The sequence below is a fragment of the Aegilops tauschii genome, chromosome 2 (assembly GCF_002575655.3).
Source record: "Aegilops tauschii subsp. strangulata cultivar AL8/78 chromosome 2, Aet v6.0, whole genome shotgun sequence".
NCBI classification, from domain to species: domain Eukaryota; kingdom Viridiplantae; phylum Streptophyta; class Magnoliopsida; order Poales; family Poaceae; genus Aegilops; species Aegilops tauschii.
Genome location: NC_053036.3, coordinates 639,233,374 through 639,305,462, shown reverse-complemented (window position 1 = coordinate 639,305,462; position 72,089 = coordinate 639,233,374). Strand labels below are relative to the sequence as shown.

General features: G+C 45.5%; 1 long non-coding RNA gene and 1 pseudogene across 1 annotated transcript; both read right to left on the bottom strand.

Annotated features, from left to right (window-relative positions):
* Nucleotides 1-49,789: 49,789 nt before the first annotated feature.
* LOC120973884 (uncharacterized) lies at nucleotides 49,790-53,128 on the bottom strand. The gene is made up of 3 exons (XR_005769472.3): nucleotides 52,719-53,128; nucleotides 52,547-52,637; nucleotides 49,790-50,048 (listed from the first exon to the last, which is right to left on the bottom strand). It is a non-coding gene; the product is annotated as an uncharacterized lncRNA (long non-coding RNA).
* An 8,109-nt stretch (nucleotides 53,129-61,237) lies between these two features.
* LOC109784328 (uncharacterized) lies at nucleotides 61,238-63,170 on the bottom strand (annotated as a pseudogene).
* Nucleotides 63,171-72,089: the final 8,919 nt, after the last annotated feature.

The window sequence follows — 72,089 nt, the reverse complement described above, 5'->3', positions numbered from 1 at the left end:
TCTCTGCGGCAACGTCCCGTCTCACATGTGGGCTAGCAGGCTTTCCGGCTACGTGGCGCGCCGTCGGCCCGCGGCCGGCCCGCGGCCCGGCGTACATGCCAGCGGGTTCTCGCCCTCCGACTCCAGAAGATTTCGGCTCAGGCGACGTGCCTGACCAAGGCCGGCTCCCAGCTGCCGGCTTGTCGCGATGGGAAGCTGTTCGAGCTTCTCGAACCCTACTCCACCTCGAAGCCCGATCAGTTTCGGGGACTACTGTCGGAGTAAGTGGCCACGGGTAGCCAAACCGGCTACCCCTGGCTCTTCGGAAAATTTATCAGGCCTTTGGGCCTTCAAGCACTCCAAGCATTTGGGCCGCCTTCCCGGGCCGGCTACCACTAAAGCCGACTCCCGGAAGACAACCCAGCCTCGTCGACTCCAGGAAGCCGGCCCAGAAGGACGCCGACTCCTAGAAGCCGGCCACGACCACAACCACTCCAACTTAACGGCGACCTGACGGGGCGTGGCCACAGTGCGGCCCACGACCCCCGAAGCCCGAGGCGGGCATGGCTACAGGAGGCCGTACGGGAGGGAGGTCTCCCGTGCGGCCCGGCACTGTAGCCACGTTAGCCGCGACGTCATCCACGACCCATTCTTGCACGACCCAAGGACTGCGGGCCCCTTCAGCCAGAGAGAGGCGTGAAGGCGGCCCAGCTTTCCCTAGTCGGCCGGGAGCATAGCCGGCCTCCAGAAGCCGGCCATGCCCTTCCTCGAAGCAGGAGCCCCATTAAGGAGACAAGACGAGGTGAGGCTACAGTGATAGCCCCCGAGGCGGCCCACTGTAGCCATGCTCACCTCGACAAAGCCCTCATCATCCGAGGCGCGGCTACAGTAAGTAGCCGCCGACAAAACCCTAGGCGGTGGGACCGGCCTGTCGACCGAGTAGCCGGCAGCCGGTGGGACCCAGCAGCCGGCGGGACCCAGCAGCCGGCGGAGAAGCCGGCGAGCGTAGACACTGACGGATGGGACCAGATCCCAGACGGATTACCATTGTACCCCCGGGGGTAGGCCTATATAAACTCCCCGGAGCACCCATGCAAAGGGTTCGCATCCAAGCATAGCACACGCGCACACATAGATAGAGAGAAGCAAGAGCTAGCCTTGTTCTCCTTCTCCCTTGATCCCAACAGCTTTAGGAGCAATTGTAGCTACCCTTTATCGATCTAGTGGTCATGCGGAGACCCCGCAGAGCAGGACTAGGGGTGTTATCTCCTCGGAGAGCCCCGAACCTGGGTAAGATTCGCCTGCGTGCATGTCTTCGCCTCATCCCGTTTCCAGGCACCGGCGACGTTTTATTGGCTCCCACAATGATAAGCCATCCCTTGGCATATGTCGCACCAACCACCCGACACCGCAGTTGAAACTTTAGCATGTTCCTTTATCCTAACAGGGAAATGTGGTTTCTTGATATAAGCAGTAGGAACAACTGGATCAACATTATAAATAATAGTTCCATCTTTAGCTATCACTGGTTCTTTAATTTCTTCTTTAATAGGTGGGCGATATTTAAACCACTTCTCCTTAGGGAGATCAACATGAGTAGCAAAAGATTCACAAAAGGAAGCTACTATCTCAGAGTCTAGTCCATATCTAGTGCTAAACTTTTGAAAAGCATCGGTATTTATAAAAGATTTAACACAATCAAACTTAAGCTTAATACCCGACTCTTTACCTCCGTCGAGTTCCCAATCTTCAGAGTTGCGTTTAATGCTTTCTAAAAGATCCCACCGGAATTCAGCAGTCTTCTTCATAAAAGAACCAGTACAAGAAGTATCGAGCATGGATCGATCATTATGAGAAAGCCGAGCATAAAAATTTTGAATAATCATTTCCCTTGAGAGCTCATGATTGGGGCATGAATATAACATTGACTTAAGCCTCCCCCAAGCTAGAGCAATACTTTCTCCTTGACGAGGCCAAAAGTTATATATATAATTCCGATCACGATGAACTAGATGCATAGGATAATTTTTTTTGGTGAAACTCCAATTTCAATCGATTCCATTTCCAAGACCCAATATCATCGCATAGCCTCACTACAAAAAAAGACACATCCGTGACATTTTGGGCCGAATGAATTTTTTTTCCTGTCATGCTTATGACACTTCTATGACGTAATTGTGACAAAACCCGGTATCATCATAGATGTGGTGGGCTCCTACTTCTATGACAAAAAATCATGACATAAAATGGGCTTTTCATCCTGGACGGGCCGAAGACGTAGCTGCATGACATTCTTTGGGCCGTCCATGACAGAAAAAACCGTGGTAGAAGCGAGGGCGAGGAAAATATCGGGGAGTTCCCGGTTATGGTGGGTGGTCGGGGACGAGCGATGCACGTTTCTCTCATACACATACGCGTGTGGGTGCGAGGCGTTGGGCTCTAACTGAACCCGAGCGAGGCATTCGCTCCTACTGAACCCGAGCGATTGCCTGCAGGCTGCGCGTTACTGAACCCGAGCGATCGATCTAGCTGTTAGCTAAACACGATCGAGCGATTCCTTCGCTACTGCTGCTAACTGAAGCCGATCGAACCTACTGCCTCTGGATGAACAATGAGCGTTGTTGGGGGGTTGGATGAACAGTTCCCGGTGGGGGTTGGATGCATAGGACCCCGTGGTAGTAGAGGCCGTTGCCGCTGGATGAACAGGACCCCAATCGATCGAGCCGGTTGGGGGTGGATGAACAGGACCCCGTGGAGGGCTGGATGAACAGAACCCCGTGGAGGGCTGGATGAACAGGACCCCGTGGAGGGCTAGATGAACAGTAGCCCGTGGAAGGGTGGATGAACAGAACCCCGTGGAGGGCTGGATGAACAGGACCCCGTGGAGGGCTAGATGAACAGGACCCCGTGGAGAGGGCTGGTTGAACAGTAGCCGGTGGAGGAGCGGTGGAGGCTGGATGAACAGGAGCCCGTGGATGAACAGTCGCAGGTGGAGGCTGGAGGAGGTCGACGGTGGATGAACAGTAGCCCGTGGAGGCTGGAGGAGGTCGATGGTGGAGATGAACAGTAGCCCGTGGAGTCCCGTTTTGCGGTACGCCACACCCCTCCCGATGAACAGGACCCCCGTTTCGACCGTAGCGCTCCAACACAAGTCCGTTTCCTCCATTTTGAGGTACGCCACACCCCTCCCGATCAACAGGACCCCATTTCGACCATAGGAGGTCGAAGAGAAGTCTGTTTCCTCCGTTTTGCGGTACGCCACACCCCTCCCGGTGAACAGGATCCTGTTTCGACCGTAGGCGGTCGAACACAAGGCCGTTTCCTCCGTTCCGCGGTACGGCAGGCCTCGTTTCGATCGGCTGTTCTGTCCAAGCCGGTTGGCTCCCGATGAACACCACGCGTTCGGTTGCCTCCTGATGAACACGACGACGCAGTTTCTTCGTTCTGACCCAGCCATGTACACGAGCCCTGGCCGTACGTATACGTGAGTAGGCGTTCGAGACCCCGCCCGTATGTATGTATGTGGCCGTTTTTACTTTCTTGCACCCTGGCTGTACGTACGTGTACACAATATTAACGGGACTGCGTGATATGCTACGTGCGCGCCTCTACTACGACACATGCCCTTCCTTACTCGGCCACAGTTCATCGCTGCAGCCTGCAGACAGACCGATCGACCAGTATGTACGTACACGTTCACGACCAGAATGACAACGCTACGTACGCTTCGACCAGGTGGGTCCCGACTGTCAGGGAGGATAAGGAGGCACTTCCTTGCGTGCGAAGATATAGCTAGTGGGTCCGAGCTGTTAGCGGGGAGAACGTTTTTTTCACGAAATACAGAGGCCCTTCCGGTGGGTCCCAGCTGTCAGGTGGAGGAATCATTATTATGCACGTAATAAGGAGGCATTTCCTTGTGTGCAGCCGTGGACCCAGCTGTCAGCCTCTCCACATACAATCCACTTCCGTGGATGTCTTTTGTTGACCACGTTGACCACGCTGCGTCGAGAGCACCAGGGCGGTGGACGACGGCGAGGCCTAGGAAGGGGACGACACGAAGCCGGGGAAGACACGTCAGTGGATGCCCACGCTGAGGGGAATACGAGCGCTGACTGGTCGGCTGCAGGGTGAGGCTCACGTCGTCGGAAAATACCAGGATGTCCTGGTGGGTAGCGGGATGGCTTGGCGGCAGCACAGCCGGCCACGGGAGGAGGGAGCATGCAGTCCCACCGGTGCTGGTTTGGGCGGCTGGAGCAGGAAGATCAGAGATTGAAGAAGCACGGCGGCCATTGGATGGACATCCAACAGTCACTGCTCTGTGTTGACTAAGTTGAAAAAGCCTTGCGTACGCGTCAATTTTTTTTAGGACAGCGTCATCATCAACTTAGTAGGCCTAGAAGTCAGCCTCCAAATCCGGGGAAAACAGCATACAACCCATTAGCCATTATTTTCAATAATTTACAGTCCATTTGCTAATTCTTAAGGATATTTTGAAGGCCATATTATTTTTATTAGCATTACAGACCATATATTCTAGGCACTGCTAAAAAATTCAATGAAATTTTGCATATTTCGGTGGGTTCCGAACTCTTTTAATCACGAAATTTTGAGTCACGTTAAAAATAATTTTTAAAAAATTATATCAAAATAAAATTCAAAAAACATTCTCCGCAAAAAAATGAATGAAATTTAAAATATTTACTAGCAAGATGCCTGTGCGTTGCATAGAACATGAAGATGCATTTGTATGAATATTTAACTTGTGGGAGAAAAGGATGCACGAGGTAAGGCCGTATCTGCAAATGTGGAGAGGAGTGTAGGTAAATAGTCATAGTTTCCTTCCTATTCGTTAGATATAGATCGGACGGCCTATATTGAAGGATTGCAGGCACACCATCGTCACCAACTCTGCTTTTTATAAGAGTAGAGAAATCCAGAAAAAGCGATATTTTAATGTAATTGCCGGTTGGCTTTGGTTTAAAAATTTATAGCCCATTTCTTACAACTTATAGCCCATTTTCTGGGGAAGCCTATTTGTTACTACTTACATCCCTCCTCGTCTTGAAAGATTTGCAGCCAGTAGGGCTGAGAAATGCAAGTAGGCCTCGGTTGGGTATTCTCCAAAAAAAAAAGAACTGGGCTAGCCATTTTCAGAAAGAAAAAAGATATCAACTTGGCTCATCATGTGCTTAAATAAAAGCGTAAGCGTGGGCTAGACGGGCCACAGCCCCCGCACAGTGCGCAGTTGAGCTCCGTCTCTAAAACTAATAAACAACTGGGCGAGCTGCTACGTCCCTGGTGTTATCCGCTCGTTGTGTAATTTTCTCATTTATTGACTACATTGACAATGGCGTGGGACCTAGTTGTCAAACAATTACGAGGAAGTATTTTTTTGGCTTGTAATAATGAGGCACCTGCTTGCGTAATGCAATGACCCTGGTGGGTCCTACTGTCATCCTCTCCACGTATAGTCATCTCCTGATTCCTCTCGGTTGTTGACCATGTTGACAATGCCAGACGGCGGCTAGCACAACGAGCGAACCAAGGCGGAGAACGACGCGAGGCCTCGGACGGGAACGAATAGGAGCCGTGGAAGGTGCGGCAGTGTAGTGGCAGGCGGAGGGGAGTACGAGGGCAACAACGTGTAACTCAAGCTTACAAATAGTACAAAAAGCCCAAGAATTAATTGTTCATCAAATTTAGACAAAAACCCAGATTGAACATGGCAATACAATCTAACCCAACCACTCTTTTTCGCGGTCACAAACAAATGGATCGGTCTGATCCATAAAATCGACATCCTGTGCAAAAAAATTATTGGAGGATGACTACAAGTTGATGTAAATAGAAGCCGAGCACGTTCAGAAGCCCATTTGTCCATCTGAAACTTCTATTTTTGCTGTTCAACATGTCCGTCCATGAGAAATCTCTTGCTGAAAAACATAAGCCTCATGGACAATAGTAACCTTGCATTCAATAGGAAGAATGTGACAAAGCTTTTGTTGCCTGGTTGGATGCATATCCTTCCATTGTTATTGTCCTCAAACGGATGTCATAAGAACTGAGAAAATCCTGGTGCTTATTACGCTACCGATTGGTTATACGTTTTTCTCCATGTGTTAGTGCCTAAGTAGACATGAAGATTGAAAATAGTTAAGGTCTGAAAAAAGAGTATGACGAAAGAGCAACAGCTGAACGGTTAATTCTAGTACAATATATACAGTCTATCAATGTGCATGAAATCATCACCTTTATATATAAATTCTCTAGAGATCGAAAGAATCGTAGCAAGCTAATAATTATGTTCATATCATAACTAAACATTCCGATATATGAGATCTTGACAGAATCCAGCAGCATTGATAGGCTATCCATGGTCGAACTCTTCATTGAGCATATAACATAATATTAGTACCCAAAGTGTATTCCAAGATGATATAAAACTTATGCGCACAAATGAAAAATGCAGCTTATGATTACAAATGTGTAGATGATAATATACGGTACCTGAAAAGGTGAGGAGCCAAACACCAACTTCTTGTGATCATTAAACGGATCATGAATTACACCCAAGGTCTCCAGTTTGGGCGCAGAGATGACAGTTATTTGCCAAGGTTTATAACAATAATGAAGGACCAACCTTTGAAGTGAAGGGGCATCTTCGATGATGAGCTGCTGTCCTTGAAAACAAATTCCAATGCTTTTAAGGTGATGCGACTTTATTTGGAGACAACTGATAGGGATTTCTACTCCCAAAATAATCAGCACGCGCTCCAGGGCAGGGCAACTCGAGTGGATCATGCTGTGCAGTGAGGCCTCTGACAGATAAACCTCCACAAGAGGAAGTTTTTTTAGCAGTGGGCGTCGAAGCATTTGTACCAGATCATCTGGTAGATGGCATTGGGCGAAGGTGGCGGTGTGGAGAGAGGAGGAAAAACACGAGCTGGACAATGGTGGCGGGGGGAAAAATATTTGGTGTTCGGTTCATGGTATGAAACTATCGTCGTAATGGTATAACTCAAACTGCTGGAGTTTTTTGAATTCACGAGATGTCAACCAAGCGTCCACCTGATAACCCACAAGTATAGGGGATCGCAACAATTTTCGAGGGTAGAGTATTCAACCCAAATTTATAGATTCGACACAAGGGGAGCCATAGAATATTTGTAATTATTAGCAGTTGAGTTGTCAATTCAACCACCCCTGGAGATTAATTATCTGTAGCAAGATAATCAGTAGCACGGTAATATGATAGTTTTGATAGTAGTGACAACAGCAACAGTAATAGTAACAGTGATAGCAATATTTTTGTAGCAAGTGCAACAGTAATGATAGGAGTAGTAACTTAGCAGAAACAATATGTAGGAAATTCGTAGGCATTGGATCGGTGATTTGTTTGATGATATTCATCATGAGACAGTCATAACCTAGGGCGATACGGCACTAGCTGTAGTTCATCAATGTAATGTAGGCATGTATTCCGTAAATAGTCATGCGTGCTTATGGAAAGAACTTGCATGACATCTTTTGTCCCACCCTCCCGTGGCAGCGGGGTCCTATTGGAAACTAAGGGATATTAAAGCCTCCTTTTAATAGAGAACCGGAACAAAGCATTAACACATGGTGAATACATGAACTCCTCAAACTACAGTCATCACCGGGAGTGGTCCCGACTATTGTCACTTCGGGGTTGCCGGATCATAACATGTAGTAGGTGACTATAACTTGCAAGATTGGATCTAAAACATAGATATAATGGTGATAACATAAACGGTTCAGATCTGAAATCATGGCACGCGGGCCTAAAGTGACAAGCATTAAGCATGGCAAAGTCATAGCAACATCAATCTCAGAACATAATGGATACTAGGGATCAAGCCCTAACTAAACTAACTTGATTACATGATGAATCTCATCCAACTCCTCACCGACCAGCGAGCCTACTCTAACGCCCCAAGACCGGCGCTCCAGATGCCTTCCATGGATTCTGAGACTCGCCGTGTGTTTTATTTTTGCTTGTTGCATTTTCATCATTGCATCATTCGCATTGCATCATGTCATCATGCTTCATCTCTTTAGCTTTTGTTTTAACTAAATAAAATTGCATAGATCATTGATCTATTTAAATCGAGGGAAATTCACATTGTGAAATTATCTTTAAAACATAGCAAAGTCTCCCAATATTATTAAGGAGCTATAATAAAATATTCCATTAGTTTGGAATTAACCGTAACACACTTGCAAAATAATCACATTCCTTTTCTGCTTCAAGTTTAGTCCCCAAACTTTGTCGATAATTCTTTCATCATTTATCCAAGCTCCACCAAAAATCCGAACATTTTTGGACCTGCCAAACCCCCACCTCCTATTCAAACCATTTGAATTTAAATCAAATGGGTTTGAATTTAAACTTTCAGTCATGTACCCTTCTATTTTCTTGGGACGAACTCATTTTTATGGGCCCGGGAAAATTATCCGCATGCTCAAATTCTTTCCCTAACCCCTTATTCCTTTTCTTCTCTCTATTGCTTTTTCTGTTTTTAGAAAATAAGAGGAGAGAGATAGAGCAGCCCAGCGAGGCCAGCCCATTTGCTCCAGGCCGGCCCAACCATCCACCGCGGCCCACTTAACCCTAGCCCGACCTCCCTCACCCCCTCGATCCTCATCTTCCTCCAGCGCCGTCACCCGCACATCGATGCCAGGCATCGCTCCCGATCCCCATCTCCCTCCACTCGATCTCCTCCTTCCCTCTCGATCTCCCACGCGTGCCGCCACCCACAGGAGGGCCACCCCGTGCGCGACCACGCCTCCTCCTCCTCTTCGTTCCCCCCCTTGCCTCCCTCGCGCCGTCCCTCTACTCCTCGCTCGCCTCCGACCCGATTCGCCGCCGCCGCCGCCTTCCTCCGCGCCTCCATGCGGTTCCCCTCGCCGCACCTCCCCGGGCAGGAGCTCCTCCTCCCCTGCTTCACGCCAAGGCTGACGCCGGCTACTTCATCCTTCGTCGCCCTGCTGCCGCTACAGTCCAGTCGTGCCTCTGCTCCATCCCCATCACCCTCCTTGCCTTGCTCCGGCCTCCTCTTCTGCACGACTCGAGGGCGCCCCTGCTCGTCGTGCTTGCGCGCCCGACGGCCACTTCTGACCGCTGGCGACCTCTCCTGCCACGCCTCCGGCCTCCCCATGGCTGCGTCCTCCTATGCTCGCGCGCCTCGCCTGTTTCCCCATCATCCTGTGGCCACACCCAAGTCATGGCCGGTGTGGTTGCCTCCTGGCAGGTGCGCCTGTTGTGCAAGCCACAGCTGCCTAGCGCCGTTGACATCAAGACTGTGGTCACAACCACCGCGGGTGCCAAGTTCCTCTTCCGGGGTCGTCATGTGCACGAGGACCCCGATCCCGAGAGCTACAACCACACCAGAATGCCAAGTACATGAATACGCCAAGTTCCTCTCCGATACGTGTACGACTACCGTCGTTGTGGAACCTACAAGACCACTGAGATCGATTTCATGGACCGACAAGTACCACGACGACTGACGCATAGTACCACTACGACCTTGTACCACCACCGTCGCAATACCGCAAGTACCACGACGCCCGGAGCCTCGGATCCGTCAAGCCCGACTAGCTTCGTGTGTACCACTACCGTCGCCCCGAAGACGTTGGAGTAATCAAGTACCTCTCCAAACGAACGTGAACGACTACCGTCGCAAGAACGGGACCGGCAAGTCCGAAGACCCCAAGTACCACGACACCGATGACATGAACATCTACGGATTGTGTATGACTACGAAACGTTTACGACTACCGTCGACTGTGGATTCGTCAAATTCCTCGACGACCGTGTACCACTACCGCTCCTCGAACATGAACGACTACTTCCTCGTTGACTCGTGAACCACTACTTCCCTCTACGAACTCGACCGCCTCGAAGAGGCACGATTCGAAGGTATAACCCCGAGACGACGCCCGTGAACGAATGCATGTGTGTTGTATGAGATGTTCGTGTTTGCACCGTCTGAATTGTCATTTGCGCGTTCCTCGTTTGCCATGTTGCCGATACGTGGGACACCCGGTTACCGGGATCACTCCTTGTTGCTTAGCACATTCGCGCACTTGTTCTTTTGCACCGGTATCTCAATGAGTTGTCGGATCATCGGAATGTTGCCATAGCATCCTTTCCATTTTTGCCGCCGTGGCATCATTTTCATATTCACCGCCGTGGCACCATTTCCGTTTCGCCACCGTGGCACCATTTTTCTTCCACCATGGCGACAAATGCCTCCTATCATATTATACCAACATTTTATTAAAATTGCATCCAACCATGAATATGTCATCCGCATCATGATAACAACATTTAAAATGCTTAAATTATTGTTTGCTTTTGATTTGCATAAATATCAAGCTAAATGATTTATTTCATAACTAAACAACTGTAACTCTGAATTAGATAAACTTTATATGTAAATGGGGTAGAAAAATGCATAGATTAACTTGATGCACTTTATTTTGATGTTTAAAAACTTTAAAATATGATTTAGGGCAGAACAGTACCAAATTCGAAATATGCATATGGGGATTTTCCAGAATTGTTGTTTGATGTTCCGGCCTCATTTAAAATGCCTAAATGTGTAGTTACTTATGCTTCACCTCTTGCCATGTTTAACAAAATTTAATATTGTTGGTTACATAACCGAGAGTGAACTAAATAACTTGAATGTGGTGTTTCGTCAATATGCAACCCGTTGCATATTGAACTCCACCTAATTTTGTAGTATTGTTTGTTGCACATTGCTTTGTCATGCCATGAATCATTAAATCGGACATGCCTCATGCTTGATTGTGCATCATGCCATGTTTATGCTTGTTGGTTTACCATGTTGTTTGCTTCTTTCCGGTGGTGCTTCTTCTTGATAGTTCCGGTAACATTGCGGTTGTGAGGATCCGTTCGACTATGTTGGTTCGTCACTTCATGGATTCGATCTTCTCCCTAGCGGGATTTCAGGCAAGATGACCGTTACCCTGGACCTCACTACTATCTTTGCTATGCTAGTTGTCTCGATGCTATCGCTGTGTCACTCTACCTACCACTAGTTTATCAAGCCTCCCATGTTGCCATGACATCCTCTAACCTTTTTACCCTTCCTAGCAAACCGTTGTTTGGCTATGTTACCGCTTTGCTCAGCCCCTCTTATAGCGTTGCTAGTTGCAGGTGCAGTTGCAGTTTGTTCCTTGTTGGGACATGGATATCTTGGGATATCACAATATCTCTTATTTAATTAATACACATATATACTTGGTAAAGGGTGGAAGGCTTGGCCTTATGCTCGGTGTTTTGTTCCACTCTTGCCGCCTTAGTTTCCGTCATATCGGTGTTATGTTCCTTGATTTTGCTTCCCTGAAACGATGAGGGTTTATGGGCCCCTCTTGACAGTTCGCTTTGAATAAAACTCTTCCAGCAAGGCCCAACATTGGTTTTACCATTTGCCTAATAATAACTAAAACTTGCATAGGGACCGGCTAGCACCCGAGGACTCTCAATCAACCCCCCGGGCCAATGCTCCTCATGAGTGTTGGTCCAAAAATAGAGCCACTTGCGGTGCCACCCCTTCACCTAGGGTTTTTGGTTGTCGTACGTACTGCTCATCCGATTGTGGCCTGAGACGAGATACGCGCGGCTCCTATCAGGGTGTCGACACGTCGGGAGGTCTTGCTGGTTTTGTTTTACCATTGTAGAAATGTCTTGTGCACCGGGATCCCGAGTTTGATCGGGTATTCCGAGATGGAGGATTGTCTCCGCGGATCGTGAGCTTGTCATGGGCTAAGTTGGGACACCCCTGCAGGGATTAATCTTTCGAAAGCCGTGCTCGCGGTTATGAGGCAGATGGGAATTTGTTAATATCCGTTGTAGAGAACTTGACACCAGATTCAATTTAAAATACACCAACCGCGCGCGCAACCGTGATGGTCTCTTTTCGATGAGGTTCGGGAAGAGAACACGGTTGGGTTATGTTCGAACGTAAGTAGTTCAGGATCACTTATTGATCATCACTAGTTTGCGACCGTTTGCGTAGTTTCTCATCTTATTCTTGTACTCGTAAGTTAGCCACCATATATGCTTAGTCGCTTGCTGCAACCTCACCACTTATCCATTGCATACCCATTAAGCTTTGCTAGTCTTGATACCCATGGTAATGGGATTGCTGATTCCTTGTGGCTGACAGATTACTACAACACCAGTTGCAGGTACAGGTAATGCGATGATCTGACGTGAGAGCGATGCTCGATTGCTTTTGGAGTTCTTCTTCTTCTTCGATCAAGGGATAGGGTTCCGGGTCGGGGGAGCCTGGGCTAGCAGGGTGGATGTCGTTCTTCTTTTTCGTTTGATTTCATCTGTAGTCGGATCCTGCTCTTCTGTATGATGATTGCTGTGCATTGATGAATTGTTGTATTCATGTTGTAGCTTGTGGCGAGTGTAAGCCTTTATCTTGTATTCTCATCTATTCAGTACATGGTATGTTGTAATGATATCCACCTTGCTATGCGCTCGAAATGCGATTGTGCCCCGATCATGAGTTCATCACGTGATTGGGATAGAATCGCATCTTGGGTGCTACACCTACGAAGGAATTACTCACTCCCGGTGGGGAGCATCATGGAATTGGCGATGGAGATACGTTGGTGATGACGAAGATCGAGGATCCCTCTCTCTAGAGCCTCGAACGGGCTCCAGATCTGGGCTGCCGATGAAGAACAGAAGGTGGCGGTGACTCCGTCTCGTGAAACGCGATAATTCTTTTCCCCGATTTTTTTCTCCGAAAATTGTGATTTTATAGTATCATGGTTGGCGTCTGCGGGGCCACCAGGTGAGGACAACCCACCTGGGCGCGCCAGGAGGGGGGGCGGGCGCCCTGGTGGGTTGTGCCCACCTAGGTGCCCCCCCTCCGGTGGTTCTTGGCTCTAGATATTCTCTTATTTTCCATAAAAAATCCTCGCAAAGTTTCGTTCCATTCCGAGAACTTTTATTTCTGCACAAAAACAACACCATGGTAGTTCTGCTGAAAACAACGTCAGTCTGGTGTTAGTTTCATTCAAATCATGCAAATTAGAGTCCAAAACAAGAGGAAAAACATTAGGAAAAGTAGATACGTTGGAGACGTATCACCACCCTGCCGGGTATGGACAGCAGGGAGCGTGTCGGGATGCAAAGGCGTCGAACGGGGCCCTGCGGGTGATAGGAGACGATGGCTCTGAGGAGATCAAATTCAGGAAGGACATAAATCGGACAACAGTCGAGATTGAGGGGTGCGGTGCGCCATATTGGGCGCCATCGAGTTGAGAGGACTTGTGTGCGGCAGCAATCCTTGGTGGGGAGAAGCGAGATGATCTCCCCAAGGATGTCGTCTGGGAGATCGCTGATGTGGTCCACCGGAGATTCTACGGGTTCCTCAGATCCGGGTGGGGGGGGGGGGGGGCGGGGGCTCGCCGCTGCTCCCCGCGCTGCCGGGTGCGTGACCTACAACCGGCGTCGCCGCTGGCGGGAGCCTCATCTTCTTGGCGCTGGGCCCAACCGACTCCATTTTCCTTGCGGGCGTCGTGCCGAGCTCACGGGTTTGAGCAGAGTAGCCAAAGAAGAGCCTAGTGGCAGTGCGAGTGGGGAAGAAGGAGGGCTGGGTTTTTTTCGTAGGAGTGGAAGAAGAGGAGCAGGCATTTTTTGTACGAGTGAGACAGAAGGTGAGCGGTGGTTTTCTGTACGAGTGAGGAAGATGGGGAGCGGGGGTAATTGGGGGGCGACGGAAGCGGGAGAGTCCAGTGAGCTGCAGTATAAGTGGAAGCGAGGAGGAAGGAGGGTTTTTCTGGGATCGCCCCCTCTTCAAGAAATACAGGCTTCTCCTCACAAAAAAAAACAAATGGGCTTTAAGATGGATAGGCTTTTGTATCGGCCCAGTCGGCTGCCTGTGTTTCGTACTGGAGGGCCTTAACACTAGAGGCAACCTATTTGAGACACTCTCCAGCTCTCCAGCTTATTGCCCATTTGAAAGAAAATAAGAGACGTCAGCAACTTAATTATGGCTCCTCATCGGTAACATTTTTTAACTTGAAAAAAAGTTATAGCTCCTTTTCGGGCCGGCCTGGCATCCACCAAATTAGAGGATGATGTATTGCATGCAGGCACTCACACTGGTCATAGCGCGGCAAAATGAGGGGTCAAATAACATGCCCACAATATACATAGATTAACAGGGATTGTGGGGGATTAAATCATGTACAAGCCAAATTCCCCTTCATTCCTCTCCAAACCCCTTGGGAGGAGGTTGAACCGAACAAGGCCTAAGACTAACCATAGTGGGAGTAACTTAATTCCATACAGTATCATAATATGATACTCAACCCTCTCTTTCTTCATTTGATTCTACGCCACCTCATCAAATTTGCCTACTAGTTGGCATGCATGATACTACTTATGATACTCCCATTACAACCAGCCTGGTAGAATTAATATACCTAATCTAAATGGTCGCCGCCCGATCTCTTTGTCCTCCTCCAGCATCCGGCAGAAGAAGAATCGTGCAAGACACCTGCTGTATTCGCCGGCGTCGCCTCGGCGGTGGCCTTCATGGGATACAATCGGTGGCGGCCTCCCGTGTTCTACTTCTCCTCGATGGTGGCGGCGGGCGGGGACGTGTTGGCCGTCACCTCGTCGACATCCGTGTAGCCGCATCACCTCGTCGACATCCACGGCGGCTTCTTTCTCTGCCTGCATGTCGCGGCTACGCGCACGTCGACGGTGGATGGCGCAGTCACAGACACTGGAGGCGCTGTACGATGTGGCAGCGTCGAGGGCAGCGACGATGCCCATGCTCCCCGACAAGCCGGCGTGGAGCAAGTCAGCACTCTTTGTCGAGCTGTATTGGAGTGGCTAGCTGTGGAACCACGCGCTGGCTTAGTGCGACAACTGCCTCCGACGGGCTAGGCAAGGTAGGTGGAGCAGCGAGCTACGTCGCTCGTAACTGCCGGGCTCGGCGGGCCACCCAGACGGCCTTTATTCCGGAGAACTGCTCTTCCTGCTCGTCGAATGCCGCCGAAAGAGTGGACAAAATGGTGGAAGGAGGAGCTTAGCCGGTGTCCTGCTCCTGAACGGACGTGTGTGGCCGGAGTTGGTTTCTCGCATTCCACGCGGGTTTAAATGTCGGTTTTTGAATGCGGCGAGGAGGCGGGTACAGCTGGGAGTGCAGCGGACGACGCCCTGGGCCGGTGCGCCGCTTCAAATGGCGGACGCAGTGAGAGGTCGCGTCCGCCCTGACCCCCTTGACCGTGGACCTTGATGGTGTACGTCACCTTGTGTCCAGATCTGAGATGCCACGTGTACTAGATGAATGACTCCATGTTCGACCACCGTGATGCTAGGTGCGAGCCGAGGAACACTGTTGGAGACACCCCCTCATAAATTTCCTATTCCTGCGTTTTAAGTTCCTACGAAGAGAGTACTCCCTCCGTCCAGGTGTATAAGTCACTTTACGAAAACCAAATAATCCCAAAACACTTAGGCGCGGTGCATTAACTCCCACCTCGTTTCTTGTTTATTGACATATCAACCAATAAAAGATGTGGGCGTGCATGTTTTCAAGACTCGAGACTACCAAAAAGGACATGCAGTGGTTAGTTCATTGCATGCAATGCTATTAATTAACAAATAAACATTAAGTTCTCTTGTTTTTCCCTCCTTATTGGTCACGGTGCACAACTAAAGATGACTTATTCACCTGGACGGAGGGAGTAGACTTGTTTGGTTCAACCGCCTCCCTAGGTGTTTGGAGAGGAATTGGCCAGCGCGAGGCGGTTCTATAGGTGGGCAGGCGGCAAAAAACAGGGGAAAACGTGCCAGGTTCCTTGCAGACGCTCCACCACAAGGTTCCTTGCTCCTTCTCGGTCGTCAGGAATCTATGTTCTTCCACTCTTTTTTTTGACGTGAGCTTTGTTCATCCTTTTGCCAACACGCAAGACATCTAGCTTCAAGGTGCAAGTGTCATGCAAGAAAATGGAGATAATCAGATAAGCAGTGCGTAAGTGAGTCGTGCACTTCGATGGCACCTACTACGCAATATTTTTTCTCCTCGATGGCATCTGAATAGTGCACGTACTCAACGACGGAGCACGGGATAGTAGCCATGACATGGTCAACCCTTTTTTGGAGAGAGTACATACTAAATAACTTTGATGTGTCCCGTCAACTTGCAAAACGACGAGAAGCTTGCTTACTACGCCTTCTCCCTCGCCAATGCATGCGCGGTGGCTCGCAGCACGAGGAGAAACTTTTGCTTACAAGCGGTGGACGTGAAGCGGTTCATTTGGTGTCAGATTGCCAGAAGTACTACTGTAGTACCATCATTATTGTTCGACTTCCGGAAGAGGCGAAGAGCCAAGCGCGAGGTCACCTACTCACAGTAGGTGCCATCGAAGTGCACTGCTTATCTGATTATCTCCATTTTCTTGCATGACACGTGCACCTTGATGCTAGATGTCCCGCGTGTTGGCAAAAGGATGAACAAAGCTCACGTCAAAAAAGAGAGTGGAAGAACATAGATTCCCGACGACCGAGAAGGAGCAAGGAAACTCGCGGTGGAGCGTCTGCACTCATAATATTTTATATTATTCAGCGATATAAAATCAACCAATCATCTCCACAGTAGACCGGAAGAGTACGAAACACGTCAGCCCAGTGTAGTTACATCATACATGGCCAACCCACGCTATCACCATATTTCTTGGCCTCCGTGCGACACCTAGCTCTAGTAATCCACCAGCCCGTATCGCTTCTCGCTCCTCGTCTCTCTCAAAGTGCGGCGGGCTGGCGTTTTTGCCGTCTACTATTGAGGTCGGTTAGCTCATCACATGTTAGCGACATGCCAAGAGCATTCTAAAAAAATCACTGTACTCTATTGTTATGCCAAGAAGAGGAAGCGCTTTGACCGACGGACCAAACGAGACAGGCATGCCGTGCCGTGAGTGGGTCCAGTTTCTCATTTTGAACTTGTTTGGTGTAGTAGTAACACTTGGTTTTGACTATTGATAAGATATTATATAGGGCCTAATGTATTCTTTGAGGTTGCCTTTGACTATTGATAAGATTTTATATAATTTGAAAATAATATCATTCGAAGATCCTTTCACGTTCCGTTTAAAAAAAAGATCCTTTCACGTATGAATTTCATGGTATGCTTTGAGCAACTTGCATGTCCTATACTGCTCCTGTTTGGATACTCCACCTTAGCTAGAGGTTAGACTAACTCATGACTAACCCTGAACTAACTGTACGGCAAAGAGGTCTTTGGATGACAGGGTAAGATTGACAATAAATGCACTTGATGGAGAGAGAAAAGTGATTTTTCAGTGGGCCCCACGATAACTAGCTCCAATTAGACTACCCACAGTGGGAGTAACATAGGTAGTAACATCACACGTATCTAGATAAAATAGATGATGTGGCAAGCAATAAATGAAAAAAGAGAGGAAAGTGGTAACATAGTACTAGTAGTATGAGAGCATGGTTAATAATACAGCCAACTGTTGGCTATAAGGTGTTGCCATATCATCTATAGCCAACACATATAGTCACTCATACAACAAGGTTAGCTATAAGGTTGGCTATAAGATTAGTACTTTTTCTCATTCTTCTCTCTATCTCTTTCCTCGCATTTATTGCATCTACCTTGAAGCACGCATATAGCCAGGCTCTTGCATGAGAGCCCACTCTCCTTGCTTTTCCATGTCTCTCTCCTCCGCATAGGCAAAATTGCCATGTAAGCAGGCTATAAGCCCACTATTGTACTTGCTCTGAGTAACATCACACATATCAAGGCAAGATGAGTCTATAATCTAATAAATGAAGTGTTGCATGTTACCACACATATGTTACTATCCACTATAGAGGTAGTAACATAGACTAGTAACATATGCATGTTACTAGTCTATGTTACTACCCATTGTGGCTAGTCTTAGCACCACTTGGCTGGCGGGATAGAGAGAGAAAAGTGATTTTTCAGTGGGCCCAATGAGAACTATCTCCAATTAGCACCTCTTGGGTGGGATAGTTTTTTTGGGTGGGTTTGGTGCAACTTGCTCCAATTTAACCCTCATGTTTGGATACTTTAGGCCTATTTGAGCCCAAACTAGTTCAAACTAACTCTAACCAGTGGATCCAAACAGGGCCAAAGTTAGTCTCGGAAAACGCATTAAGCCCTATATACATGGACAGATGGAGTACATGATACTAGCAAAAGCTCACCATTAGTAGTAGTTCATTGGTTGGTTTCGATTTTTGATTCAGTTGTTGTGCTGCTACCGTCCAATATTCGCGGGTGGTTGTTTCTAGAATAAAAAAAGGAGGTAGTACTTACTATGGGAAAGATGAAGTGATGGTTACTTTGCCCGAGCAACTTATTACTCTGGGAATATGGGAGTACTAGCGGATTCAACGAACAGAGAAATGATGGATGCTTCGTCCGAGCAACTTACTGTGGCGAAGGTGGGGCTCTGTGATTTGACTGCTCACTAGTCATTACTACTGCGGCACAACGACTGGGGTGAATCTTTCCCTGTAGTTGTGCACTCAATATTGCTGCATGGCAGGTGGATCCGGATGAAGGATGGCCCACATGTCAGTGAAACAAAGTTGAATTGTTTCTCGCATTGCTATCAATCCTTCAGGATTTGTTTATATGTACGCATAATTTTAATGAAATTGTACTGTGATTCTATGAAGGTTTCAACTTTGATTCCCGGAGGAAAAAAAGGTTTCAACTTAGGATTCATGTGTCTTCTTGCCTCAAGATTGTCTCGTTACAACATTCCATCAAATACAAATGAAACTACGATGGCTGCTAATGCATCTCAAAGGTTCGCAAATCAGCGCCAATATTCACATCACAATTGAAGACAAAGTTGTGAGAAGGTGTACAAATAAAGAAAAATAGATAATTGATCGATGCTGTTCGTAGGCATGGCTCCATTTCCTGGGCACATTGTTCATTGGTTGGCAGCTAGTTTCACCTAGCTCTGTAGCCAAAAAAGAGGTGTATGGAGGACATCACAATCCGATCATTTTGTGCAGCTCCACTAAAATCAAGCTGACCATCCTTGTTTGCAAAGATATCCAGTCAGTATGATTACAATAATAGTGGAACTAGATGATGAAACATAACACACACAAATAGAAGCCGATCACCTCTGCGATCTCTCTTTAGGACTAACTACTTGTTGGAGAAGATTACGCACGAAGTTGGATGAGGAGGATAGCAAAACCAATCTCGCTTTCTGCAGTCCCACAGAAATGTAAAAACGTTGCCCGTGTGAGATTTTGGCGGAACTGCACAAAACACTCTTAAAAAAGTGATATGTGCGGTTCACCAAAAGGTCGCAATAGCAACGAGGTGAAATGGATAGCCCTGTTTGCAAAAGGAAGTAGAAAGGAAACAATTACTGCCCAATAACACGAGTTGAAGACACATACACCGACAAAAAAGAAACATATTCCATGTAATAAGGGAAAGATAGCAGCATGGTGGTTTATCAAAAACGGTTTGAGGACGAGATTGCAAGATGGAAAGTACGTCGGCCGAGGTATGTTTTAACCAAACAACTAAAGAAGATCCACATGCAGGATTTTCCACATGCAACAACGTGGGAAGATGGGCAGTGGAGCAAGACTGGAGGAAGCTGTACCCGAGGGCCGTCGGGATGTAACTAGGAGGGCACCGGTGGCCGGGATCTGCCCATACTGCGGCAGTGAGCAAGTGGCGAAGGCCCTACCGCGCCGGACCTTGATCAGACAGAACGGCGGGTACCGCAAATCGGGACATGCTGCCTCAACGCCGTCGAACGGAGAAGCGATGCACATCCTCCCTTTCCGCCGGCGGACGGGATGCGGCCGGATCAGTGACCAACAGTGAGAGAGAGAGAGAGGCCACTGCCGCCTTGTGTGAGATAGTGTGACGAGAGACAAACCCCGGCAGGCAGGCTCCATTGTATATAGTGGAGCGAATTTTTCTTTTTTCCCGACGACAATCGTTTTATATTCCGTACGTGCCATTGAGGAATATAACTTTATTTAATACTAATGCGTCAAGTCAAACTTTGTTCCGTCTATGCGTGGTACACGACCCTCCTTCGAGTAAACAACCGCTACACGCATCAAATTATCACGTGGGCTGCCTTTTCATATAGAAATGAACTCCACCATGTACCCGCGCAGGTGTGGCCGGGAACAAGACGTGAGTACGTGCGTCATGCGTGCACCTCTTCTTTAGGAGCAGGTACGAACGTGGGTGGGTATGAGAGAGATGGTTTGTGCGAAACAGAGGCAATGTGTCGAGGATATATCAAACAAAAAAACGTAACATATGCAATGTGTGTGAAACAGAGTCATGTATATATCATATATAGAGGGAGTGATCCACGAGAAGAGAGTGGAGGGATCATCGGCGTGAGATATTGATAGAATCAAAAACATGGATGAAGTGTGTGGCTGCGCGATCCATAAAGAGTGCCATCGAATTTGTGTTTGCCCATGTCAAAGATATAGGGCGGCTGGCCTACTGGAATTTGAGAGGGCAGAGGTGCATTTTTTCTCTGTGGCATGGATACCTACCTACAACGTTCGACTATCGGTGTATGTGTGTGGGGGGGGGGTGGGAGGGGGCAGAGACCTAACTATAGAGAGGTAGATCGACTAGTATATGTGTGGAGAAGGAGAGAGACCTAGCTATGTATTGAGGGAGATCGATCGGCATCCATGCATATGTGTAGCAGAGGAATAAGGTTGGGAGAAAGGCAAAGGTAGAGTGTCGAAGGATTGGTGGTGGAGTTGCTTCTCACAAATGGTGGGAGAGGCCTGCTAGACAAACGGAGGGTACGAGTGCAATATCAATAAGAGAGGGCCGGGGATGTCTGCCTATTTATGCACGTGCATGTGAGAGACGGGTCGGGAGGTATGCAAGGATGATGAGGGGGTACAATATGGTTGTGGTAAGCAGATGTAACTACATAGGAAGATCAACCGTCGTGTGTCCGAGAAAGGGAGAGACATAACTAGTGAGGTAAGTCTGTCGGTTCATGGGGAAAAAGAATTATAGTCGACCTAGCTATATATAGGGAGATCGGTACGTATACATGCATGCATGTGTTAGAAGCAAATAAGGATAGAGAGACGGATAGGGGGAGAGGGGTGCGGCTAGGAGGTGGTGCGAGAGGCCTACTATGTCGAGGGGGGAGGAGTGTGCGAGTATGAGATCAATGAAAAGAGGGGCGGGAGTGTGCACCTGCGTGGAACCGTATTGAACATAGGGGGGCATGGACGGTGAGAATAGAAGAGGGTCGTGAAGGTGTAAAAGACGAACAGAGATCATAATTCATTACAAAAAAGTGGATACGAATATTTGAAGAAGATATCATAATGTAGAACATTGATTATAATTTGGAATAATGTGTGGCTTTTGCAGCTCATGGCTAAATACTTGTCATAATGTAGGGGGCGGGGCACTATACTTTGTGTGATAAACACGGTGTACGTATGGAACATGGTTTAGATTATGAATATCTAGTTAGTACATCAAATGTACTATTATTTGGAATCAACATCAAGTGTAGTCAAAAAATTGAATTCGAGTTCATATAGTACACATAGTTCATATCTATCTCTATAGTAATCACGTGGTGTGTTGTTAAGGTAATACACGAATGATGGTTGAAGTTGGCAACACTCATGATTGTAGATTCTTATTCAAATAGAGAAACGAATTCAAATTTTGTTCGAATTGCAGCGGTAGTATAGACATTTGGAATGCACTAAAATGTTGGTATGAGTAGGTTACATGCATTATACAGCCAGCGAAAAAATTTAATTGGACATAACATGGATTCATAGCTTTGAATAGCATTTGTATAGTAAAACGGGACAAGACTCTCTCTTTGTGTGGTGTGAATAGTTTTATTTTTTTCGTTTTTTCGTTGAGGGAAGTGCGAATTGATTTGGTACGTATGAGTACAATATTACACGTTAGGTTTGTCCCTAAAATTCAACCCGCGCCTTGTTATATCCCGAAAATTCAGATATCGTTCTCCTAAAACCCGCGCCTTGCTATCCCGAAATTACAACTCGCCCGAAAACTCCCTCCAGCTGCCAAATCCCGACACGTGAAATCCCCCTTCTAACCCTGAGCCGAAAGGGCCGCTCGTTCAAATCGGTGGGGTAACTTTTGTAACACACCCTACATTTTGGACAAGCGCGTCCCTAAGTCATGGTTCCCCCCTCCCATCGCCTCCTTTTCGCCATTCGAAATCCCAGGCCGCCATAAGCTCTCTGCTCCAGCTGCGAAACCCCACCCTCCTCCGTCCGCCACCTCACCGCTGCCCAGCCGGAGCCTCTTCCCCGATGACGTCATCCACCGCAACAGCTCGACATCCCTCATCCACCTCCCCGGATGAGGATCCGTCGTCCATCTCGTTGTCCCGCCGGTTCAGCCGCCCCGTCCTCCATCTCCAAGGAGCTGCTCTGACGATCGCCTAGTCTATCGCGGCTGCTCCATCACCACAGCGCCACCTTAACCAGCTCCACCGGAACCGCAGCATCCTCACCGACTCCTCGGATGAAGCCGAGGCCTACTCGGCACCACCAAAGAGGTTGTACACTCATCGCATCGTACCTTCTCCTTAACTCAACTTACCTCGAAGCTGGCGCCGCGGGCGACATCTCCACGGCGGCTCTCCCCCAGTGCGAGGCCCCTTCGGCGGCGGCATCCGTTCCAGCTACATCTGCTGCTGCTGCTCCGGCTCTCGCTCACTCGCTCGCTCGCTCGCGCTGCTGCTGCTGCTCTCCCCCTCGCTCGTGCTGCTGCTTTGCTCCGATTTAGCTACACTTCAGTCGACTGAATCGACTATTGGGTCAGTCAATTTTCAGGGGGTGGGGGGCTCGCCGGAGTTAAGGAAGAACCACCCCCAGCAGGGAGGGGGGCTCGCCAGAGAGGTACCCCACTATCTATCTTAGGGTTCAGGGTGGGGGCGGTGGTCGCCGGCGGTGGGGGGGGGCAGTGGTCGCCGACGGTGGGGGAGGGGGTGGTAGTGGGGCGGTGCTGTGGGGATCGCCAGAGAAAAATCTCGGCGCGGAGGGGGGGGGGCTAGAGGGCTGGCCGGGGCGGCGGCGGACCGGCGGTGGGGAGTGGTTTCGGGGCGGCGAGGCGGCGCGGGGGGCCGGCGATTCAGCCGCTGGCGGCTGGCGGCTCAGGGGGGTGCAGGTTGAAGATGAACTGCAGGCCCTCCCTATACTACATGTGATTTGCCTCTCTGCTAGCACTGCGTTCAGTTTCAACAGTAACATTCAGATTCCACCGTAAATTTCAGTTTCGACAGTTAAGTTCAGAGTCAATAGTTTTTACCTCATCTGTTGTAGTCAGGTGTTTTTTGGTGATGTAAATTTTACATCTATCACTTTTTGGTAATGTATTTTACATCATCTATTGGAGATGCTATTAGAATCCCACTTGAGATTAATGATGTCTGTCTTGTATTGCTTCAGCCTCGACGTCTTACGGCACGCTGGAGCTGCTCCAACGACGGAACTATCCATCACAACAGAGCAGTGCCCTGGACGCCATCTACAGATTCCTCAGATCTTCCTCCACACCTCCGACAGCCACCTCTGCCTCAAATTCTTCAGCGACCAACCCAATGATGCTGAGGTCGACATGGCTACGGCAAAGAGGTTGTACACTTGTCGCATCACTTATTACTCTACATTCATGTCGATCCATTAGGGATATTTTTGTTCAAAGGAAAAACATAGCAATAGGAAATTTTCCTTTGGTACTCTACTATTCAATTATCCATGCATTTTGTTGAAAGGAATGGAGCAAAACATCCACCTGGACCTACTTTTCAAAATCCTATGCATGAAAACAAGACCAAGTGCATTAGTGGCAGAATAACATTCTAACTGTACATGCTTTCATATGGTTTCACTTTAATTTGGCCATGTTTCTTTGCATTCCTCTGCTCTTCCAATTCCTGTGAACCAAACACCCAAGTTGACCAAAATCCTGTGTTTACAAATGCTCTGTTTCCCATGTGCATTCCTATCCTATTCCGTTGTTTTTTCTATCCTTGCATTTTTAGAATCATGCAAGCCAAAGGAGCCCTTATAGAATTACTTCAGTTACAGGTAGGTGTCAAAGAAAACTTTGTGTGGTTTGTCCTGCTCCTGCCACGACGTCGTCCACCTCACCTGAGCTGCTCCATCGATAGAAGCATCCACCAAACCAGACATCACGACTCCTGACCGTCTTTCGCCGCCTCAGATCTCCTTCCCTGCCGCTGGCACCCACCACAACGACATCACCATCATCGACTCAGTAGATGAACCTAAGGAGTATACGGGTCCACAAGAGAGGTCGCACTCTTTTGTTTCTGCTTATGTTATGCATTGCTTAATATTACCTGCTACTTTATTGTCCTGTTCACCTCTTAGACTCCAAGTCAGGTCCAAATTAATTTTCAAACTTGAGTTCTAAATTAGTTGTGGGGCACATATCGAGGCAGCAATGAATAGTATCTCTGTCTAATATCTGGTTCACCTAGGGTATGCCTATGTTGTTCATCTTGGGTGGGAAACAAATAGTAAAGCAATCATCATCTGTCTTTTTATTAAATTAAAGCAGTCATCAGCCTGCTATCATTATTTTTGGATCCATCCACTGGTTGTTACCATCACTCTAGATTTCTGCATGCTCTCCTTACATAATCTCACTATATTTTTTTCGTATGCATGTCAGATATTGTACACACTCATGCTGAACATGTAGAGAAAAAGTTGCGCGACAATACAATGTCATGCAGACATCGCTCCATGGTGGGTTCAATGGAAAACCCTCCCCCCCTCTCGAGATTGTAAACCAGAGGAAGATATCTGTTCTGAGGCTGATTCAGACGCAGCTGACCACTCCTATTTACCCCCCAAGGTGTTTGCTCTAACTTGGCATGATGATGTTAGTCATATCATGCATATATTGCCTTGCAGTGCCTACTTTCGACATCATATATGTCATCTGCTTAGTTTAGACATGTTCTGTAATGCCACCCGTTTAGTTTCTATATCATATATAGGAATTATGCAGTCTCATGTCTTTTAGCTAGCCATAATATATGTGAAATGAGCAATGCCATCCTGTTTAACCAGGCATCATATATTTGAATGATATCTTGCCCATCCTTTTCTTCAGTACATTTCCATTTGTCGACAATGTTTGTACATTAAACTACTCTTCCTGTGAATCTGGAGTGAAAACAAGGCCTTCAGAGCAGACAGTGCTACCTGTCGAAGCAGATCTCTTGCTGGGTCCCGATAGCTCCTCATAGATGGAATCAGAGATAGATGACCAGTCCTATCCCCCCACTGAGGTGTATGCTCTAACTTGGCACGGTTATACTGCTCATATCATGCATATGGTGTCTTGCATTGCATAGTTTAGACATCATATACATAATATTCAACACCATGTTCTTAGTTCAGACATCATATATGCGAATACCCTCTGCTTAGCATATAAATCACATATGTGAATTAAATCATGCGATCCTTATTACTTAGATAACATGTATGTGAATTATGTCATGCGATCCTGTTTAGTTAGTCATCATATCTTTGAATTATGTTATGCTATGCTATCTAGTTTAGATAGACATCATATGTGAAATTGTGTCATGCTATCCGTTTTAGTTAAACAATATACATGTCAACTATTTCATGCCCTCTTTTTTCCACACTATCTATTGCATCTATCTCTCGTACGATGTCTGTACATTAAACTATGTTTCCTGTTTATCAGCCATTTGAATTGGAGCGGGTGATGGCAGTATCTAGCGGATTAAAAACACGGTCTTGAAATAAAACAGTGCTACCTCTTGGTGGAGATAGCACCCTGGTTGTACATGCACGAGAACCAGCCCTACCACACATAACCCAGACTCTCGCAGATTGTACCCCTACTGCGATGGACAGAGAACCAGCTTCACCCAATCTAACCCCAACCCCAGCAGATAGTAACCCAGTTCCTGTTGACACAACATCATCTCCACCATAGAGCTCCCAAGCAAGAGCAGCTAGTAAGGCAGCTCTAGTGACCAAAGCGCCAGTACTACCACGGCGGACCCCAACTCCACCAGTTAGTACACCTATTCCCGTGAAGGAGGCACAACCAGCCATTCATAGTTTAGCATCTATCGCATTTGATGTTGTTAAATCCTATGTGTGTGTCTTCCCATCATGGAAATATTATACTGAAGATGAAGGAAAATGCCAGTTGCAGGTGTTTGTCCAGGAGTTATGTGTAAGTAATGTTATTCATGGCAATTACTTTGCTTTGCCCCATACATTCTACCTCCATGATGATTATAATACAATAAATTTTCCCATTTTTCTCTATAGAGAAGGACCGATTTGGAAACTCAGAATGAGGTAACCTATGCCAATACCTCTGCTATCTTCAAGAATGCTTGATGGCAGTATCGGAATTACCTGAAGAAAACGTACTTCACTGGCAAAGAAACTCATAGAATTCCCTTACATTCTCCAGAGACACATTTACTGGACGATGCTTGGGAATGCCTTGTTCTGTACTGGTCCAGAACCAAGAATGTGGTAAGGTCTATGAGCTCATTTTTTTAAGTACTATATGCTTGCGTCTTACTGTACTCTGTTCATGTAGAACAAGTGCTTAAAACTGAAGAACAACTGTTCTCATTTAAGATTCCATTGCTATCTGTTGGGGAACGCAGTAATTTCAAAAAAATTCCTACGGACACGCAAGATCTATCATGGTGATGCATAGCAACGAGCGGGCAGAGTGTTGTCTATGTACCCTCATAGACCGATAGCGGAAGCGTTATGACAACGCGGTTGATGTAGTCGTACGTCTTCACGATCCGACCGATCCAAGTACCGAACGCACGGCACCTCCGAGATCAGCACACGTTCAGCTCGATGACGTCCCATGAACTCTTGATCCAGTTATGGTCGAGGGAGAGTTCCGTCAGCACGACGGTGTGGCGACGGTGATGATGAAGTTACCGGCGCTGGGCTTCGCCTAAGCACTACGACGATATGACCGAGGTGTGTATCTGTGGAAGGGGGCACTGCACACGGCTAAGAAATCAACTTGTGTGTCTATGGGGTGCCCCTTGCCTCAGTATATAAAGGAGGAGAGGAGGGGAGGCCGGCCGGCCCCTATGGGCGCGCCAAGTGTGGAGTCCTACTAGGACTCCAAGTCCTAGTAGGAGTCCACCAAAGGGAAGGAGGGAAGAAGGAAGGAGAGGGAGGAGAGAAAGGAAAGAGGGGCCGGCCCCCCAGTCCAATTCGGTTTGGGCTAGGGGGGGGGCGCCCTGCCTTGCCCTGCCTCCTCTCTTCCACCACTTGGCCCATGAGGCCCAATACTTCTTTCCCCGTATTCCAGTATCTCCCCGGTGCTTCGAAAAATATCCGAATCACTCGGAACCTTTACGATGTCCGAATATAGCCTTCCAATATATCGATCTTTACGTCTCGCCCATTTCAAGACTCCTCGTCATGTTCACGGTCTCATCCGGGACTCTGAACAATCTTCGGTCATCAAATTACATAACTCTTTAATACAAACCGTCATTGAAAGTTAAGCGTGCGGACCCTACGGGTTCGAGAACTATGTAGACATGACCTGAGACAATCTCCGGTAAATAACCAATAGCGGAACCTGGATGCTCATATTGGCTCCTACATATTCTACGAAGATCTTTATCGGTCAAACCGCATAACAACATACATTGTTCTCTTTGTCATCGGTATGTTACTTGCTCGAGATTCGATCGTCGGTATCCTTATACCTAGTTCAATCTCGTTACCGGCAAGTCTCTTTACTCGTTCCGTAATACTTCATCCCGCAACTAACTCATTATTTACATTGCTTGCAAGGCTTGGAGTGATGAGTATTACCGAGAGGGCCCAGAGATACCTCTTTGAAACACAGAGTGACAAATCCTATCTCGATATATGCCAACCCAACAAACACCTTCGGAAACACCTGTAGAGCATCTTTATAATCACCCAGTTACGTTGTGACGTTTGATTGCACACAAAGTGTTCTTCCGGATATTCGGGAGTTGCACAATCTCATAGTCGGAGGAACATGTATAAGTCATGAAGAAAGAAGTAGCAATAAAACAGTAATGATCATAATGCTAAGCTAACAAATGGGTCTAGTCCATCACATCATTCTCCTAATGATGTGATCTCGTTCATCAAATGACAACACATGTCTATGGCTAGGAAACATAACCATCTTTGATAACGAGCTAGTCAAGTAGAGGCATACTAGGGACACTCTGTTTGTCTATGTATTCACACATGTACTATCTTTCCGGTTAATACAATTCTAGCATGAATAATAAACATTTATCATGAATTTAAGGAAATAAATAATAACTTTATTATTGCCTCTAGGGCATATTTCCTTCAGTCTCCCACTTGCATTAGAGTCAATAATCTAGTTCACATCGCCATGTGATTTAACACGAAAAGTTCACATCACCTATGTGATTAACACCCATAGTTCACATCGCCATGTGACCAACACCCAAAGGGTTTACTAGAGTCAATAATCTAGTTCACATCGCTATGTGATTAACTCCCAAAGAGTACTAAGGTGTGATCATGTTTTGCTTACGAGAGAAGTTTAGTTAACGGGTCTGTCATATTCAGATCCGTATGTATTTTGCAAATTTCTATGTCAACAATGCTCTGCACGGAGCTACTCTAGCTAATTGCTCCCACTTTCAATATGCATCTAGATTGAGACTTAGAGTCATCTAGATCAGTGTCAAAGCTTGCATCGACATAACTCTTTACGACGAACTCTTTATCACCTCCATAACCGAGAAATATTTCCTTAGTCCTCTTAGGTAACTAAGGATAACTTTGACCGCTGTCCAGTGATCTACTCCTAGATCACTATTGTACTCCTTTGCCAAAAACATAGCAAGGTATACAATAGGTCTGGTACACAGCATGGCACACTTTATAGAACCTATGACTGAGGCATAGGGAATGCCTTTCATTCTCTCTCTATCTTCTGTCGTGGTCGTGTTTTGAGTCTTACTCAACTTCGCACCTTGTAACACAGGCAAGAACTCTTTCTTTGACTGATCCATTCTGAACTCCTTCAAAATCTTAGCAAGGTATGTACTCATCGAAAGTCTTATCAAGCGTCTTGATCTATCTGTATAGATCTTGATGCCCAATATGTAAGTAGCTTCACCGAGGTCTTTCTTTAAAAAAAAACTCCTTTCAAACACTCCTTTATGCTTTCCAAAAAAATTCTACATCATTTCCGATCAGCAATATGTCATTCACATATACTTATCAGAAAGGTTGTAGTGCTCCCACTCACTTTCTTGTAAATACAGTCTTTACCGCAAGTCTGTATAAAATGATATGCTTTGATCAACTCATCAAAGCGTATATTCCAACTCCGAGATGCTTGCACCAGTCCAGAGATGGATCGCTGGAGTTCGCACACTTTGTTAGCACCTTTAGGATCGACAAAACTTTTGGTTGCATCATATACAACTCTTCTTTAAGAAATCCAATTAAGGAATGTAGTTTTTTGACATCCATTTGCCAGATTTCAAAAATGCGGCAATTGCTAAAATGATTCGGACAGACTTAAGCATCGATACAAGTGAGAAAATCCCATTGTAGTCCACACTTTGAACTTGTCAAAAACCTTTTTCGACAATTCGAGCTTTGTAGATAGTAACACTACTATTAACGTCAATCTTCCTCTTGAAGATCCATTTATTCTCAATGGCTTGCCGATCATTGGGCAAGTCCACCAAAGTCCATACTTTGTTCTCATACATGGATCCTATCTCAGATTTCATGGCCTCAAGCCATTTTGCGGAATCTGGGCCCATCATCGCTTCCTCATAGTTCGTAGGTTCGTCATGATCTAGTAACATGACTTCTAGAATCGGATTACCGTACCACTCTGGTGCGGACCGTACTCTGGTTGATCTACGAGTTTCGGTAGTAACTTGATCTGAAGTTTCATGATCATCATCATTTGCTTCCTCACCAATTGGCGTAGGCATCACTAGGACTGATTTCTGTGCTGAACTATTTTCCAATTCGGGAGAAGGTATAATTACCTCATCAAGTTCTACTTTCCTCCCACTCACTTCTTTCGAGAGAAAACTCCCTCTCTAGAAAGGATCCATTTTAGCAACAAAAATCTTGCCTTCGGATCTGTGATAGAAGGTGTACCCAATAGTTTCTTTTGGGTATCCTATGAAGACTTGCTTCTCCGATTTGGGTTCGAGCTTATCAAGTTGAAACTTTTGCACATAAGCATCGCAGTCCCAAATTTTAAGAAACGACAGCTGAGGTTTCTTGCCAAACCATGGTGTCATCTCAATGGATTTAGATGGTGCCCTATTTAACATGAATGCAGCTGTCTCTAATGCATAACCCCAAAACGATAGTGGTAGATTGGTAAGAGACATCATAGATCGCACCATATCTAATAAAGTACGGTAACGACGTTCGGACACACCATTACACTGTGGTGTTCCAGGTGGCGTGAGTAGTGAAACTATTTCACATTGTTTTAACTGAAGGCCAAACTCGTAACTCAAATATTTTACCTCTGCGATCATATCGTAGTAACTTCTATTTTCTTGTTACGAAGATTCTCCACTTCACTCTAAAATTCTTTGAACTTTTCAAATGTTTTAGACTTGTGTTTCATCAACTAGATATACCCATATCTGCTCAAATCATCTGTGAAGTTCAGAAAATAATGATACCTGCCGCGAGCCTCAACACTCATTGGACCGCATACATCAGTATGTATTATTTCCAATAAGTCAGTAGCTTGCTCCATTGTTCCGAAGAACGGTGTTCTAGTCATCTTGCCCATGAGGCATGGTTCGCAAGCATCAAATGATTCATAATCAAGTGATTCCAAAAGTCCATTAGCATGGAGTTTCTGCATGCGCTTTACACCAATATGACCTAAACGGCAGTGCCACAAATATGTTGCACTATCATTATTAACTTTGCATCTTTTGGCATCAATATTATGAATATGTGTATCACACGATCGAGATTCAATAAACCATTCACATTGGGTGTATGACCATAGAATGTTTTATTCAAGTAAATAGAACAACATTTATTCTCTGACTTAAATAAATAACCGTATTGCAACGAACATGATCTAATCATATTCATGCTCAACGCAAACACCAAATAACATGTATTTAGGCCCAACACTAATCCCGAAGGTAGAGGGAGTATGCGATGGTGATCATATCAATCTTGGAACCACTTCCAACATACATCGTCACTTCATCCTTAACTACTCTCTGTTCATTCTGCAACTCCCGTTTCGAGTTACTACTCTTAGCAAATAAACCAGTATCAAATACTAAGGGGTTGCTATAAACACTAGTAAAGCACACATCAATAACATGTATATCAAATATACTTTTGTTCACTTCGCCATCCTTCTTATCCACCAAGTATCTAGGGTAGATCCACATCCAGTGACCATATCCTTTGCAGTAGAAGCACTCAGTTCCAGGCTTGGGTCTAGCTTTGGGCTTCTTCATGGGAGCAGCAACTTGCTTGCTATTCTTCTTGAAGTTCCCTTTCTGTCCCTTTTCTTGAAACTAGTGGTCTTGTTAACCATCAAATCTTGATGCTCTTTCTTGATTTCTACCTTCGCTGATTTCAGCATCGCTAAGAGCTCAGGAATTACTTTCGTCATCCCTTGCATATTATAGTTCATCACGAAGTTCAAGTAACTTGGTGATAGTGACTAGAGAACTCTGTCAATCACTATCTTATCTGGAAGATAAACTCCCACTTGATTCAAGTGATTGTAGTACTCAGACATTCTAAGCACATGCTCACTAGTTGAGCTATTCTCCTCCATCTTGTAGGCAAAGTACTTGTGAAAGGTCCAATACCTCTCGACATGGGCATGAGTTTGAAATACCAATTTCAGCTCTTGGAACATCTCATATGCTCCGTGTCGTTCATAACATTTTTGAAGTCCCGGTTCTAAGCCATAAAGCATGGTGCACTAAACTATCAAGTAGTCAGCATACCGAGCTTTGTCAAACGTTCATAACGTCTGCATCTGCTCCTGCAATAGGTCTGTCACCTAGTGGTGCATCAAGGACATAATACTTCTGTGCAGCAGTGAGGATAATCCTCAGATCACGGACTAAGTCCGCATTATTGCTACTATCATCTTTCAACATAATTTTCTCTAGGAACATATCAAAAATAAACGAGGAGCTATAACGCGAGCTATTGATCTACAACATAATTTGCAAATACTACCAAGACTAAGTTCATGATAAATTAAAGTTCAATTAATCATATTACTTAAGAACTCCCACTTAGATAGACATCCCTCTAGTCATCTAAATGATCACGTGATCCAAATCAACTAAACCATGTCCGATCATCACGTGAGATGGAGTTGTATCAATGGTGAACATCTCTATGTTGATCATATCTACTATATGATTCACGCTCGACCTTTCGGTCTCCGTGTTACGAGGCCATATCTGCATATGCTAGGCTCGTCAAGTTTAACCTCGAGTATTCTGCGTGTGCAAAACTGGCTTGCACCCGTTGTATGTGAACGTAGAGCTTATCACACCCGATCATCACGTGGTGTCTCAGCACGAAGAGCTTTAGCAACGGTGCATACTCAGGGAGAACACTTATACCTTGAAATTTGGTGACAGATCATCTTATAATGCTACTGACGTACTAAGCAAAATAAGATGCATAAATAAGATAAACATCACGTGCAATCAAAAAATATGTGACATGATATGGCCATCATCATCTTGTGCTCATGATCTCCATCACCGAAACATCATCATAATCTCCATCGTCACCGGCATGACACCATGATCTCCATCATCTTGATCTTTATCAATGTGTCGTCACATGGTCGTCCCGCCAACTATTGCTTTTGCAACTATTGCTATCGCATAGCGATAAAGTAAAGCAATTATATGGTGCTTGCATCTTATGCAATAAAGAGACAACCATAAGGCTTCTGCCAGTTGCCGATAACTTTATGAAAAACATGATCATCTCATACAACAATTTATATCTCATCACATCTTGACCATATCACATCACAACATACCCTACAAAACCAAGTTAGACGTCCTCTACTTTGTTGTTGCATGTTTTACGTGGCTGCTACGGGTTTAGAAGAACCGATTCTTACTTACGCAAAACCACAACGTGGTGTAGTAATTGCCTTTTGATCTTCTAAAAGAACCCTCTTCATTGAAACCGGTTCAACTAAAGTGAGAGAGACAGACACCCGCTAGTCACCTTTAAGCAACGAGTGCTCGCAGCGGTGAAACCAGTCTCGCGTAAGCGTACGCGTAATGTCGGTCCGGGCCGCTTCATATCACAATACCGCTGAACCAAGTAACAACTAGTAACGGCAAGCAATATGTATACACCCACGCCCACAACTCCTTTGTGTTCTACTCGTGCATATAACATCTACGCATAGACCTGGCTCGGATGCCACTGCTGGGGAACGCAGTAATTTCAAAAAAATTCCTACGGACACGCAAGATCTATCATGGTGATGCATAGCAACGAGCGGGCAGAGTGTTGTCTACGTACCCTCATAGACCGATAGCGGAAGCGTTATGACAACGCGGTTGATGTAGTCATACGTCTTCACAATCCGACCGATCCAAGTACCGAACGCACGGCACCTCCGAGTTCAGCACACGTTCAGCTCGATGACGTCCCACAAACTCTTGATCCAGTTGAGGTCGAGGGAGAGTTCTGTCAGCACGACGGCGTGGCGACGGTGATGATGAAGTTACCGGCGCAGGGCTTCGCCTAAGCACTACGACGATATGACCGAGGTGTGTATCTGTGGAAGGGGGCACTACACACGGCTAAGAAATCAACTTGTGTGTCTATGGGGTGCCCCTTGCCTCAATATATAAAGGAGGAGAGGAGGGGAGGCCGGCCGGCCCCTATGGGCGCGCCAAGTGTGGAGTCCTACTAGGACTCCAAGTCCTAGTAGGAGTCCACCAAAGGGAAGGAGGGAAGAAGGAAGGAGAGAAAGGAAAGGGGGCCCGGCCCCTAGTCCAATTCGGTTTGGGCTAGGGGGGCCGCGCGCCCTGCCTTGCCCTGCCTCCTCTCTTCCACCAATTGGCCCATGAGGCCCAATACTTCTTTCCCCGTATTCCAGTATCTCCCCGGTGCTCCGAAAAATACCCGAATCACTCGGAACCTTTCCGATGTCGAATATAGCCTTCCAATATATCGATCTTTATATCTCGACCATTTCGAGACTCCTCGTCATGTCCACGGTCTCATCCGAGACTCCGAACAATCTTCGGTCATAAAATCACATAACTCTTTAATACAAATCGTCATTGAACGTTAAGTGTGTGGACCCTACGGGTTCGAGAACTATGTAGACATGACCTAAGACAATCTCCGGTCAATAAAAAATAGCGGAACCTAGATGCTCATATTGGCTCCTACATATTCTACGAAGATCTTTATCGGTCAAACCGCATAACAACATACGTTGTTCCCTTTGTCATCGGTATGTTACTTGCCCGAGATTCGATCGTCGGTATCCTTATACCTAGTTCAATCTCGTTACCGGCAAGTCTCTTTACTCGTTCCATAATACTTCATCCCGCAACTAACTCATTATTTACATTGCTTGCAAGGCTTGGAGTGATGAGTATTACCGAGAGGGCCCAGAGATACCTCTTCAAAATACGGAGTGACAAATCCTAATCTCGATATATGCCAACCCAACAAACACCTTCGGAAACACCTGTAGAGCATCTTTATAATCACCCAGTTACGTTGTGACGTTTGATTGCACACAAAGTGTTCTTTCGGATATTCGGGAGTTGCACGATCTCATAGTCTGAGGAATATGTATAAGTCATGAAGAAAGCAGTTGCAATAAAATAGTAACGATCATAATGCTAAGCTAACGAATGGGTCTAGTCCATCACATCATTCTCCTAATGATGTGATCTCGTTCATCAAATGACAACACATGTCTATGGCTAGGAAACATAACCATCTTTGATAAACGAGCTAGTCAATTAGAGGCATACTAGGGACACTCTGTTTGTCTATGTATTCACACATGATCTATGTTTTTGGTTAATACAATTCTAGCATGAATAATAAACATTTATCATGAATTTAAGGAAATAAATAATAACTTTATTATTGCCTCTAGGGCATATTTCCTTCACTATCGTGCATACTGCTTTGCTCTTGTATCACTGTATTTACTCATACAAACTTATTTTTAAATTGAAGGATCCAATCGAAACTCCAATGGCACAACAGGTATGTTTACTCATGTTTCTTTAACAGGTTTGCTCTTATAAATAGCTCTGTTGATCTCAATTTCAATTGTGTATACAGTTGACTTCTCATATCACGCACAGTACTAGCATCACAACAGAGCAAATAGTGTTGTTGTACATGTAGACCCATGGTACCCATCTGAAATCTTGTTGTGCCGTGTAGTTTCCCACGCTTTGTATTCTTTCAGTGCTACTTTCTCTTGAACTGATATGATTTGAACCGTGTCTCTATTCTGATTTGGCAAGACACTGAAGTGACCATAGGACATAGATATATGTTTGTTTGATGCTTTTATAATGTACTACTTGGCAAGAGAAGACTTGGTAGTTTAATCTTGTCCACCTTACTAATGAACTTGTTCACCGAAATGAGTTTCATATACAAGTACATGCTAAACCTGTTATGTGTCTGCTTGTTTCTTCTTTTAGAATGATGACTGAATATTGGGGAAGAGTGCCTTATTAAGCAATGGTAAAGGAAGTAATGTAGATAAGGTTTAGGATAGTGAGACATCCTTGTTAGTCTCCAACAAAGCTGATAAAACAGCTAAGGAAAACTATCTTGAAGACAGTGAGACAACCCCAAAGTCCTATCTTGGTTTAGTGTTCGAGTTACTAGCCACTATCGCTGACACAAGCTATTCAAACTCATTGTCTGAATCAGTTTGGTTTCTTGAGTCTCAACTACAGGCTGAAAGACATCAATCAGCTGTGCTGTGACAAGAAGCGGAAGGACTGCGGAAGTCCCTGGAGCATTCAGATGCATACTTTCTGGTGCAACAACAAGCGTTGGAGGATTTTAGCGCCAAATAGGACAAAGCTAATAAGCTTGCTAAGCTTATTGCTAGCATGGTGGATACCCAGGATAACGTTTCTTGAGCTCTTCTGAAGTTGTTTCAGTTATGGACTTGTTTTGCTGCCGCGTTTATTTGCACTGGTGACCAATTTAGACGGCAAGTGTATGTAATATGCTGCTTTGTTCCCTATATTTGCACTGGTGGCGAACTTTGATGCCCAGTGGATGTAATATGTGTAATAGCCGTAATAGCCTAGCGTTAGTTGCTTGCTTATTTATTTCCTTATTGTCCTTTTTAGTTGTTTGCTTGTAGTCACTGCAGTTCTTTTTCCGCGTTTTTCTAGTGGCCACATAACCTTTTTTTGGTAACTAGGCCACAATACCCATGGAAGCACACGGACTGTTGTAACCATGGGCCTCCTGCGGGCCATAGGATCCATGGGCCTTCTACGGGCCGTAGGATCCATGGGCCTTCTACGGGCCATATGATCCATGGGCCTTCTACGGGCCGTAGGATTCATGGGCCTTCTACGGGCCGTATGATCCATGGGCCTTCTACGGGCCGTAGGATCCAGGGGCCTTCTACGAGGCGTATAATCATTTCGCCAAACATGGGTCGTACTATTCGTGGACCATAACGGACAGTTAATAGGCCGTATTTGATAACGCTATGAAAACAGCCCAACGGGTTAACGGGCCACAAATGGGCCAAATGTAACCACGGGCTGAATTTGGCCCACAAATGGAACAGGCCAGTAACGGACCGTAACTAACCGAATTCTAGAAATGAGCCCAAGAATAAATGGGCCCTTAGAAGGCCGAAACTTAACATGGGCTGGAAACGGCCGGCTGAATAATGGGTCGTTAATGGGTATAAAGCGATACACTGTTCATTATGGGCCAGTTTCATCTCGGGCCTTTAATGGGCCCAGAGTTACAAAGGGCCTCCTATGGGCCGAAAGACATCATGGGCCACACATGGGCCGGAAGTTACAACGGGCTGGTATCATATTGGACGGCCCAGATGACGCTACTGGGCCAAATTCTGGTACGCCGTGAGTTAGCGGGCTATAGATGGGCTCTATTCGAACAGGCCATTAACAGGCTTTCCGTGGGCCGACCGTCTACCTTTTGACCAAGTCAAACGGGCCAGCCTTTTCACTGGAATTGGCCTCTGTTGGGCCGTGCCACGTGTCGATGAATCATAGGCGCCTTCGGTCCAATGAGTGGATGACATCTGTCCCAATGGTGAGCCGACACGTGGTTACTCTGGCCATTGAGAATTTTACACGTGGAAAATCCCCATTGGTCCAGGCTGTTAAAGGGTTATTGTATCATCATGGAAGTGTACTTTTTTTGTAGTGCCTATACCATGCCAATGCTTTTCCCTTCAAAGATAAAGGGAAAACCTTCTTCTTAGTTTCATCTCCGGGTAAACCTGCAAGCTTAAATAATCCACAAATTTCTTCCACATATATCAAGTGCATATCAGGATGTTTGGTTCCATCTCCTGCATAAGGATTAGCTAGCAGTTGTTCTATCATACCCAAAGGAATTTCATATTAAATATTCAGTAGGTGCAGCAGGTTGAGGGGCAACTAATTGTGGTTCCGGTTGAGGTGAAGATACCCCGAACAAACCCCTCAAAGGATTGTTCTCCATAGTAACAAGCGACAATAAATTTCAGCACGTAGTAATAATTTTTCCTTACCAATTTCCACTTACCTAGAGCGCTTCACTCACCGGCAACGGCGCCAGAAAAAAGCCATGATGACCCACAAGTATATGGGATCAATTGTAGCCTTTTTGATAAGTAAGAGTGTCGAACCCAACGAGGAGCAGAAGGAAATGACAAGTGGTTTTCGGCAAGGTAATGTCTGCAAGTGCTGAAATTGTAAGTAACAGAGTAGTTTGATAGCAAGATAATTTGTAACGAGCAAGTAATGATAATAGTAACAAAAGTGCAGCAAGGTAGCCCAATCCTTTTGAGGCAAAGGACAGGCCAAAACGGTCTCTTATAATAAGCAAAGTGTTCTTGAGGGTACACGGGAATTTCATCTAGTCACTTTTATCATGTTGATTCTATTTGTGTTCGCTACATTGATAATTTGATATATGGGTGGATCGGTGCTTAGGTGCTGTTCTTACTTGAACAAACCTCCTACTTATGATTAACCCCCTCGCAAGCATCCGCAACTACGAGAAAAGTATTAAGAATAAATTCTAACCATAGCATTAAACTTTTGGATCCAATCGGTCCCTTACGGAATAGCGCATAAACTTGGGTTTAAGCTTCTGTCACTCTCACAACCCATCATCTAATAACTAATCCACAATGCATTCCCTTAGGCCCAAATATGGTGAAGTTTCATGTAGTCTATGTTGACATGACACCACTAAGGGAATCACAACATACATACTATCAAAATATCGAACACATATCAAGTTTACATGATTACTTACAACAAGATTTCTCCCATGACCTCAAGAACAAAAGTAACTACTCACAAATGATAATCATGTTCAAGATCAGAGGGGTATTAAATAGCAAATTGGATCTGAACATATAATCTTCCACCAAATAAACCATATAGTAATCAACTACAAGATGTAATCAACACTACTAGTCACCCACAAGTACCAATCTATAGTTTTGATACAAAGATTGAACACACGAGATGAACTAGGGTTTGAGAGTAGATGGTGCTGTTGAAGATGTTGATGGAGATTGCCCTCCCCAAGATAGGAGAGTTGTTGGTGATGATGATGACGATGATTTCCCCCTCCGGGAGGGAACTTCCCCCGGCAGAATCGCTCCGCCGGAGGGCAAAAGTGCTCCTGCCCAAGTTCCTGTTCGGGAACGTAGTAATTTCAAAAAAAAATCCTACGCACACGCAAGATCATGGTGATGCATAGCAACGAGAGGGGAGAGTGTTGTCCACGTACCCTCGTAGACCGACAGCGGAAGCGTTATCACAACGCGGTTGATGTAGTCGAACGTCTTCACGATCCGACCGATCAAGTACCGAACGCACGGCACCTCCGAAGTTCTACACACGTTCAGCTCGATGACGTCCCTCGAACTCCGATCCAGCCGAGTGTTGAGGGAGAGTTTCGTCAGCACGACGGCGTGGTGACGATGATGATGTTCCACCGACGCAGGGCTTCGCCTAAGCTTCGCGACGGTATTATCGAGGTGTAATCTGGTGGAGGGGGGCACCGCACACGGCTAAAATATCGTATATCAAGTGTGTTCTTAGGTGCCCCCTGCCCCCGTATATAAAGGAGCAAGGGGGAGGCCGGCTGCCTATGGGGCGCGCCAAGGAGAGGGGGGGAGTCCTCCTCCTAGTAGGAGTAGGACTCCCCTTTCCTAGTCCTACCAGGAAAAGAAGGGGGGAAGGAAAGAGAGGGAGAGGGAGAGGGAAAGGGGGCTGCGCCCCCCTCTCCTAGTCCAACTAGGACTCCTCTTGGGAGGGGGCGCACCACCTCCTGGTTGCTGCCCTCTCTCTCCCCTCAAGGCCCACTAAGGCCCAATACTTCCCCGGGGGGTTCCGGTAACCCTCCGGCACTCCGGTTTAATCCGAAACTTCTCCGGAACACTTCCGGTGTCCGAATATAGTCGTCCAATATATCAATCTTTACGTCTCGACCATTTCGAGACTCCTCGTCATGTCCGTGATCACATCCGGGACTCCGAACAACCTTCGGTACATCAAATCATATAAACTCATAATAAAACTGTCATCGTAACTTTAAGCATGCGGACCCTTTGGGTTCGAGAACTATGTAGACATGACTGAGACACTTCTCCGGTCAATAACCAATAGCGGGACCTGGATGCCCATATTGGCTCCTACATATTCTACGAAGATCTTTATCGGTCAGACCGCATAACAACATACGTTGTTCCCTTTGTCATCGGTATGTTACTTGCCCGAGATTCGATCGTCGGTATCTCGATACCTAGTTCAATCTCGTTACCAGCAAGTCTCTTTACTCGTTCCGTAATACATCATCCCGCAACTAACTCATTAGTCACAATGCTTGCAAGGCTTATAGTGATGTGCATTACCGAGTGGGCCCTGAGATACCTCTCCGACAATCGGAGTGACAAATCCTAATCTCGAAATACGCCAACCCAACAAGTACCTTTGGAGACACCTGTAGAGCACCTTTATAATCACCCAGTTACGTTGTGACGTTTGGTAGCACACAAAGTGTTCCTCCGGTAAACGGGAGTTGCATAATCTCATAGTCATAGGAACATGTATAAGTCATGAAGAAAGCAATAGCAACATACTAAACGATCGGGTGCTAAGCTAATGTAATGGGTCATGTCAATCACGTCATTCTCCTAATGAGGTGATCCCGTTAATCAAATGACAACTCATGTCTATGGCTAGGAAACATAACCATCTTTGATTAACGAGCTAGTCAAGTAGAGGCATACTAGTGACACTCTGTTTGTCTATGTATTCACACATGTATTATGTTTCCGGTTAATACAATTCTAGCATGAATAATAAACATTTATCATAATATAAGGAAATATATAATACTTTATTATTGCCTCTAGGGCATATTTCCTTCAGTCTCCCACTTGCACTAGAGTCAATAATCTAGTTCACATCGCCATGTGATTTAACATCAATAATTCACATCACCATGTGATTAACACCCACAGTTCACATCTCTATGTGACCAACACTCAAAGGGTTTACTAGAGTCAGTAATCTAGTTCACATCGCTATGTGATCAACACCCAAAGAGTAGTAAGGTGTGATCATGTTTTGCTTGTGAGATAATTTCAGTCAACGGGTCTGTCACATTCAGATCCGTAAGTATTTTGCAAATTTCTGTGTCTACAATGCTCTGCATGGAGCTACTCTAGCTAATTGCTCCCACTTTCAATATGTATCTAGACCGAGACTTAGAGTCATCTAGATTTAGTGTCAAAACTTGCATCGACGTAACCCTTTACGACGAACCTTTTGTCACTTCCATAATCGAGAAACATATCCTTATTCCACTAAGGATAATTTTGACCGCTGTCCAGTGATCTACTCCTAGATCACTATTGTACTCCTTTGCCAAAATCAATGTAGGGTATACAATAGATCTGGTACACAGCATGGCATACTTTATAGAACCTATGGCCAAGGCATAGGGAATGACTTTCATTCTCTTTCTATCTTCTGCCGTGGTCGGGCTTTGAGTCTTACTCAATTTCACACCTTGTAACACAGGCAAGAACTCTTTCTTTGACTGTTCTATTTTGAACTACTTCAAAATCTTGTTAAGGTATGTACTCATTGAAAAAACTTATCAAGCGTTTTGATCTATCTCTATAGATCTTGATGCTCAATATGTAAGCAGCTTCACCGAGGTCTATCTTTGAAAAACTTCTTTCAAACACTCCTTTATGCTTTGAAGAATAATTCTACATTATTTCCGATCAACAATATGTCATTCACATATACTTATCAGAAATGCTGTAGTGCTCCCACTCACTTTCTTGTAAATACAGGCTTCACCGCAAGTCTGTATACAACTATATGCTTTGATCAATTTATCAAAGCGTATATTCCAACTCCGAGATGCTTGCACCAGTCCATTGATGGATCGCTGGAGCTTGCATATTTTGTTAGCACCTTTAGGATTGACAAAACCTTTTTAATAAATCAATTAAGGAATGCAGTTTTGTTTATCCCTTTGCCAGATTTCATAAAATGCGACAATTGCTAACATGATTCGGAAAGACTTAAGCATAGATACGAGTGAGAAACTCTCATCGTAGTCAACATCTTGAACTTGTCGAAAACCTTTTTGCGACAATTCTAGCTTTGTAGATCGTGACATTACTATCAGCGTCCGTCTTCCTCTTGAAGATCCATTTATTCATACATGGATCTCATCTCAGATTTCATGGCCTCAAGCCATTTTGCGGAATCTGGGCTCACCATCGCTTCTTCATAGTTCGTAGGTTCGTTATGGTCTAGTAACATAACCTCCAGATTAGGATTACCGTACCACTCTGGTGCGGATCTTACTCTGGTTTACCTACGAGGTTTGGTAGTAACTTGATCTGAAGTTACATGATCATCATCATTAACTTCCTCACTAATTGGTGTAGAAGTCACAGGAACAGATTTCTGTGATCCAATAAGGGAGCAGGTACAGTTACCTCATCAAGTTCTACTTTCCTCCCACTCACATCTTTCGAGAGAAACTCCTTCTCTAGAAAGGATCCATACTAAGCAACGAATGTCTTGCCTTCGGATCTGTGATAGAAGGTGTACCCAACTGTCTCCTTTGGGTATCCTATGAAGATACATTTCTCCGATTTGGGTTTGAGCTTATCAGGATGAAACTTTTTCACATAAGCATCACAACCCCAAACTTTAAGAAACGACAACTTTGGTTTCTTGCCAAACCACAGTTCATAAGGCGTCGTCTCAACGGATTTTGATGGTGCCCTATTTAACGTGAATGTAGCTGTCTCTAATGCATAACCCCAAAACGATAGTGGTAAATTGGTAAGAGACATCATAGATTGCACTATATCCAATAAAGTACGGTTATGACGTTCGGACACACCATTATGCTGTGGTGTTCCAGGTGGCGTGAGTAGTGAAACTATTTCACATTGTTTTAACTGAAGGCCAAACTCGTAACTAAAATACTCTTCTCCACGATCAAATCGTAGAAACTTTATTTTCTTGTTACGATGATTTTCGCTTCACTCTGAAATTATATGAACTTTTCAAATGTTTCAGACTTCTGTTTCATTAAGTAGATATACCCATATCTGCTCAAATCATCTGTGAAGGTCAGAAAATAATGATACCTGCTACGAGCCTCAATATTCATCGGACCACATACATCCGTATGTATGATTTCCAACAAATCTGTTGCTCTCTCCATAGTTCCGGAGAACGACGTTTTAGTCATCTTGCCCATAAGGCACGGTTCGCAAGCATCAAGTGATTCATAATCAAGTGATTCCAAAATCCCATCAGTATGGAGTTTCTTCATGCGCTTTACACCAATATGACCTAAACGGCAGTGCCACAAATAAGTTGCACTATCATTATTAACTTTGCATCTTTTGGCTTCAATATTATGAATATGTGTATCACTACGATTGAGATCCAACAAACCATTTTCGTTGGTGTGTGTGACCATAAAAGGTTTTTATTCATGTAAACAGAACAACAATTGTTCTCTAACTTAAATGAATAACCGTATTGCAATAAACATGATCAAATCATATTCATGCTCAACGCAAACACCAAATAACACTTATTTAGTTTCAACACTAATCCCGAAAGTATAGGGAGTGTGCGATGATGATCATATCAATCTTGGAACTACTTCCAACACACATCGTCACCTCTCCTTTTACTAGTCTCTGTTTATTCTGCAACTTCCGTTTTGAGTTACTACTCTTAGCAACTGAACCAGTATCGAATACCGAGGGGTTGCTATAAACACTAGTAAAGTACACATCAACAACATGTATATCCAATATACCTTTGTTCACTTTGCCATCCTTCTTATCCACCAAATAGTTGGGGTAGTTCCGCTTCCAGTGACCAGTCCCTTTGCAGTAGAAGCACTCAGTCTCAGGCTTAGGACCAGACTTAGGCTTCTTCACTTGAGCAGCAACTTGCTTGCCGTTCTTCTTGAAGTTCCCCTTCTTCCCTTTGCCCTTTACTTGAAACTAGTGGTCTCGTCAACCATCAACACTTGATGTTTTTCTTGATTTCTACCTTCGTCGATTTCAGCATCACGAAGAGCTCGGGAATTACTTTCGTCATCCCTTGCATACTATAGTTCATCACAAAGTTCTACTAACTTGGTGATGGTGACTAGAGAATTATGTCAATCACTATTTTATCTGGAAGATTAACTCCCACTTGATTCAAGCGATTGTAGTACCCAGACAATCTGAGCACATGCTCACTAGTTGAGCGATTCTCCTCCATCTTTTAGCTATAGAACTTGTTGGAGACTTCATATCTCTCAACTCGGGTATTTGCTTGAAATATTAACTTCAACTCCTGGAACATCTTATATGTTCCATGACGTTCAAAACGTCTTTGAAGTCCCGATTCTAAGCTGTTAAGCATGGTGCACTAAACTATCAAGTAGTCATCATTTTGAGCTAGCCAAACGTTCATAACGTCTGCATCTGCTCCTGCAATAGGTCTGTCACCTAGCGGTGCATCAAGGACATAATTTTTCTGTGCAGCAATGAGGATAATCCTCAGATCACGGATCCAATCCGCATCATTGCTACTAACATCTTTCAACATAATTTTTCTCTAGGAACATATCAGAAATAAACAGGGAAGCAACAACCCGAGCTATTGATCTACAACATAATTTGCAAAATACTATCAGGACTAAGTTCATGATAAATTTAAGTTCAATTAATCATATTACTTAAGAACTCCCACTTAGATAGACATCTCTCTAATCATCTAAGTGATTACGTGATCCAAAGCAACTAAACCATGTCCGATTAACACGTGAGATGGAATAGTTTCAATGGTGAACATCACTATGTTGATCATATCTACTATATGATTCACGCTCGACCTTTCGGTCTCTGTGTTCCGAGGCCATATCTGTACATATGCTAGGCTCGTCAAGTTTAACCTGAGTATTCTGCGTGTGCAACTGTTTTGCACCCGTTGTATTTGAACGTAGAGCCTATCACACCCGATTAACACGTGGTGTCTCAGCACGAAGAACTTTTGCAACGGTGCATACTCAGGGAGAACACTTTTATCTTGAAATTTTAGTGAGAGATCATCTAATAATGCTACCGTCAATCAAAGCAAGATAAGATGCATAAAGGATTAACATCACATGCAATCAATATAAGTGATATGATATGGCCATCATCATCTTGTGCTTGTGATCTCCATCTCCAAAGCACCGTGCTTGTGATCTCCATCTCCGAAGCACCATCATGATCACCATCGTCACCGGCTCGACACCTTGATCTCCATCGTAGTATCGTTGTCGTCTCGCCAACTTATTGCTTTTACGACTATCGCTACCGCTTAGTGATAAAGTAAAACTATTACATGGCGATTGCATCTCATACAATAAAGCGACAACCATATGGCTCCTGCCAGTTGCCGATAACTCGGTTACAAAACATGATCATCTCATACAACACATTATATCACATCATGTCTTGACCATATCACATCACAAAATGCCCTGCAAAAACAAGTTAGACGACCTCTACTTTGTTGTTGCATATTTTACGTGGTTGCTACGGGCTTAGCAAGAACCGTTCTTACCTACGCATCAAAAACCACAACGATAGTTTGTCAAGTTGGTGCTGTTTTAACCTTCGCAAGGACCGGGCGTAGCCACACTCGGTTCAACTAAAGTGAGAGAGACAGACACCCGCCAGTCACCTTTAAGCAACGAGTGCTCCGAACGGTGAAACCAGTCTCGCGTAAGCGTACGCGTAATGTCGGTCCGGGCCGCTTCATCTCACAATACCGCTGAACCAAAGTATGACATGCTGGTAAGCAGTATGACTTATATCGCCCACAACTCACTTGTGTTCTACTCGTGCATAGCATCAACGCATAAAACCAGGCTCTGATACCACTGTTCGGGAACGTAGTAATTTCAAAAAAAATTCCTACGCACACGCAAGATCATGGTGATGCATAGCAACGAGAGGGGAGAGTGTTGTCCACGTACCCTCGTAGACTGACAGCGGAAGCGTTATCACAACGCGGTTGATGTAGTCGAACGTCTTCACGATCCGACCGATCAAGTACCGAACGCACGGCACCTCCGAAGTTCTACACACGTTCAGCTCGATGACGTCCCTCGAACTCCGATCCAGCCGAGTGTTGAGGGAGAGTTTCGTCAGCACGACGGCGTGGTGACGATGATGATGTTCCACCGACGCAGGGCTTCGCCTAAGCTTCGCGACGGTATTATCGAGGTGTAATCTGGTGGAGGGGGGCACCGCACACGGCTAAAATATCGTATATCAAGTGTGTTCTTAGGTGCCCCCTGCCCCCGTATATAAAGGAGCAAGGGGGAGGCCGGCTGCCTATGGGGCGCGCCAAGGAGAGGGGGGGAGTCCTCCTCCTAGTAGGAGTAGGACTCCCCTTTCCTAGTCCTACCAGGAAAAGAAGGGGGGAAGGAAAGAGAGGGAGAGGGAAAGGGGGCTGCGCCCCCCTCTCCTAGTCCAACTAGGACTCCTCTTGGGAGGGGGCGCACCACCTCCTGGTTGCTGCCCTCTTTCTCCCCTCAAGGCCCACTAAGGCCCAATACTTCCCCGGGGGGTTCCGGTAACCCTCCCGCACTCCGGTTTAATCCGAAACTTCTCCGGAACACTTCCGGTGTCCGAATATAGTCGTCCAATATATCAATCTTTACGTCTCGACCATTTCGAGACTCCTCGTCATGTCCGTGATCACATCCGAGACTCCGAACAACCTTCGGTACATCAAATCATATAAACTCATAATAAAACTGTCATCGTAACTTTAAGCGTGCGGACCCTTTGGGTTCGAGAACTATGTAGACATGACTGAGACACTTCTCCGGTCAATAACCAATAGCGGGACCTGGATGCCCATATTGGCTCCTACATATTCTACGAAGATCTTTATCGGTCAGACCGCATAACAACATACGTTGTTCCCTTTGTCATCGGTATGTTACTTGCCCGAGATTCGATCGTCGGTATCTCGATACCTAGTTCAATCTCGTTACCAGCAAGTCTCTTTACTCGTTCCGTAATACATCATCCCGCAACTAACTCATTAGTCACAATGCTTGCAAGGCTTATAGTGATGTGCATTACCGAGTGGGCCCTGAGATACCTCTCCGACAATCGGAGTGACAAATCCTAATCTCGAAATACGCCAACCCAACAAGTACCTTTGGAGACACCTGTAGAGCACCTTTATAATCACCCAGTTACGTTGTGACGTTTGGTAGCACACAAAGTGTTCCTCCGGTAAACGGGAGTTGCATAATCTCATAGTCATAGGAACATGTATAAGTCATGAAGAAAGCAATAGCAACATACTAAACGATCGGGTGCTAAGCTAATGTAATGGGTCATGTCAATCACGTCATTCTCCTAATGAGGTGATCCCGTTAATCAAATGACAACTCATGTCTATGGCTAGGAAACATAACCATCTTTGATTAACGAGCTAGTCAAGTAGAGGCATACTAGTGACACTCTGTTTGTCTATGTATTCACACATGTATTATGTTTCCGGTTAATACAATTCTAGCATGAATAATAAACATTTATCATAATATAAGGAAATATATAATACTTTATTATTGCCTCTAGGGCATATTTCCTTCAGTTCCGCCTCGAGACGGTGGCGTTTCATCCCGGAAGTCCTCTCCTTATTTTTTCTAGGTCAAAATGACTTATATACCAGAAGAGGGGCACCAGAGGTGGGCTGGGCTGAGCACAACCCACCAGGGCGCGCTTGGGGGGCCAGGCGCGCCCTGGTGTCTTGTGCTCACCAGGTGGCCCCCATCCGGTAGTTATTTGCTCTAGTATTTCTTATTTATTCCATAAAAATTCCTCGTGAAGTTTCAGCTCATTTGGAGTTGTGCAGAATAGGTAGCCTGACGTAGCTTTTCCAGGTCTAGATTTCCAGCTGTCGGAATCCTCCCTCTTTGTATGTACTCCAAAAAGCATTAATATAGATAAAAACATCATAAATAACAGTAGGTAAACATGATGCAAAATGGACGTCTCACCCCCTCCCGCTAATCTAGACGTTGTGAACGTGTGGCAAACGCGGTCTGTTGACTACTCTATAGTTTAGTGTGCCATGCTTTACGGCTTAGAACTGAGACTTCAAAGACGTTTTAAACGTCATGGAGCATATGATATGTTTCAAGAGTTGAAGTTAATATTTGAAGAAAATGCCCGGGTTGAGAGATATGAAGTCTCCAACAAGTTCTATAGCCGCAAGATGGAGGAGAATAGTTCTGTCAGTGAACACATACTCAAAATGTTTGGGTATTATAATCACTTGACTCAGCTGGGAGTTGATCTTCCAGTTGATTGTGTCATTGACATAGTTCTTTAATCACTGCCACCAAGCTACAAAGGCTTCATGATGAACTATAATATGCAAGGGATGAACAAAACAATTCTTGAGCTCTTCGCAGTCCTTAAGGCCGCGGAGGTAGAAATCAAGAAGGAGCATCAAGTGTTGATGGTTAACAAGACCACTAGTTTCAACAAAAAAGGCAAGGGAAAGAAAGAGAACTTCAAGAAGAATGGCAAGCAAGTTGCCACTCCCGGGAAGAAGCCCAAAGCTGGACCCAAGCCTAAAACTGAGTGCTTCTACTGCAAAGGGACTGGTCACTGGAAGCGGAACTGCCCCAAGTATTTGGCGGATAAGAAGGATGGCAAAGTGAACAAAGGTATATTTGATATACATTTTATTGATGTGTACCTTACTAATGCTCGTAGTAGCGCCTGGGTATTTGATACGGGTTTGGTTGCTCATATTTGTAACTCGAAACAGGAGCTACAAATTAAACAAAGATTGGCTAAGGACGAGGTGACGATGCGCGTCGGAAATGGTTCCAAGGTCGATGTGATCGCCGTCGACACGCTACCTCTACATCTACCTTCAAGATAAGTTTTAGACCTCAATAATTATTATTTGGTGCCCGCGTTGAGCCTGAACATTATATCTGGATCTTGTTTATTGAGATACGGTTATTCATTTAAGTCAGAGAATAATGGTTGTTCTATTTATATGAATAATATCTTTTATGGTCATGCACCCTTGAAGAGTGGTCTATTCTTGTTGAATCTCGATTGTAGTAATAGACATATTCATAATATTGTTGCCAAAAGATGCAAAGTTGATAATGATAATGCAACATATTTGTGGCACTGCCGTTTAGGTCATATTGGTGTAAAGCGCATGAAGAAACTCCATGCAGATGGGCTTTTGGAATCACTTGATTATGAATCATTTGATACTTGCGAATCATGTCTCATGGGCAAGATGACTAAAACTCCGTTCTCCCACTACAACAGGACCCCACCTATAGCAATGCTCTTTTCCGTATCTAAAAGTCCATATATGTGTTGCTCGTGTCTTTACCAACGGTTTGGGATGCGTTGCCTTATCCAGTGTTGCTAGCGCATAATGCAACACTTATACGGCCATTGGTAAAAGGGACCGTTGCAAGAGTACAACAAATAAAACCGATTTTACAACACCTTATATATGTTGGTGGTTAATGTACTGGAATACAAATCTCATTACTTGGCAACAGAGAATCTGCAATGCTTCAGCTATTTTTACATATATAATGTGAATAATATTTTATATATACATTTATTTATTGCCAGAAATTAAATTAATGCTCAACATAATGATGATAATTATGTATATGAAGTAAGGAAGAAAAAGAGAATATACTTGCAAGAGGAAGGACCCATATTTGAATAAAACTGTCGGATTACGATAGTTGGTATTACAGGAGGAACATCATCCAAATGTGATGCATAATCTAAATAATTTCTTGACAACGAAGATCAAACTGAAAGCATCAATCAACATCCCTACACCTTAACTAAAACTTCGTCGAGGAACATCATCCAACAGGAACAACATCCCTACTACATAACCAAAACTGAAAGCATCCATCATCTTCATCATGAACCGGAACATCGTCATTATCATTGCACTATACTTGCCATGCACCCATATAATCATCCACATATCTTTTGAATCTACAAAGAAAATAACAAAATGAACAGTTAACACACAATGCATTGACGATAGAGGCAGGATATTACACATGTACTAAGGTTGAAGGCAATGCAATCTTTGTATTTTCTGCATTACCGAGAGTATTGCAGTTTTTGTGACTTCATACTAAATTTCACAAGTGCCATATCGACATGCACTGCCCAGAATACATTTGTGATTTTAGCACCCTCAAGTTTGAATTTAGTATCACAACTTACAATTGTAGCAAGAGAAAATAAGAAGTCCAATAGCAAATAATAAGTAAGAAACAAATGAACAAGCTAGCACTATAGTTTGAAAACTATTGAGATGTGATTATGATAAGATACCAGCATGAGTGTAGTTGTTATTGATGACTAATCACATTGCCACAATATACGACACATCCTGCAGAACAACATGGCTCAGTAAAATTATATGGACGATAGACTAAGTGCTGATGTGCATTCAAGGGCAATGTGAGTGACAGTACCACTTCTCTTATGTTCTCCAGTTAGTTAGCAAACTGAAACAAAACGGTTTTAGTCATCTAAAACTGAACCAAAACATTTAGCTCTAGTTGGTTTGACTCATCCAACACGAAACATACAAACCTACAGGTGCTCACCACGCTTTGGAACAAACCTACAGCTTTTGAAAATATAAGCTTCATTATATGATGGAATAGAAGTTTAATAAATCAGATGGGAACGATTTATAGTTTTGTGTAGCAAAGAAAACAGGGGTCATTAGCTTAAAGTATGACATCTGAACAAATGATGTAGTATAACATATATGATTACCTTAATGTATGTTTTAGTTAAAAGAGCCTGATGCTCCAGTTACTCATTTTGATTGAAGATCAAACTCGGCGTTCTCTTTCTAGTATTGACAATTGGAACTAAAAGTATAAAATACACATTTTTTGTAAATGAGTTTCCACACCAGAACTGAATACAATTTAACAGATCAATTAGCCTTGTGGAATCTTGATCTTAAGCTAAAAAGTGAGAATCTACAAATGTGACGTTCAGACTTTCCCATGCTTGTTAAATTTTAATGTATAATTAAGGTAGAGTATCAAATACTTTTATTTTTTTAGAGAAAGACATATCAGGTAGTAACCATCAGTTTTATCCTTGCTTAGATATCAAACGAACCTGAACATGTGCTCAAAAGATAGCTCTTCAAAAAAAAAAAACTTCTGCTTACGATGAATATTGACTGCAACCTGAATATGTGCATAAGCAGCACCATTATCGATAACGTACATAAATAAAAAGGAAGGATGCAAACCTCTTATGAATTATTTACATCAGTGAAGCTAAATCTTAGCTTCTGCTGGGACATTTAGAAAGAAAACATAATTTTTTTAGGTTCACAAGATCAAATTTGCATGTCACGGTCTCTTTCCAGCTTCAGGGAGAGAATTAGTAAGTAAAAGGAGAGAAGGCACATGATAATTTACAGTAGAGCAAATCAAGCATGCCATCCCCACCAAGCCACTTCTTTGCTCAGCACTTCGTTGTCACATCCCAGATGGATCTGGCTCGTTTTTGCAGGAAAACAATGTCCACTTGGATTAATATATTTCTTTTGTCACGCACAGGCCTATAGTACTGAACCGACTCTCTCGAACCAATCTACAATGTAATGCCTTACATTTCATTGCCTAGCACATCCAATGATTCTTTGTAACTCTCTTCTTGAATTAATATGGAGGCTGTAATAGTGCCTCTCATACAACAAAATGGTGCAATATGCGGATACACCAAGAAAAAAAAAGAGTTCTTTCGCTGAAATCATTAGCCGTTACTTAATTCGTTCAGACTTCAGACATAGAAAAAAGTAGTACTCATGCAAATACATGTGGATTTGACATATCTGTGCCCGTGTTGACATCTATGCTAAATATTTCTACTATAAAATATGATTATACCAACTATGACAGTAATGAAATATATGTAGCAGTGGATTAACTCCTAATATTCCTCGCTATTGTTGTTAATTTGGTCCTTACGGAAGGCCAAATCGGAAGATTCTGCTCCCTTGAACAGAAAAAAACAGAACATAGGTGTCCACACCTAATTACTAATTAGATTATAGGAATTCGTCAGACTAACTACAGTGAAGATAAGCGCGAAGTGTGACTGGCAGGCTTAATGCACGACATTGATCTGTCGTACAATCCCCACATGCGCGCGCTGTGCAGAACTTAAGCATGCTGACGCTATATTGGTGCTTTAATGTCGGTGCGTCCTACTTAGATTCACAGTTTTATCCTTACCTGGGTTAAATAATATCCATGAAGCTATGTTGGTCCGTTTGGTTGTGAGGGCACATCCATGGCGATGAAGACGAACCATATCAATGAACCAAAGAAAACCTAGCTGGGTGTGTCTAGTGACTAAGCAACGCAATGAGGGAGTTACGAAGCACCAGTCTTAACTGCGGCAGATCGAGGACTTGGGAGCAGAGAGGAGGAGTGGACCAAACGCACCTGAAACCAGAGGAGAAGGAGGAGGAAGCTCCATGGCTGCTTCATTCCGAGTAGCGGCAAGGCTATCCACTGGTCGTTCATCCCTGCACGTCTATAGGAGAAGAGAAACACAGATGTTAGAGAAAGGTGGGAGAGGGAGAGAGCACGAAGCCAGGGGAGGGCATGCACTCACCGGACGAGAGGATCACGACATGGCCACCGGCGCCAGAGCCCATGACGGAAACCCTAGCCATGGGGGAGGGTCGCGGGTGGGCTTTGGTGGCCGCGAGCGCCGGATCTAGCCGGATGGAAGGGCGCCGTGATGCAAGGGAACCTCAGGCTATGCTTCAAGATGGTGGGATTCGCCGGACGTCGCCTGAATCAGCCGCCGCAGGTGGCGCAGCGGGGAGCCACGTGAAGAGAGAGATGGGATATGAGAGGGGATGGGTGGGTGGGGGATGAGGCAGGTCCAGCAACCTCCGGAGCTGCAAGGTGGGAGGAGTGGAGGGGGAAGGCCCGCGACGAGGTGGATCAGAGGAGGGAGACGAGGCGGTGGGTGGCGGCGATTTGAGGGAGATGAGGGGAGCATAGGGGCTCTGTTTCTTGCGCCTCTTTCTCCTTTCCTCTGTTTATTTCTTTTTTTTCCATATGTACCACGATAGCGTCATGAGCTGCAAATCTGCAACGCATATGCTACAACTCCAATATGCGTATCTAGTGTGAATTTTGCAACATACAGTCAAAATGTTGTACAACTTGTGTTGCTTTATAGAGGGTATCCTTATAGTGTCTGGAACAATGGAGTGAGCCAATGACTTATTAGAAATAATACATACCGATGTATGCGGTCCGATGAGTGTTCATGCACGCGGCGGGTATAGTTATTTTCTGACCTTCACAGATGATTTGAGCAGATATGAGTATATCTACTTAATGAAACACAAGTCTGAAACATTTGAAAAGTTCAAAGAATTTCAGAATGAAGTGGAGAATCATCGTAACAAGAAAATAAAATTTCTACTATCTGATCGCGGAGGCGAATATTTGAGTTACGAGATTGGCCTTCATTTAAAACAATGTGGAATAGTTTGACAACTCATGCCACCGGGAACACCACAGCGTAATGGTGTGTCCGAACGTCGTAACCGCACTTTATTAGATATGGTGCGTTCTATGATGTCTTTTACCGATTTACCACTATCGTTTTGGGGTTATGCATTAGAGACAGCCGCATTCACGTTAAATAGGGCACCATCTAAATCCGTTGAGACGACACCATATGAACTGTGGTTTGGCAAGAAACCTAAGCTGTCGATTCTTAAAATTTGGGGTTGCGATACTTATGTCAAAAGGCTTCAGCCTGATAAGCTCGAATCCAAATCGGAAAAGTGCGTCTTCATAGGATACCCTAAGGAAACAATTGGGTACACCTTCTACAACAGATCCGAAGGAAAGATCTTTGTTGCTAAGAATGGAACCTTTCTAGAGAAGGAGTTTCTCTCGAAAGAAGTGAGTGGGAGGAAAGTAGAACTTGATGAAGTAATTGTACCTTCTCTCGAGTTGGAAAGTAGCACATCTGAGAAATCCATTCCCGTGATGCCTACACCAACTAGAGAGGAAGCAAATGATCATGATCATGAAACTTCAGATCAAGTTGCTACTGAACCTCGTAGGTCAACCAGAGTACGATCCGCACCAGAGTGGTATGGTAATCCTGTTCTGGAAGTCATGTTATTAGACCATGGTGAACCTACGAACTATGAAGAAGCTATGATGAGCCCAGATTCCGACATAACAAAGTGTGGACTTGCCCGATGATCGGCAAGCCATAGAGAATAAATGGATCTTCAAGAAGAAGACTGACGTTGATGGTAATGTTACTGTTTACAAAGCTCGACTTGTCGCAAAAGGTTTTCGACAAGTTCAAGAGGTTGACTACGATGAGACTTTCTCACCCGTAGCGATGTTTAAGTCCGTCCGAATCATGTTCGCAATTGCCGCATTTTATGATTATGTAATCTGGCAAAAGGACGTCAAAACTGCGTTCCTTAATAGATTTCTTAAAGAAGAATTGTATATGATGCAACCAGAAGGTTTTGTCGATCCTAAAGGTGCTAACAAAGTGTGCAAGCTCTAGTGATCCATCTATGGACTGGTGCAAGCATCTCGGAGTTGGAATATATGCTTTGATGAGGTGATCAAAGCATATGGTTTTATACAGACTTTCGGTGAAGCCTGTATTTGCAAGGAAGTGAGTGGGAGCTCTGTAGCATTTCTAATATTATATGTGGATGCCATATTGTTGATTGGAAATGGTATAGAATTTCTGGATGACATAAAAAGATACTTGAATAAGATTTTTTCAACGAAAGACCTTGGTGAAGCTGCTTATATATTAGGCATCAAGATCAATAGGGATAGATCGAGACGCTTAATAGGACTTTCACAAAGTACATACCTAGATAAAGTTTTGAAGAAGTTCAAAATGGATCAGTCAAAGAAAGGGTACTTGCCTGTGTTATAAGGTGTGAAGTTGAGTTAGACTCAAAGCCCGACCACTCTAGAAGATAGAGAGAAAATGAAAGTCATTCCTTATGCCTCAGCCATAGGTTCTATCATGTATGCTATGCTGTGTACCAGACCTGATGTGTGCCTTGCTATAAGTTTGGCAGGGAGGTACCAAAGTAATTCAGGAGTGGATCACTGGACAACGGTCAAGAACATCCTGAAGTACCCGAAAAGGACTAAGGATATGTTTCTCGTTTATGAAGGTGACAAAGAACTCGTCGTAAATGATTACGTCGATGCTAGCTTTGACACTGATCCGGATGATTCTAAGTCACAAACCGGATACATATTTCTATTGAATGGTGGAGCTGTCAGTTGGTGCACTTCCAAGTAGAGCGTCGTGGTGGGATCTACGTGTGAAGCGGAGTACATAGCTGCTTCGGAAGCAACAAATGAAGGAGTCTGGATGAAGGAGTTCATATCCGATCTGGGTGTAATACCTAGTGCATCGGGTCCAATGAAAATCTTTTGTGACAACACTGGAGAAATTGCCTTGGCGAAGGAATCCAGGTTTCACAAGAGAACCAAACACATTAAGAGATGCTTCAACTCCATTCGTGAACAAGTCAAGGATGGAGACATAGAAATTTGCAAGATACATACGGATCTGAATGTAGCAGACCCGTTGACTAAGCCTCTTCCACGAGCAAAACATGATCAACACCAAGACTCCATGGGTGTTAGATTCATTACAATGTAATCTAGATTATTGACTCTAGTGCAAGTGGGAGACTGAAGGCCTAGAGGCAATAATAAAGTTGTTATATTATATTTTCTTATACATGATAAAGGTTTATTATTCATGCTGGAATTGTATTGATCGGAAACCTAAATACATGTGTGAATACATAAACAAACACCGTGTCCCTAGTGAGCCTCTACTTGACTAGCCCGTTGATCAAAGATGGTTATGGTTTCCTAACCATGGACATGTGTTGTCATTTGATAACGGGATCACGTCATTAGGAGAATGATGTGATGGAAAAGACCCACCCGTTAGCTTAGCATAATGATCGTTCAGTTTTATTGCTATTGCTTTCTTCATGTCAAATACATATTCCTTCGACTATGAGATTATGCAACTCCCGCATACTGGAGGAATGCCTTGTGTGCTATCAAACATCACAACGTAACTCGGTGATTATAAAGATGCTCTACAGGTATCTCTGAAGGTGTTTGTTGAGTTGGCATAGATCGAGATTAGAATTTGTCACTCCGAGTATCAGAGAGGTATCTGTGGGCCGTCTCGGTAATACACATCATAAGCTTGCAAGCAAACGACTAAGGAGTTAGTCACGAGGTGATGTATTACAGAACGAGTAAAGAGACTTGCAGGTAACGAGATTGAACTAGCTATGAAGATACCAACGATCGAATCTCCGACAAGTAACATACCGATGGACAAAGGGAATTACCTATGTTTTCATAACGGTTTGACCGATAAAAATCTTCGTAGAATATGTAGGAGCCAATATGAGCATCCAGGTTCCGCTATTGGTTATTGACCGAAGAGGTGTCTCGGTCATGTCTACATAGTTCTCGAACCCGTAGGGTCCGCACGCTTAACGTTCGATGACGATATAATATTATATGAGTTATGTGATTTGGTGACCGAATGTTGTTCGGAGTCCCGGATGAGATCACGGACATGACGAGGAGTCTCGAAATGGTCGAGAGGTAAAGTTTGATATATAGGATGATGGTATTCGAACACCGGAAGTGTTCCGAAGGGTACCGGGTACATATCGGGTCACCGGAAGGGGTTCCGGGCACCCCCGACAAAAGATATGGGCCATATGGGCCAAGAGGGGAAACGCACCAGCCACAAGGGGCTGGTGTGCCCCCCATATGGGCCGGCCAAGGTGGAGAAGGAAAGGGGAGAAAGGGAACAGGATCCCCCCTTCCTTCCCCCTCCGCCTCTTTCCCTCCCCCTCGGATATATATGGCAGGGGGGGCGCGCGGCTAGGGAGGAGCCTAATTAGGATTCAGCCCTATTTGGGGCGCCTCCTGGCCTCTCCCCTCCCCCTCCCACCTATATATATGTGGGGGCGGGGGGAGGGGCGCCCCTAGCACAGACCAGACAATTGCCTTTCCGTGTGCGGCGCCCCCGTCCATCGTTTACACCTCCGGTCATGTTTTCGTAGTGCTTAGGCGAAGCCCTGCGGAGATCACATCACCATCACTGTCACCACGCCGTCGTGCTGACGGAACTCATCTACTACCTCGACGTCTTGCTGTATCAAGAAGGCGAGGGACGTCACCGAGCTGAACGTGTGCAGAACTCGGAGGTGCCGTACGTTCGGTACTTGATCGGTCAGAGCTAGAAGAAGTTCGACTACATCAACCGCGTTGTTAAACGCTTCCGCTTACGGTCTACGACGGTACGTAGACACACTCTCCCCTTCGTTGCTATGCATCTTCATGGATAGATCATTGCGTGCGTGTAGAATTTTTTTTGTTTTATATGCAACGATTCCCAACATGGGCAAGGATTAACTAAAGTGTGAGGAAGGATTAACTAATTAGCAAACACATAGGCATACATAGAAAAGTAAAGTGTGGGAAAGGATTAACTAATGTGTGGGAAAGGATTAACTAATTAGCAAACGCATAGGCATACATAGAAAAGTAAAGTGTGGGAAATGATTAACTAAAGTGTGGGAAAGAATGAACTAATTAGCAAACGCACAGGCATACATAGAGTGTTGAGTCATCACGGATCTTCCAGTGTTGCCTTAGGGCAGACCCATAACGGGTTGTGGCAAGAAGAAAAGGTCGAACGTGTACGCATACCTATATTGAGTCAGTGGTGCCCCTGTAAGGATAATTTTTTCAGAAACCCGTGTCTGTAGTTATGGACAAATTGGATCTTGGTAACAATTGGTAGAACGACTTTAACCTAACAATTAAAACTTGTCAATGTGTGAGTGCTTTGACTGTCTCTTCTTCATGGATTATACGATGGGCAGGACAAGGTAGTATTATGTATGTGAAGGTAGGTGAGTAGAATAAATTTAGTTTATGAGTTCCTGATAGACGTAAGTTTTAACAAATTCGTGAACTTCCTTTTTTGGCCTGCCTTGAATGTGGTACGAAGTTGTTACTCTAACTCTAAATGTGGTGGTTTTGGGTAAATAACTCAGGACATGGGTGGGAGCTACGATGATGGCTCCGAGGCAGTCCGGTACTATGACGAGGGGAAGAACCTGTCGGTGCACGAGGCTGAGATGATGGGCAATGCGGCTGAGCATTCGCTGCTCATGACGATGATTCCCTGGACAAAACTGATGCGCCTCAGGACAGTGCTGGCTGAAGAAGCATATGTCATGCCTGTACGACCAAGCCAAGGAGACCAACACCCTCTGGGGTGCGGTTGTTGTGGCTGCCCTGGTTGGCCTTGTCATCTTGTGGCGCAAAGACAAGTTGCACATGAGCTGCCTTAAATGGCGCTCTCGCTCAGCGGTCAGGTATGCACACATTGAGCTATTTGTTTCTCTTGAACTACAATGCATGTTTCATATGGTTGAGACAGTCTAGCTCTTTCCATGTTTAGCAGTGTACATACAGTTGTCCAGTATGGTCGCTAATATGCATGTTTGTTGCTTACTCTCTGGACACCATCATCTGTACCCTCTCCTCAGCATGTGCTCAGATTGGCCTAGGATTTTCTTTGATGCGTAGCATAGTGTTGCTTCGACCAGTACTTGCAAAACTCGTTTTGTGTTTCGACCAGTACTAGCATATTCATTTTGTGCAGTAAGCCTCTCTTTCTGTTCTTCTTTGCCCAGTTATGGGCCTGAAGACTGACTGATTGAACTCCCTGATACATCTACCGAGCAGTTCAATCCCTTATCATGTCCCTGCACATACCCTAGTTAGAAAATCACATGCACGTGCTGCCTGAAATTAAGTATGTGCTTTGATATCTTCTCTTTGTTAAGAATTTAATTGGGTGTAGTTTCTGTTGAAGATTCTTTTAGAGATATAGCGGGGGGCATGGTCAAAATGAGCAGTAGAAAACTGTTTGGATGGTTCATTAGGTATGAAATCATGAGATGTCACTTTGGTTTCGATGTGGATAATGTATTAAAAATCCGCAAGTCACTGATTTTGCTTCATTTCGCATGAACTTAGTATGGGTAATGAGATAATTTTTGCTGCAATTTTTTTACTCATGTTCAATATTGCATAGTAAACAACAAATTATGCATCCATTTAGAGCAAAGTTGGTTTTGATTTGGATTTCGCTTTGTTCTAGTAAGTATGAAGTAGGAAATTGTGACTATTAAACAAACACTTATTACTGATTCTGCTGAACGTACGGCTAATGGGATAGTTTTCTTTTTGTTGCTACCTTATGAAGTTAGTATGGATACTGAAAATACAGTTTACATTATATATAAAGTGGGCATGCCTACCCATGTTTTATTGTTTTATCATTTTAGTGGTCAGTCTACCTAGAAGTGGTGGATCAGATAGTTATTTAGTTTTCACTGGCAATTTGCGAGGTTTCTTTCATTGCTATGCTATGATACCTAATTGTCATCTTTATATGATTCAATATGTTTGCTGTTGCATTCATGTTTACAGTGTAGTACTAAACTTTTATGCAGTCACTAGATTGGTCCTTGTCATTAACATTATTGGCATTCATGTCTTAATGTTTTTACATCTCATCATTAAGTCTGTTTTCAAGTCTTATATCTGAGGAAAGATGCATTTCACCTAGGTCCTAAACCTATTACAGCTATCCCAACTGTTCACTGTTTTTAATGTGTTACATAGTAAAAGAAAATATGATAGGTATATTATCTTGTTTCTTATGTTTCCATTTTAATGGAATCACACTGTTTATATCTTAATTTGCAAAGATTATTTGAAATTGTCAATTGCGATGTTCGTTGCAACCTGTGAAGTCAGGAGTGAACGTCAATGTTTTTGTTGCTAACTGATGCTTTGTTCTGTCAGTTGATGATCTCTGTGACTGGCGGGTTCGTTCGTGGTCTTCTTCGTTGATACAATCTCTGATGTGTCTTCAGATATCACCCTGGAGTCATTATAACCAAGATGGCCTTGCCAATATTTGTGACAATGACGAAAGGAGTCTCTAGTTGTAATACAGCAAGTTTGACAGTGGATTTGCTTGTGGCCAGGCTTCTGAGATGCCAAATTTTCTTCTTGCTCTTGTCGCATCATTGTACCTTTGCATTGTTTAATATGGCGCTCCCTTTGAAGTTTCTACTACATTCTGAGAAATGGGTGTCGGAATGTACAACTAAATACTGTGAAATCCATAATAATGCTTGTTTTGTGCTTGAGAAATGAACTCTGGGTATCTGTTTGTCTCTATGTTCCCTCCAAACCAATGGTTTTGCTTGTGATTTTGGTGTAATTATCACTCTTAGTAACAAATGACAGCCACTCAAACTGACTGCTTTCTAAGTATGAATATGCAAACTTGACCTAAAAATCAAACAAAACCAGGAAGAATGAATGGGGGAGTAAACAAAATACTAAGAACATATGTACTCCCTCCATTCCTAAATACAAGTCTTTTTAGAGATTTTAATACAGACTACATACGAATGTATATAGTCATATTTTTGAGTGTAGGTTCACTCATTTTGCTCCGTATGTAGTCTCTTATTGAAATCTCTAGAAAGAATTACATTTAGGAACTGGGGAGTATATAACAGCAATAATATTCTTATTTGGTTAATTTTATGAAACACTCTACCAAATGACCGCGGTGTAATTCCTTGTATTGTTACCAAACATCATAAAATAGAAAGTTAAGTAGGATGAATGAATTATGATAGATCCAACAACATAAACAAAGAAACATATTTAACACAAACAATATGATTATACTGAGAAACAAAATTGAAAGAAACATACACTCCTGAATATATATAACAAAAGTAATAATGTATATACTTGCGATTATTCAACAAACATCCTACAAGAGAGTGACTAATGGCAAAATTCACAAATTTACAAAACCAAGCACAAAACCCTGTCAATATAACATATGTGATGTGCTCAGAGAGCCTGCACAAGCTACTGAACGCAACTAAGCTTCACAGGTAACTTTCCTCTGGTGGCAAAATTACAAGGGGAACACCAGAGAGAAGACTATCCATCTCATGCGCCTATGCTACCGAGCCAGAAGAAGAGGGGGAACTGCACGATGGCCATGAAGAGCAGGAAGTAGTGCTGACGCGTCGAGTGCCTCTCGCTGCCCCGCATCTCTGTGAAGATCACCCGCTTCATCGTCCTCACCAGGAAGATCCCCATGCACATGCTCATCCACGGCATCATCACCTAGTACGAGTAGGACCATAGGAGCCGGGCGACGATAGCCAGGGATAGCCCAGCGAACAGATACCCCGCTGTAGGCAACCAGGTAAAGCAGCGGCACCTCGCCCCCGCCCATTGAGTAGAGGAGCCCCTTCAGGAACACGATCTATAGGCCCCATCCGATTAGTCCTCTTGTGAACTGGAGATTGATAGCTTCTGGAGTGAACCTGCATGGATACCTAGTGCTTTAGGAACGCTGGGTTTGATGTCTCACTGTATTGCGGATGAAAGTTAAAAAGGAAGAAGGGAAAACTCACTTTCCCATGAAGCCTAATGTGAAGCCCGCGAGGATAATGAAGCTACCAAACGCCATGAAAGGGATGTACAAATCTGGCGCATTTATATCATACATTGGAGGTTTGTACGACAACCGGCCACCCACAGGTTCACTTATCCGAGTCCAGTGCCCCTGAGAAGGCAATGCAAATACTTTTACCTCAGTACACCAGATAGATAGAAGAACCAGAACTATATCCAGCGTAGATGGGAGAGACAACCAAACATACCCTATGAAGGAACGGGAACAGTATGACTTTCAACTTGTTCCTGACATACTGATCATTCACATGGAAGTAGTACTGTGGATTGGAGAAATATCTACTGATCTGCAAGAGTACAGCCAATAAATAATTTAGAGATAGTTTGTGAGAGATACGAAACACCCTGGGGGGTCGAGGTTCTTTGGAGGCTCCTTACATTGCTCTGCATGAACTCTGAACTGGAGCCGAGGAACTTCTCCCCATACACTCCTAACCCAGTCTTAATCAGACCTGAGCTTGCGCCGTACAATGGATTGTCGTATGGGCCAGGCTGTGGATTTGGTGGGGGGATCTGCATCCCAGGAGGATGAGGATTTCTGTAGTTATCATACATGGCTGCAAAGAAGAAGCGGAGGTAAAGATAATTGATGTGTCAATTGATAATAAGATACTCACGTGCATGGTGGTCACAGAAAAGAGACAAACTGTGAACACAGCATTAGCATAGAAGAAGGTGAAAACTATCAGGTACACATGACGGATGGAAACAGAGGTTGTCTTGCATACTTCTAGGGTGGTAAGTTCATTTGCTAACCACTAGGCATACCACACAACTGATTCGTGGACCAAATTTTGAACAGCATATACATTAGTACAAAATAGCTCAACTTGGCATTTTAATCATTCTACAGCGTGGTTTAAACAAGATAAAAGTTGTGAAGATAACAGAGAAAGTCATCTGGTATATGTGCTCTGCTATTAGAATTCGAAGTTCACTTGTTTGTTTAATGATGGTGTAAAGGCATATCCTCCTTTATGGCGAGAGGAAAATTCCACTAGTACAATAAGGATAGTAATTTAGGGTAGGGAAGCAAGCTGTTCAACAGAGGAGTAGTACATGAGACTAGGATGCACAAATAGCAAACAGTTAGTAATTTTCTAAAATTTACAGGATATGCAAACTCGGAACCATGATGCTTATATGTCAGTTTGAGTAGTAATGCCTCTGCCGCTAAATACACAAGCATTCTCTGAATATCTAATTCTACACGCACCATCAGTAACTGTCATCAAACGACAGGCGATGAGCCTGTGCAGAAAAAGGAATAAGATTTTTTATCGGCAAAAACATTTAGCCCTGGTCGACTACACTGACCCGTCTTTTATCGGCAGGAATAAGCAGACCAACATATCATAGTCCAAGATCAGCCATACATGTACAGTCAACCGGGAGAAGAAAAAAAAACACCCTGTTAGACTAAGTATATATTAGATATACGTATTGTAACACAACTTGTATTTGTACGGTTCCCTCTTATAAATATATGACAGCCGTACCCACCAAGGGTATCGAGCATTGTTCCAAACCCTAATATGTTTAACATGGTATCAGACGACGCGTTCGATCCACGTCACGCTTCCGCCTCCTCTGCTGTCGTCGCGCCGGCCCCCGCCGCCGCGCCGCCTCTCTCCACTCTGGCGATGGAGTCGCCGTTCCTGGCGTCGCCTCCACTTGCCTGGGCCCGATCTACTGCGTCGGGATCACAACCTCCCGTGCCACAGCGATCGCCCGCCATGCTGCCGCCGCCTCGGTCGCCTGCTGCGCTTCCGATCGCGGCCACCCCGATCCAGTCGCGGGGCGTGCCTCCACCACCGGCCTCCTACGGCGCCAATGGGCAGCCGGCCTACGGTGGTCCTCGAGCCCCGGCCCCGTACCACGATGCGCCGCTGGCCTCGGGGCCCTATGGCGCTCCCATCCAGGCGCCGTACGGCGGCCCGTACCCGGCGCCCTACCTCGCGCCGTCGGCTGCGTCGTATGCAGCGTATGCTGCTCCCGCCCCGACGTCCTACGCCGCTGCCCAGATGTACGCCGCTCCTCCTGCGCTCCCGTATGGTGCACACTCCTCAGCGGCTTATGGCCATCATCAACAACCATCAGCCGATGCACTAATCCCATATAGTGCTGTCCTGCCGCCTGGTCCGCCGCCTGATCTGCCGCTCTCCGCGCCGATGGCCGAACCAGGGCCTTTTCACTTCGCCCATCTAGTGACGGTGAAGCTTTCTGCTGATAACTATCTCCTGTGGCGCGCTCAAGTGTTGCCGCTGATGCGCAGCCACTACCTTGAAGGATATGTTGATGGCTCCCTGCCGTGCCCTCCGGCTATGGTTCCGGTACCCTCGTCCCATGGTGGCTCTGTCATGGTCCCCAACCCTGCTCATCGTCGGTGGACTGCTCAAGATCAAGCCATCCTGGGTGCTATTCAATCGTCGCTCACTCCATCCGTGGCTGGCATGGTCGTCTTTGCCGCCACGTCGAGGGATGCATGGACCACGCTTTACTCCAGCTTCTCCTCCCAGTCGCTCGCACGTTCGTTTGCTATTCGCAACCAGCTGGGTGAGGTCAAGAAGAATGATCTCTCTGTCACTGCTTTCTTCAACAAAGTCAAAAGCTTGGCCGATACACTGTCCTCCATTGGGAAGCCGCTCCGTGATGAGGAGTTTACTTCATTCATTCTTAATGGACTGGACGAGGATTATGACTCTCTTGTTGAAAACATCAACGGGCGTGACACGCCGATGCCACCCCGTGACCTCTATGCCCGCCTCCTTAACACGGAACAGCGGCTCACTGCTCGTCGCTCTGTCGGAGTCTACACGGAGGGCCCTTCTGCGAACGCTGCTCTTCGCGGAGGTGCCCGTGGTGCCAAGCAGAAACCGCCGCCGCCCTCGGGCAACCAGCCCCGTCCGCCCGCTCCCGCTCCTCCAACGGCTGGTCGCAAGCGACTTCACTGCGAGGCGTGTGGTGGTGGTGTCGAGTGTCAGCTTTGCGGTATTGGGGGGCACTTGGCGTCTCGGTGTCATCGTCGGTTTAAACGTGATTTCCTTGGCATCGGGAACAATGGGAAGGGTAACGAGAAGCAAGCTGCTCTTGCCACAGAGGAGCCCGGATTCACTCCTTCATACTCTGTGGATCCTGCCTGGTACATGGACACAGGCGCCACGGACCATTTGACGAGCCAGCTTGACAAGTTGGCCACTCGACAGCCCTACACCGGTCATGATCAGGTTCGCACTGCCAATGGATCAGGTATGCCCATCTCACATATTGGTCAGGCATCTCTTCTTTCCCGCACCACTAAAACCTTGCGTCTCCTTGATGTCCTTCGCGTTCCTTCAGTCACACGTAGTTTACTCTCGGTTCCTAAATTAACCCTTGACAACAATGTGTTTGTTGAGTTTCACCCTTTTCATTTTTTTGTTAAGGACCGGGACACGAGGGACGTTCTTCTTAGTGGTCGAGCTCGCGACGGCTTATATGCGCTTGATGTGCCACGAGTGCTTGATGTGCCACAAGTGTCTCAAGTGTTCAGTGGCGTGCGGGTGTCGTCGTCGCAGTGGCATTCTCGCCTTGGTCACCCTGCCACTCCCATTGTGCGCCATGTGCTTCATCGTCATCGTCTTCCCGTTGAGTCTAGTAATAAGGAGTTTCTAGTTTGTGATGCTTGTCAACAAGGCAAGAGTCATCAGTTGCCCTTCTCTGTATCAAGTCGGGTTGTCAAGGCTCTTCTTGAACTTGTGTTTTCCGATGTGTGGGGCTATGCCCAAACCTCTGTTAGTGGGCACAACTATTATGCCAGTTTCATAGATGCTTTCAGTCGCTTTACTTGGTTTTATCTTCTTAAGCGCAAATCTGATGTGTTTCATGTTTTCATGCAATTCCAAGCACATGTTGAACGGTTACTCAAGCACAAAATTATTCATGTTCAGTCTGATTGGGGAGGTGAATACCGTAATCTTAACACCTTCTTTCAGAAGCTTGGTATCTCACATCATGTGTCTTGTCCTCATACACATCAGCAGAACGGTGCAGCTGAGCGTAAGCACCGTCATATAGTTGAAACTGGGCTAACACTTCTTGCACATGCCTCTGTCCCGTTTGCCTTTGTTACTGCTTGTTTTCTGATAAACAGGATTCCCACACGACTCCTTCACATGAAGTCCCCTCTAGAAGTGTTGCTTCATGAAACTCCAGATTACTCCTTCCTCAAAGTGTTCGGTTGTGCGTGTTGGCCACATCTTCGCCCGTACAATAAGCATAAACTTGAGTATCGGTCGAAAAAATGCGTGTTCCTCGGATACAGTCCTCTCCACAAAGGTTACAAGTGTCTCCATGTTCCATCAAATCGGGTTTACATTTCTCGTGATGTTGTGTTTGATGAGACTGTCTTCCCTTTTTCCACGCTCACGTCGCCCACTGACACTCACGTCGCCGAGTTGCACTCATTTCCAGTGTTGCCTGATCAGTTTGTAGATGCTGCATACTCTCCTCTGTTGTTGCCTAACCACGGTGCAGGTGCTGGACGAGGTGCCCGACTGGAGCTGCTTGATGATGACGGTGCGCTGCCTACTCCAGTTATTGCTACGCCGGCTGCACCCGCTGATACAACGGCTTCCGCCGATGTTGATCACACGTGCATGCCCCATGCACGTGGATCCGCTGGCATGCCCGCGTCGCCTGGGCTGGCTGCCCCGGTGGCATCGTCGCCTGGGCTTGCGGCCCCGCAGTCACCTGGGTCAGCTGACCCCGCGGCTCTATCCCCTGGGCCGGTGGCCTCGCCGATCGATGGCACATGCATGTCCCATGCACGTGGGCTCGCTGGTGCGCTCCTGTCGCCCGGTGCGCTCGTGTTGCCTGGTTCCTCGTCGCCACCCACTCCTGGCCATTCTTCGTCGACACCTCCAGGCCAGGTGCTGCCCTTGACTGTGCCGCCATCCGCACTTGTTGACTCACCTGCAGGCGCGTCCTCTTCGCCGCTCTTGGACAGTAACTCTCCTGTGGTGACAGCTCCATCGCCACCTCCGCCTGTCGTCCTGCGCCCTCATACTCGCAGCAAGAGTGGCATCTTCCAACCGAAGAAGCGTACTGACGGGACTGTTGCATGGCTTGCAGCATGCGTGGCGCGTGCTGAGGCAGATCCTACGACTGAACCACGACACTTTCAGGCAGCGCTTCGCATTCCACACTGGCGTGCTGCTATGGAGCAGGAGATCCATGCTCTTCAGCAGAACAACACTTGGCGTCTGGTTTCACCTCCATCTGGTGTCAATATCATCGACTCTAAATGGGTATTCAAGGTGAAGAAACATGCTGATGGCTCCATTGAGATGTATAAGGCACGCCTGGTTGCAAAGGGATTCAAACAACGGTATGGCATTGATTATGAAGACACGTTCAGTCCTGTTATTAAACCAACTACTATTCGTGTTCTTCTTTCCTTGGCTGTTACTCGAGGATGGTCGCTTCGACAACTTGACGTTCAGAATGCTTTTCTCCATGGAGTTCTGGAAGAAGAGGTCTATATGCGTCAGCCGCCAGAGTTTGTTGACCCTGATCAGCCACATCATTTGTGTCGTCTTGTCAAGGCTCTCTATGGGTTGAAGCAGGCCCCTCGTGCGTGGCATGCACGTCTTGGAGCTGCTCTTCGTGCGCATGGTTTTGTGCCTTCTACAGCGGATACATCTCTGTTTATTCTTCAGCGACCTGAGGTGACTATGTACATTCTGGTCTACGTTGATGATATCATTCTTGTCAGTTCATCTGCTGTTGCTACGGACCGGCTTGTGTCCTCTCTTGGTGCTGAGTTTGCTGTTAAGGATGTTGGGAGACTCCATTATTTCCTGGGTTTGGAGGTGCTTCATTCTGATGGTGGTCTGAACCTTTCTCAGAGGAAGTACTCTCAGGATCTTCTACGTCGTGCTGGTATGTTGCAGTGCAAGATTGCCATGACTCCTATGTCTGCCACAGACAAGCTGACAGCTCTTGATGGTGACTTGCTCTCTCCTGAGGATGCTACGGAGTATCGCAGTATTGTTGGTGGGCTGCAGTACTTGCTCGTTACTCAACCAGACATATCTTTTGCGGTCAACCGTGTGTGCCAGTACCTTCATGCACCCCGTGGACCTCACTGGTCTGCTGTTAAGCGCATCTTGCGCTATGTTCGTCACACCGGTTCGTATGGTCTCTATCTTCGGCCTGCGTCTTCTGGACTGATCTCGGCATTTTCTGATGCCGATTGGGCTGGTTGTCCTGATGATCGGCGATCCACGGGGGGACATGCTGTGTTCTTTGGACCTAACTTGATCGCCTGGCAAGCTCGCAAGCAAGCTACAGTGTCCCGGAGTAGTACTGAAGCTGAGTACAAAGCAGTTGCTAATGCCACAGCTGAGATCATATGGGTGCAGTCATTACTTCGAGAGTTGAAGGTCTCTCCCACTCCGTCGCCTGTCCTTTGGTGTGACAACATTGGTGCCACATATCTTTCATCCAATCCGGTATTTCATGCCCGAACGAAGCACATCGAAGTTGACTATCATTTTGTCAGGGAACACGTTGCTAAGAAGCTTCTTCAGATCAAGTTTGTTTCTTCTAAGGATCAGCTTGCTGATATCTTCACTAAACCTTTGCCCTTGCCTTCTTTTGAAGGATGTCGACGCAATCTTAACCTTCTGAGTGTTTCAGGACATAGTTAAGATTGAGGGAGGGTGTACGGTTCCCTCTTATAAATATATGACAGCCGTACCCACCAAGGGTATCGAGCATTGTTCCAAACCCTAATATGTTTAACACACCCCGTGAGTCTGATGATAAGCAACCTAACGAGATCTTGGATCCTAATTTTGCCCTGGCCATGAACAGAGTCTGTTGGTTCGTTCAGATCCTAATTTTGCGCCGACGTGGTGAGTATCATCGGGTCCCACTCGCTGCTAGCCGGCTGGACCCACTTGAATTCTGTTAGGAACAGCGAAGTGGATCGATCTATTGTCTCAGGAATTCACTCGAGTTGCGATTACAAGCTGGGATACACGAATCGAAGAACAAGGAAAGGGGAATAGGGTTCTTGCCGCCGCCGCCGTTCTGATCTAGTGGATACCCTCCTCGTTGCCTCCTCTCCACTTACTTACAGCCAACAACGCTTCAACGTGTGCACAGCCCCAGCCCAGCACATATGCTGTCCACAGGCCAGCCCAAGTATGTGCACCGGTTAGGAGGGCTCCTAACATCCCCCCCCCCCCCCCCCCCCCCCCCCCCCTCCTTGAAATGCGGCTTGCCCCCAAGCCGCTGTCCTGGAGAGCTCGCCAGGATCCCACGGTGCTTGAAGATCATCAATCATGTTGGGGTCGCCATGGTAGTTGTCGCAGTAGTAACCATTGTTGAGGTGGACTTGAACGAGCTTGAAGAAGCAGTCGTAGTCACGGTGGTAGCCGAAGCCGGGGCAGATTTCGACGAGGTCGAAGCAGTAGTTGTGGCCAAGATAGGCCCCCCCGAAGGATGTATAAGACTTGAAAGGCTCACACCACCCTGATCCCACAAAACTTGCTGTACCTTGAATCCATCGGAGTCCATGCAGTAGCCAAAATGAAATGTAGCTGGCGTGGACGAGGTAGGCCGCAGTTAAGATGATGCCACACTTTCCTCCTTCGAAGACCACTCGCTGAGCCAATTCAGGTGACAACGGCCATGCCATCCCTCCAGGATCCCAAGATATGTCCAACAGGTAGATGCCCCGGTCAGATTCAATCACATCCATAGCATAATTGAGCATATAATCTGAACTGAGCCACAACAGAGAGCAACAATTGTTAGAAACATCAAGCCACGAATTCGAAATGTCCAGGTGCTGGTCCAGAACTAGCATAAGGTCACACAATATAGCTCTATATACATCAAATTCTGGAAGCTCCCTTGTCGGACTGTCGCTGAAACTATATAGGCCATAGAAATTTTTGAAGCAATGTGGTGCCATGGTCAGAACCACAATTAAGTCTGTGTGAGATGGTTGGCAAGGATACAACACCAGATGCCCAGCGTCATAGCAGCCTGCTACCATGTATAGGCCATCTGGTTTAGAATTGCCATCTGTATCACAATGGCCACTCCCGCTAAATTCTTCTTGATGTAAACACTGCCACTCTACTGAAATGTTCATGTGCCGCTTTGTATCTGGCATTTTGTCAGTCCTAGGAAAAGGTAACTGGGGAAAGAACTGCTGCTCGAAATGTGTGAATGTATATCTGCAGGAAGGCCATGGTTGTAGCTTGACTGAAGGAACTAGAAAAATATGCAATATTCTGAACTTCACAAGCACACCACAATCTTTTGTTTGATCTGGTCGACGCCGCAGCTCATAATCAATGTCAGCAATAGTAGAACCAAGCACCGCATCATGACCTTCAGACAAATAGGAAACAACCAGTCACTTTTTTGCAATCTGAGAGAAGCACTGGCTGGACTCGGCAATGATACACATAACATGCCGTTGTGAACAATTACATGAAGTAAGAAACCCCGTGGTTATTCTGAACAAATAACCCCCTGGATTCCAAGGGAACAAGCATAATGTAGAATCTGAATCAAACTGCCTGAATGAACACAACTCGCTGAAATTAGCTTTTACTAGCAGTGGCCATTCCCGTCGTAGCTCAAGATTAACTTGTCTCAAATAGTCCTCAAGCAAGTAAATAACAGTAGCACAACCTAGTTCATATGGCCCAATTTGCATGAACTGAAGAAAAAATTTGTTCGAACATCCTGCGCAAGCGCCCATTTGCTGCATGTTCTGAAATAGATGTGCAGCCATAGAACAGATAAGTAGACGCCATACCACAACACCCAGGTTCAGATCACCCATAAATTGCATTATCGGCTGACCCAGGACAGGCGTACCTCTCAGCGCCATGGGGATCCAACAAGCAAACTTCTGATAAGTACATGGTTTCAGTCGCGCACTTGGCAAATGCCTCAAGGATGCTCTCCAAGAATTCAGATCATGAGATAAATACTGTATCGCATATGTAACCTGCGGTAGCAGCTCTGTATGCTTCAGAATCACTTCTTCAGGAGAGGAAGCAAATGACGGCCATGGCATAAGACAAGGCCTGCTAGCAGATGTTTTCCTCTTGGAACTAAGTGGCCATGCAACTTTCCATTGGAAATGTTTAGAGCAATTAGGGAAAACAGACAGAGTGTTGAATTTCACTCTCTTTGACCCAGCCTCACAACAATTGCTTGGCTCAGCGGAAACCCAGAAAGTGAGCTGCCCTTGTTCTCCAGCGTGACATGATTCCATAGGAAAGGTGCTACTAGTCATATCAAGCAATTGGACAAACTGGAATGGATGCTCCATGAACTTCTTCACAGGAAACAAAGGCCAAGGGATGGGTCCTACGTCCCTGCCATCTGCAAGGTCTCCCCAAAGTGATTGCCATGGCATCGGACGTATCCGCAGCCCGTGGAGCCTTGTGGGCGGCAAATCCACGTCATAGTCCACGAACAGCTGCATCAGTTTGATGGCTGAAACCTTGTTTGTCACAAGATGGGAGGTGTTGATGGAGATCAAAAGTGAGGCATCGAGCTCCTGCACGCCGTCCTTGTAATCGATGTCGGTGGTGGACGCCCCGGAAGGAACGACCTCCTCAGTGATGGAGAAGGTGCCCGTGCTGATGGAGCGCGTTGGCCGTACAGGTGCGAGCTGGTCAAACATCGTTGTCGTTGAGGTCGACCGCAGGCTTGAGGAGCTTAGTGGTGACCTTGTTGACGTCTTGACGCTGTTGGTGGCGATAACTTGGTTTGAGCCATCTGTCGAACAGGTGATGTGCGCCATATCTGCAGGCGACAACACCGGTAGTAGATGCAGCGGCCATCCCAGTACGCGAACTCGTGCGCCGAAGTGAATCGGACATCCGCCGCTACACAAGGCTCTTCATCCTCTGATTTTGTTTGGGGATATACCACTAACTGCTCTACAGCAAAAGGAGCGAAGAGGGAATACAATACATCAGCAGTGATGGCGGGGAGTTGGGGTGAAATGGATGGTGGATGTTAGGAACACCGAAGTGGATCGATCTATTGTCTCAGGAATTCACTCTAGTTGCGATTACAAGCTCATGGGCACGCTGAAGTGCGCGTCGTACATGGCGGACACCTCAAGCAGTTGATTCTAGCCTGCCAATCCAGAGGCTTGCACTGACCCAGCCCTGCATGCATAACCCCCTCTCACCCATCACCATCAGATGGGCATAGAACTGCAAATTAAAATCATATCTGCTCATACTGATATCAAGCCCTTTTGCGTCCTATGGTTCGGCGGTTGGTTGGA